At 34.5% G+C, this 57,375-nt stretch overlaps 7 protein-coding genes and 1 pseudogene across 9 annotated transcripts; 5 read left to right on the top strand and 3 right to left on the bottom strand.

Annotated features, from left to right (window-relative positions):
* The first annotated feature begins 991 nt into the window (after positions 1–991).
* On the top strand, positions 992–3,187 carry LOC130979598 (pentatricopeptide repeat-containing protein At1g31920). The gene has a single exon (XM_057903063.1). It carries the CDS (start codon positions 1,321–1,323, stop codon positions 3,145–3,147), a length of 1,827 nt encoding a protein of 608 aa, XP_057759046.1. The 5' UTR covers positions 992–1,320; the 3' UTR covers positions 3,148–3,187.
* Positions 3,188–4,406: 1,219 nt separating this feature from the next.
* LOC130982215 (vacuolar protein sorting-associated protein 25) lies at positions 4,407–7,379 on the top strand. The gene is made up of 6 exons (XM_057906113.1): positions 4,407–4,778; positions 5,106–5,245; positions 5,397–5,450; positions 5,553–5,641; positions 5,727–5,802; positions 6,946–7,379. The coding sequence occupies exons 1-6, from the start codon at positions 4,720–4,722 to the stop codon at positions 7,065–7,067; spliced, it is 540 nt and encodes a 179-aa protein (XP_057762096.1). The 5' UTR covers positions 4,407–4,719; the 3' UTR covers positions 7,068–7,379.
* Positions 7,380–7,696: 317 nt separating this feature from the next.
* Positions 7,697–9,815, bottom strand: LOC130982216 (protein AE7). Its single transcript, XM_057906114.1, has 5 exons — positions 9,564–9,815; positions 9,344–9,444; positions 9,110–9,209; positions 8,438–8,483; positions 7,697–8,094 (listed from the first exon to the last, which is right to left on the bottom strand). Exons 1-5 carry the CDS (start codon positions 9,693–9,695, stop codon positions 7,994–7,996), a joined length of 480 nt encoding a protein of 159 aa, XP_057762097.1. The 5' UTR covers positions 9,696–9,815; the 3' UTR covers positions 7,697–7,993.
* Positions 9,816–18,104: 8,289 nt separating this feature from the next.
* Positions 18,105–21,491, top strand: LOC130982956 (UV-B-induced protein At3g17800, chloroplastic). 2 transcript variants are annotated; one of them, XM_057907109.1, is made up of 5 exons: positions 18,105–18,344; positions 18,445–18,525; positions 19,159–19,333; positions 20,113–20,390; positions 20,544–21,491. In XM_057907109.1, exons 3-5 carry the CDS (start codon positions 19,196–19,198, stop codon positions 21,361–21,363), a joined length of 1,236 nt encoding a protein of 411 aa, XP_057763092.1. In that variant the 5' UTR covers positions 18,105–18,344; positions 18,445–18,525; positions 19,159–19,195; the 3' UTR covers positions 21,364–21,491. The 2 variants fall into 2 exon arrangements, with proteins under 2 accessions (XP_057763092.1, XP_057763093.1); XM_057907110.1 differs by having other exon boundaries at positions 18,149–18,344; positions 18,451–18,525.
* A 917-nt stretch (positions 21,492–22,408) lies between these two features.
* LOC130982010 (protein IWS1 homolog 1) lies at positions 22,409–26,279 on the top strand. The gene is made up of 11 exons (XM_057905825.1): positions 22,409–22,666; positions 22,769–23,285; positions 23,552–23,668; positions 23,963–24,183; positions 24,299–24,428; positions 24,521–24,583; positions 24,782–24,859; positions 25,051–25,142; positions 25,238–25,300; positions 25,400–25,550; positions 25,758–26,279. Exons 1-11 carry the CDS (start codon positions 22,647–22,649, stop codon positions 25,854–25,856), a joined length of 1,551 nt encoding a protein of 516 aa, XP_057761808.1. The 5' UTR covers positions 22,409–22,646; the 3' UTR covers positions 25,857–26,279.
* A 7,683-nt stretch (positions 26,280–33,962) lies between these two features.
* Positions 33,963–37,075, bottom strand: LOC130979060 (ankyrin repeat-containing protein ITN1-like). 2 transcript variants are annotated; one of them, XM_057902415.1, is made up of 3 exons: positions 36,570–37,075; positions 34,755–35,185; positions 33,963–34,627 (listed from the first exon to the last, which is right to left on the bottom strand). In XM_057902415.1, the coding sequence occupies exons 2-3, from the start codon at positions 35,163–35,165 to the stop codon at positions 34,007–34,009; spliced, it is 1,032 nt and encodes a 343-aa protein (XP_057758398.1). In that variant the 5' UTR covers positions 35,166–35,185; positions 36,570–37,075; the 3' UTR covers positions 33,963–34,006. The 2 variants fall into 2 exon arrangements, with proteins under 2 accessions (XP_057758398.1, XP_057758399.1); XM_057902416.1 differs by lacking the exon at positions 36,570–37,075 and adding an exon at positions 35,282–35,314.
* Positions 37,076–38,239: 1,164 nt separating this feature from the next.
* LOC130983231 (uncharacterized) lies at positions 38,240–43,707 on the bottom strand. The gene is made up of 8 exons (XM_057907430.1): positions 43,242–43,707; positions 41,969–42,466; positions 41,531–41,686; positions 40,628–40,699; positions 40,331–40,390; positions 40,139–40,198; positions 39,613–40,043; positions 38,240–39,099 (listed from the first exon to the last, which is right to left on the bottom strand). Exons 1-8 carry the CDS (start codon positions 43,555–43,557, stop codon positions 38,512–38,514), a joined length of 2,181 nt encoding a protein of 726 aa, XP_057763413.1. The 5' UTR covers positions 43,558–43,707; the 3' UTR covers positions 38,240–38,511.
* Positions 43,708–44,392: 685 nt separating this feature from the next.
* On the top strand, positions 44,393–51,581 carry LOC130979610 (glucose-1-phosphate adenylyltransferase large subunit 1, chloroplastic-like; annotated as a pseudogene).
* The last annotated feature ends 5,794 nt before the right edge of the window (positions 51,582–57,375 follow it).

Raw genomic sequence — 57,375 nt, 5'->3', positions numbered from 1 at the left:
GCTTAACTTTTATGCTGCTATATGTTTTGTGGGTATTGCTGATTCATATTACTTACCATTCAAGGGCAGCAAAGTTAATTAAGATATAGTTGAAAGTCTAAGGTAGATAATATACTATTGACAAATTTGATAATAACATTTAGTGCTCAATTAAATATTTTGTATTGGATTCAATCTATATTCTTATTAGCAACTAAGTATTAACATTGTACAATATTAAGCTGGCAAACAATCAGTGCCCCCATTTCGTGCTTGGTGCCCTGAGTTGTTTCTTCCATTTCGCTACTGCCACCAAGGAAATGGAGTAGCTATTTCGTGGGAGCTGCACCTAATATGGTTGGCCCATTTTGTGGGCACCTGCTTTAAAATGATATGAAAATCCATTTCGCGGACGCGGGCCAAGAAATGGAGCAGCGCATTTTCAAAAAGATTTCAATCCATGCGTATTTTGGAAATTAAAGTGTTTCACATGCGCATTTAGGTAAAAAAAGCCTATATGTATTGCATAGGAATTTTAAAAGTTAATAATAGAGATAGTAAAACCAAGTCTTATCTTAGTATCCTATTAGATAGAGAATTATTCAAGTGAATTTTAAATAAATATATAGATATAGATTATAAAAACACAAAGGTATTTACATTTTTTTAAATCTTAATAATATAAAATGATTTCATTAATTTAAAACACAAATATATTTTTTCATAATAAATTTATAATAAAAGTATTAGTTAAAGAATATTAATACTCTTTTTTATATATAATTTAAAGTAACAAATTTATTTTTATTTTATAATTGTTACTTTGTAAGATATTTATCCTTCCAAATTCAAAAAATACACATGGCAAGAAATAAGAGGTTTTCTAACATGTTACAGGATCTAGTGGGGACAACACCTCCATCAAATATTATCCTATCAAGAAATCTCATTGTCCTATAATGTTAAGCAATCTTGTGGCTGCAAAAGCAATGCCAAACTTCATGGATGACATTCAAAACCCTCTTGGAAAATTGACACCTTATCAAAAAAATACATTTTTTTTACATAAAGAAAAAGAAAAAAAAAAAATATTTCCTTTGAAATGCTAATGCTCCTCCCATTTCTTTCATTTCAAGAACCAAGTCACACTACTCACTACAACCCCAGGTTCCCAACTTTGGTGCATCATGAATCGTAAAGTTCACTTTTTTCCTGGTTCATAGCTATCCCTTCTCTTTCTTCTATCTTCAGATTTGTGTGTTTATTAGAATAATGGAGTGTAGAGTATTATTATTGTTATTATTTTCCTGTATTTAGCTTTAGCTAGCTTGACAATTTAACATGGTGTGCACTGAGACATATATTCTCAGTAGAACCCAGTTTTTGTCACTATCAAATAATATTCCACCAAAAAACACTGATTTGAATGTTAGGTTCTATGAACATGGATGGTTACCTCTACTTAAGAGATGCAAGAGCATGGAAGAATTTCAGCAAGTTCATGCTCATATCCTAAAATTGGGTCTTTTTTGGGATCATTTTTGTGGGAGCAATTTAGTTGCTACTTGTGCTCTAGCAAAATGGGGTAGTATGGAGTATGCATGCTCGATCTTCCGGCGAATCGAGGAACCTAGTAGTTTCGAGTACAATGCCATGATTAGGGGGAATGTTAATTGTATGAACCTGGAAGAAGCTTTAATTCTTTATATTGAGATGCTTAAAAAGGGAATTGAACCTGACAACTTCACCTACCCATTTGTTTTCAAGGCATGTTCACTGTTAGGTGTTCTTAAGGAAGGAATGCAAATTTATAGCCATGTCTTTAAGGCAGGGCTTGAAGGTGATCTCTTTGTGCAAAACAGCTTGATCAGCATGTATGGGAAGTGTGGGGCAATAGAACATGCACGTGATGTGTTCGACAAAATGAGTGAAAGGAGTGTGGCTTCATGGAGTGCTATTATTGGTGCTCATGCTAGTGCAGAAATGTGGCATGAATGCTTGAAGCTTTTCAATGACATGATGCATGATGGACGCTATAGGCCTGAAGAAAGCACCTTAGTCAGTGTACTCTCTGCTTGCACCCATTTGGGATCTCCAAACCTTGGAAGTTCAGTACATGGAATCTTGTTGAGAAACACTACTGAACTCAATGTTATTGTGAAAACTTCATTAATTGACATGTATGCCAAGTGCGGGTGCATTGAGAAAGGGCTTTGTGTGTTCCACAGTATGGCCGAGAAGAATAAACATTCATACACTGTAATGATCTCGGGCCTTGCTGTTCACGGACGTGGAAGCGAAGCCCTTAGAATTTTTGCAGAAATGCTGGAACAAGGTTTGGCACCAGATGATGTTGTCTATGTAGGTGTGTTAAGTGCTTGCACTCATGCTGGCCTGGTCAATGAGGGCTTAGAGTTTTTCAACCGGATGCAATTCGAGCATAAGATTGAACCAACAATTCAGCACTATGGTTGCATGGTGGACCTTATGGGAAGAGCTGGAATGCTTAGGGAAGCCTATGAACTCATAAAGAGCATGCCCAGAAAACCAAATGATGTTTTGTGGAGGAGCCTTCTAAATGCTTGTAAAGTTCACCATAACCTAGAATTAGGGGAGATTGCAGCTGAAAATATTTTCATGTTGAATCCGTACAACCCCGGTGACTATTTGGTGCTAGCAAATATGTATGCGCGGGCTCAAAAGTGGGTTGACATGGCCAAGATCAGAACTGAAATGGTCCGAAAAGGCTTGGTTCAGACACCTGGATTTTGCTTGGTTGAAGTGAAGAGAAGGGTCTACAAGTTTGTTTCACATGACAAGTCTCAACCCCACTTCCACAGCATCTATGCCATGATTCACCAAATGGAATGGCAGTTGAAATTTGAAGGCTATATACCAGACACATCACAGGTGTTGCTTGATGTGGATGAAGATGAGAAGAGGCAGAGATTGAAATATCATAGTCAAAAGTTAGCAATTGCTTTTGCACTAATACATACATCTGAGGGATCTCCCATAAGAATTTGTAGAAATCTTAGAATGTGTAACGATTGTCATACATACACCAAATTCATTTCCATGATCTATGAACGAGAAATTACTGTAAGAGATCGAAACCTGTTTCACCATTTTAAAGATGGAGCATGCTCATGTAAAGATTATTGGTAAATTTTCATTCTCTTTATCCTTCAAGAATACACTTTAGAAAAATTCTCTCTATTTTCTTTAACAACTCTTTTATCAGTAATATATTGATATTGTTATCAAACTAATCAAGGGAAAAAAATGATAGGCACATAAAGAATAAGAATATAGCATAAGCATGAGTCACTTTGATTTTTGGGTTAGTTTAAAAAATTTAAGGCCTAACATCACTTATCTTCAACTTCTATTATTTAGTGAAATTTCAGATTTTTATTGTATTCTCAACTCTCTTCTCTAGTTACCATGGATTTCAACAATTCTTGGACTATATGTATGAGAATAATAATTTTCTGGTTGTACTACTTTTCAATTTTACCACAGAAACAAGTTTGTCTAGTTGTAAATGTAACTAATGGGAAATTGGGAATCTTAATTTTATTGCCACTTGCCACGAGATTGGACTTTTGATATTCTTTTGTAATGACTTATGGTACTCATAACATCATAGTCCAAAAAAGGTTAGCAATTACATAGTTTCTAGTCAAGTATTTTACATTATTATATTAGTAGAATTAATTAAAAAAGGTAATTGAGAAAGTGTGTTATGAACTTCATCAGACAAAGATAAACCACCTACAATCTTAATGCTAAGGCATCTCACATTCCATATTTTTAAATGGTTCTATCATCTTACACAAATAGATTTAAGCATTTTCCCCTACTTTCTGGAAGTACAACTAGAAAGATTAGTCTCTAATATTTTTAAAATAATATTATTGAAGATTTAAATTATCTTATTTAGACTTCATTTTTAAAATAATATTATTGAATGATTCAATCATCTGAAATTTTAAAAGATAATAAACTAATTTATTCTTTTTTTTATCAATAAAGGAATAAATAAAAAAGAAAAAAAAGAAAAACAGAACAAAGTTTTTACAAACTCACATCACACAACAATTTCTGAGTCAATAATATACTTTTTATAATTGTATAAAAAAAGTATAAAAAAACAACGAGATTAATAAATAATATTACATGGTCAGTAAATATTATTATTTTTTATAAAAAATAATTTATATTTTTATTTATAGACATTTTAACATAAAAATATATAATTTATATCTAATATAATTTACATTTATATTTTTTATAATTTGTATATATAAATTAATAAAATTTATTTATTAAAAATAATTTAATATTTATGTTCGCTAAATAATAACAAAAAAAAAAGCTAAAAATTTCTCCCTAAAAATTTCTGATTGTGCAATTCAGTTTCTAGTTTCAGTTTACCTACGAAACGTCGACGTTTCTGTGTACAACAGTTTGCTTCATCACACTGACTTTGTTCTTCTTCCTCCATTGGTAAGGGTGCTACCTAGGGTTCCCAGAGTTTAAGCCCCTTTCTTTTATTCACTCTCGCCAATATCGCAATTCTTCATCTGCAATATCAGTTTCAACAAGTCGCGAAATCGAAAGGTGTTGAAAATCATTGCGTGATACGGCGCCGTACCGATCCATTAAGGAGAGGGAGCTATTTAATCCTCAAAGAGAAGATCGTTAACCTTTGTGTAGTGGAATCATTCGAGAAAGATGCAGAAATTGGGAGAGTTCAAGTTACCACATTTCTTCAACTACCCGCCATACTTCACGTAAATCCCCCTTCGCTGCAAGTTTTTATTTTTATTTTTTGTTTGATAAATTCAAGCTATGTGTGCTTTCTTACTAGTTTACTCTGTTGGATCAAATTTTACAGATATAATTGAAAATCATAATGATTAATGAACATTGAGCTCCTAATTTTACATGTAATGAGAATGTTTTATCGGGTTGTACATGACTATGGTTATTCAGAATCATTCTTTTCTCTTTTGTTTGTAAAATTCATTGCATATTGTTTATTATTAAATGTAAATTCATAGTGACACATTCATAAGTTTGTGGTTGGTTTGGCATGCAACTTGGTTTCTGATTTTCAGTTTGCAGCCAGTAAGAGACACTAGAGAGAAGCAGGTACAACTGTGGAAGGATCTTATTCTAGATTATTGTAGAACACAAAAGGTATTTGTAATTGCGCTTGAAGAAGAATTTCCTCTGTTTTCGAATCCCGTAATTGGAAGTAAGTTAAAAAAATTCCTGCTTACTTGCAAATTTCATTATTATTATTATTGAACTGACAGGTCTCAAAATGTTCCCATATTTCTTTTTTTTTTCGCATTTTATTTCCACATTTATATCATATGATTGTTTCCTGGTTTCTGATAGTGCAGGGTCTCTTACTCATGAAGCTAGAGAAGCATTCCTTTCAGCCTTAGTAGCTGATGGTATGGTTCATGTCAGTGAATTTATTGTTCTTGTGTTTTATTGTTCTTGGGAGTTGTGACTGGTTCTGAGAAAATTGCTAACGTGGTATTCTAATCTGACAGGACGTGCTGAGTGGATGGATAAAGGACATAGGAAATGTCTTATTCTCTGGCATCGGATTCAAGAGTGGGCAGAAATTTTAGTACAATTTGTAGGTTTCCATTTCTATTTTGATAACCACAGCATTCCAGTTTCTGTGTTTGCATTGTGTTTGAATTCACTTTAATATTGATTAGGCAAGAGATAATGGGCTGGAAGATGGTGTTGTGACGATGGAAGAAATAAGGTTTGGGACTGAATCTCAAGGAACAGGTAATTTGTTGATGCTTATAGATCCTATTCTTCACTATCTTGTAATTTGGGATGGGACAAGTTTGGCAGTTCTTGGTTAGTTCTTAATACTTGTGTTATCATCTTATCATGTGTTTGATGCATGGGATGGTATAGCTTTTGGAGTTGATAATTGTAGTCTGTCTTTTCAATAATTTTTGCTTTCCATTTTGTTTACTGATTCAGTTAAATCAAACCTTTCAAGTGGGATTAGATATAAGTTTTCTCCTATCCTTGGACTGAAACAAACATAGATGAAAGTCATCCAGGGAGAAAACCAGCGTGCCAAATAGGATTTTGGGTATGAATTGTAGGAAAAGTATTCAGTAATTTATCTTCTCTCTATACGTTCTGGATACTTTTGAAGCAGTGTTGAGAGTTTTATGCTGTGTTTTGATCTCTCTATATGTGATGTGCAATGGGGAAGTGTGCTAGCAATGGGATAGATATTAAAAATAGAGTTAATACCTATTTTAGTGTTTGACGAGAATTTCAAATGGTAAATTAGTCCCTCAGGATTTAATCATTTTAAAAAGGAAGCGAGAAAAGGTGGTATATCAATCACCATTCAAAAAGGGGGACACCGTAGTCCAGCCCTATAGGTTTGTACCATTAGAAAATTTCTAATGCTTTTGTATGGAGAGATTAACATGTCTCCCACTTTTGAATGGTGAGGGACCACCCAGAGACTCTTAAATTTGATGGATTAAGTGTTCTTCAAAATTTCTGTTAGGAACTAAAATGTGTATTTACTTGGTAAATAAGTTCATGAAATATTTTGATTTTTAATTCATTGACTGGAGTAATAAGTGGTACACAAATTACAATATTGTAAAAGTTGGAGGCACTACTTTGTATATTTTGGCCATGTGATGCTAAATTGCTAAGTTTGCTCATTGAAGCTCCCATCCTTCTTCAAGAAATACAGTGACTTATATTTACTTCAAGTCGAGTGTTATTTCTCTGCCTGGCCCACGGCCATGCCCCCTTTGAACACAAACATTTCTAAGTTTATCACCTGCTTTTTGAGGCTTTTGTTTTTTCCTTTAGTCATATTATTGTAGGTACTTCCGAAGTTTTGGGCTTTGACTGGATTTGTCTCTCATTCTTTCTGATGTACTGCAGAGCTTCAAGGGATAGACCGAACCATTCTGAATCGTGCGCTGAAAATATTAGAGCAAAAGGGGAAGCTTGTGGTCTTCAAAGGAACTTCAACTGATGATGAAGGAGTGAAATTTTCTCTATGATTGTTTATCTGTTGTACCTTGACAGATTTCAAATATGCCATAAGCAGGGGTCTTTTACGTGATAAAAATTGTTCATTATTTTGGATATGAATATTGTGTTAAGGTTTTGGCTTTCTGGCTAGGCATGATTGAATTTCAAATGATGCTCCCGAAGGATTGTGAAACCATGAAATCCATATCGCAGTGCAAAGTTTAGTCTGGTTAAGAAACTATATTGCAATGTAAAGTTATAATATGTTACTGTCGTTGACACAATAATATATTGGTTCTTACCAGCTGAAATGTGTATGTCTAACGTTGGCTTTTCCAGCTTTATTTTTCGCATGGTACAAAGTATTACTGTTACTTGGAGCGTGATTAAGAAAGACTGATCGTTATTCTGTTTATCAGCTTTCACCGTATGGGTATATACCATGTTCATAATTATTTAATTGCTGCCAACCTCTATCGTTAAACTAGTGCAACCTTTGCATTCTCAACTTGTTTCAGATACTTAATTTGGTCAAGATATGGGGAAAGGCCTTAGTGAATCTCCAAAATTGGAAAAGGGCATGCACATTTCTTAAGACCCAAACAATTTGTATCATAAGCTAATAACTACCTAATAAGTTAAATTTTTCCTCACAAAATAAGATCAATCATATAAATTAAATGATGAATAATGCGACTGTATTCTGCCATAAATCATATATATAGACAAGCCATTAAAATTTAAACCTCCATCAAATGCCTGTCACCTTTTTTGGTCAATTACAACTGAACCGAACATTTGATCTATTCTAGATTTATAACCAAAAAACCTTGATCCCTAATACTGCTATTGCATTTTTCCACTAAGTATACAACAATTCGTGGAGTAGGTGCATAACCAAAATGAGATATAACTAAAGTATATGTCGTCTCACTGCATCTGTGGGGAAAGTTCTTCAATTGTAAGATGGAGCAAGGCATTCGTCGACCATATCTAGAAGGTTTGGATTTTCCAGGGCAGCAGCCACACGCTCTTTATCATTTAGTTGTTTGTTAACTGCATACATAGTTGTGACAAATGAATACAAAGTTTGAAAAGAATTCAGAGGGACTTGGGACAACTCATTGCCTACTCTTTCAAATCATCTTGTGACTAGTGCAGAATCAATAATCATCAAATCGAACTAATTATTTCATGCAAATATAAATATAAGTATGTGTTTGTAATAAGTCCATCAACGGCATGCATTACTTGCATGGAGCAAACAAAAAATTCCGGATGATGTTTAAGTCAACAAAAATAACATCTTCACCAAAACAAGTACATGGTTGCACTAGTGCATTACAGAATGTATGCATATCTCGATATAGAGTGAAAAAGAGAAAGATGAAGAAATTACCTGCAGCTTCAGTTGCATGAGATCCAGGTGCTACTCTGATATCCACCTAGCCATAATTTAACATAAAACTATCAGGTGGATAAACTGAGAAAGAGGGTTCAACAGCAAAGTGAGGTGGTTCAAAGTTCATATCATTGCAAGAAGAGCTCATTTTCTTAGTTGCCTAATGGGTTTTAGTTCGGATTTCATTTTCGAGAGTGCATGTTTATCTTACATGAATTTGTAGTTATTTCTTTTATGTTTTAGAAGGCTTCAAATCCTCCGGCTTCTTATTACATCCCTATTGGTGAACAACCAATTTGTACTAATAATAAGACTAAAAAGATTGCAGCCTTTGCTGCATTATGCTCCCCATTAATTCAAGCAAGAACAAAATGCACACAATTGTTATTCACTATGCAACATCTAGAGTTACCTTACCAACTCAATACTCCGAATTGAAACTAATCCATGAGCTTTTGCAAATCTACCACTCCCTTGGTCTAAAATCTACCACAAATTCTCCTTACAGTAAAACTTCCATACAAGGAAAAATATAATACAAATTACATATGATCATAACACAACACATCAATCTAGTTTTGCCTCCAGGGTATCAATCATTAATCCAAGCAACTACCCTAAACAAGTACAACAATCAGAAAATAAAAAATTGTGAAAAACAATTAATACCTTGTAGCGTGAAGGCAAGCTTCTCATGAGCTTAACCCGTAAGCAGAGACCTATAATCGTTGCCATGCTGCAATGTTCCACTGTCGGAGTAAACGTAACCCTAAACAACCAAAATCACAATTAATGATTCAATAATAATAATATAATAAATAAATAAACACATGAGACATTCATCAGAAACCAATATCAATCCTAATACCTAAAGGGGAAAAAGAAAATGAAAAGTGTGAGCACCTAACATAACTACGGTGATCATCGACTTCAACAGCATCCTCCGTTATGACCTTGAGCTCTTCCAAGGAGTAAGGGTGCTCAGGGTCCTTGATATCTCTCAGGTGATGTGAGAAATCGTTAAGGAAAAAGAAAGACTAAGCATGCACATATTCGATGAAAGGTATTCAATTAAAAGAAAAAAAAATAGAAATTGGAAAATGAAAGAAAGAAAGAAATAAAGGATATCGAAAATCTCAAGTTGGTCGATAGGTTCGACGGCGTAATCGTCGTTGGTGGTGGGCGGTGAGGTGCGGGTTCGGCGCTCTTTCTTTTCGTATATGATAGGGTTTGCGTTGATTAGAGTTGACACCATGATTCTGCGTTTGGAGATGCCGATGGAGAAGAAGTAGGAAATGATGACGACGACGACCCTGATAAATTGCTTGCTAAGGGGTTTGAAATGGAATGGGCCCTTGCGGCCCGCAGGCCTGGAATTTCACACATAACATTTGTGGCGGTAAGACCAACGCAAGTTGTCACAAATTAACGAAAGTATGTGTTTTTTAACTATCTCTTTTGAGTTTAATATTCACTTGAAAATAAAAATCTGAATATGATTAATCGTAAAATTATTTGTGGATAAACAGTAATGCTAAAAGCATGAGAGAGAGAGAGAGGGGAAGAGCGAGGCGAAAATACAGAAAGGATAGAACTTGAGAATCACATCAACATTTGAAGAATTCTAGGGTTTGAAACAGAGAAGAGTACCATCGACTAGAAAGTGAATCTTTCTCCATTTCTATCGGAAGATATTTTCAAGAGGAAATTATTTCACCTATTCACTTGGATAGGAAGAATCAATGACATATATCTTGCTCGTAAGCAGAAAAAAGGTATGATATATCCTTTTGCCTTTATACGGTACACGACGAAAGGGGGGCATTGAAGGCGATAACGGACATGGATCGTATGAGATTACGAAGGAAGACAATATCAGCAAAGAAGCTAAGTATAGAAGGCCAACGAAGGAAAAGGCAAGAAGTATGAATGTCGAAGGTAGAGAACGGAACGCCGATAAGGATGGGCGGACTCAACGTAAGGATAATTTGGCTATGCATACAGGTGGGAAAGGAATGATGAAGAATACGTCAAAAAATGACCCAAACGGTAATGGATGGACAAGGAAGGTTGAAGTAACTGTTGCAGAAGAAAATATAGGTTGGCTAGCAAGGAGTTTAGTCGGGGGGACGACCAAGGCCATAGATTTCAATGCTCTGAAGAAGGCAGTTTCAAAAAATCTGCCTCGGGTTGTTCAAGTCCGTGAATTAGGAGCGTATAAGTCACTACTAACTTTTGACACCGTGAATCATGCGGAGGAATATTATACATTCAAATTGAATAGTCCTCTGCAATTTTTTCATAGCGTTTGAGGTGGGAGGAATCAAAACGAAGTGAGACTAGAAGAGTATGGTTAGAATGTTCTGGAGTGCCACTGCATGTATGGTCTGCAGAAACATTCAAAAGGATAGGTGGACAATGGAAGAAAGTAGTACAGTACGATGAAATGACAGAATCAGAACTATCATTCAGCTTTGGAAGAGTTCAAATCGATACTTGTATGTTTGATGTTATTAGTGAATGGATCCATATCACGGTCGGTACTAGTGGGTTTGATGTTTTTGTGAAGGAGGTGGGAAGTAAGATATATGGAGCGGAAAGCATGATTGTAGAGGACAATCTGCGAAGGATGAAGGCCAACTATGATGGAAGCAATACAGAAATGAGGATGCCAGCACCGATGTTTGATCCGGCGGCTGAATTGGTGGAGGCAAGGATGAGGAATCATAGTGAAAATAAGGGTAAAACAGTAATTTATGATTTGTTTTTGAATGACTGGAATCAAGAGCATTTACTATCATTAAAGGAAAAAAGAGTAATTGACTTAAATGCATTAAAGAAAATTGATAGAGGCAAAATTTATGGAGATGCTTAATTTATTAGGGAAGGGGACTCGAAAAGGACCGTGTCACAAGAATTTTCCAATTCAAGTGGCGGGGTACAAGAGGGTGTTATAAGGGCTAGAAGAAGGAATGTGGTGGGCCATTGTTTTCATAGGGAAATGGATAATATAATAAGAGGAAAGGAACGAATGGGCATTGTGGACTTTCATGTTATTGGGCTTACAAATGAGAATAGCCATCTTGGACATGTTGAAGGAGGGATGAGCCTTGGATGGTGGGCTCATATTGAAGCGGGTCAGGCTGATGCTCCACGGGTTAAAGAGGGACATGCTAATGAAAATAGGAGCAGCGACAGGATCTATTCGAGGAGTAGTTCTTGCACACCGCTGGAACTTATGCAGCAAACGATGAGACACTTGCAGGCAGAACTAGGCCTTGAAGAAGATGACCTGTAGTAAAACAGCGTCGACCTTGGAGAAGATGTCGCGGGGTAGACGGCGCCGGGGCCAAGCGGGTTGCATCACACGATGGCTATCCCACGTCTAGCACCTGGAGGCGGGATCTCGATTAGCGGCGGTGACCGAAAAAAATGGAAGGGTCAGATTGCGGTGGCGAAAAGCTGTGTGGTAGAGTTGCACAATGAAGAAGAGTGCCATGGTGAAACCAATGAGCCGGTTAATCAGAGGAACAAGAGGAACATCAATCTAGCAGAGGCAAGAGGCGAAGAACAATAGGTTATTCCAGAGACAGTGACATCATGCATGGATTAGTGTGTGAATGATGAAGAGTGTGGCAATGAGGAGGGTGAATCCAGAACTAGCCAAGTACAACAAAACATGATGAACGATGAAAGGCTGAAGGGGGAGGAACAGATGAATGAAAATAGAAAAACTTGGGAATTAGCAGTGGAATCAGGTGCAGTTCTACATAATGAAGAAGAGGATATTATGGCAATACTTCAAGCTCATAATGAAGAAATTGTAAACAGGAAGAGGCAGGCGAAACAAACAAAGAAAGCCAGAATAAGCAGACCTAAGAACTACAACAAGGTGTGTAAAAATATTTTTAAATGATTTATAGTTGTTGGAATATTAGGGGGTTAGGAGGTGACGAAAACCTGAGAATGATAAAAAAATTGAAAAAGAGTAGTAGATTAAACATTTAGGGTTGATTGAAACTAAGCGTCAAATCTTGACAAAATTTGATGCAATACGTATTTGGAAAAATGACATGGTGGGCTGGGAATATGTGGAATCTATATGTGCTTCCGGAGGCTTGCTGCTAATGTGGGATGATATGGTGTTTAAAATGAATAACTGCTATAAAGGAGAATGTTGGCTGTGTGTGGAGGGAGTGATGACTAATATAAATCTTACTTGTGTGTTTTTTTTTGGTTTACGGAGCACATGGGAGAGTGAAAAAACGGGTGATGTGGGAGGAGTTGAGTTATATTGTGGGGTTGTGTCAGGTGCTTTTTTGCTTCACAGGGGACTTCAATGAAATAATGCAAGTGGAGGAAAGAAAAGGAGTGAGTAGGTTACCGGTGTCTGCGGAAGAGTTTAAGTTTTGGGTACAAGACATGCAATTGCTGGATCTCCCTCTTAATGATCGTAAGTTCACATGGTTCTGGGGTCGACAGTATAGCCGCATTGACAGGGTCCTGGTCAGTGTAGATTGGATTGAAGCTCTTTCGGATACTCGCTTGAGAGGTGGATCTCGAGTGTTATCAGATTACTGTCTGTTGATTGTGAGAGATACAAGGGTGAAGGGAGATCCAAGACCGTTTAGAAGTTTAGATGCTTGGTTCACACATGCGGGTTTTCTGAGGATGGTAAAAGAGGAATGGAAAAACTTAGGGTATGTTCCCATTCACTAGCAAGCTGAAGGCGTTGATGACACCCCTGAGAAGATGGTATAGAGACAATTTTGGTGACATGGATAGTAGAATAAAGAGGTTTGAGGATGAGATAAAAAAGATTGATGATATAGTAAGTGATGGCGCATATGACGGTACAATGGAAGCTAGATGCAAAGCATTGGTGAGATGCTGTGAGAAGTGGTATATTCAGAAGGAAATTCATTAGAAGCAGATGTCTCGGTCTTGACATACTAAATATATGGATAAGAATACAAGATACTTTCATCAAGTAGCATCGGCTAGAAGGAGGAACAACAGAATTGATGCGCTCTTACTGCAGAGGAGGTTGGTTCGGAATCAGGCCATAATAAAGGTGGCAATTAGAGGATTTTATAGAGATTTGTATCGGCAAGAATATGCTCCATTGATTGGGTTTCGGGAAGGACTAGTGATGAAGATAGATGGAGATGAGGCTATAGCATTAGAAGTAATGCCCTCTGCTGAGGAAGTCAAAGAGACTGTTTGGGATTATGAGTCTACAAAAGCCCCAAGTAATGACGGGTATAATATGAACTTCATTAAGAAGTGTTGGGATGAGATTGGCCAGGAATTTACTGCAGCAATGTTAAGATTTTTCCAAAGCGCCAAATTACCAATGGAAGCGAATGTAACTTGGGTGGCTTTAGTGCCAAGGAGATCAAAGACCTTAGGCTTATTAGCATGGTTGGATGTGTGTACAAAGTAATATCGAAGGTTTTGGTAAAAATGATGAGTTCAGTGATGCCAAGATTAGTGGGAGAGACACAAAGTGCTTTTGTAAAGGGTTGAAAAATACATGATGGTACTCTAATTGCATGTGAAACAGTTCAGTGGTTGAGGATGAGCAAGAAGAAGGCAGTGATTATAAAGTTAGATTTTCAAAAGGCTTATGACAGGGTCAGGTGAAACTTTGTGGATATTGTGTTACAAAAGATGGGTTTCAGTCATAAATGGAGAGCATGGATAAAGGAATGTGTAAGTACCGCCTCTATTTCAGTTCTGATTAATGGGGCTCCGTCCAAGCCATTCAAGATGGAGAGAGGTCTAAGACAAGGAGATCCTCTATCTCCTTTCCTGTTTGTCCTTGTGGTTGATGTTTTACATAGGATTGTGGGAGAAACAGTCAGGAATGGTTGTATATCCCCACTGTTGGTTGGGAGGGATAACATAGAACTGTCACACTTGCAGTTTGCGGATGACACTATTTTGTTTTACCCACCAGAGATCGAGACAATCTTGAATTATAAGAGGCTCTTGCGATGTTTTGAACTCATGTCTGGACTAAGTATCAACTTTGACAAATCGAATTTGATTTCCGTTAATTGTGAGTCAGAGTGGGTGACGAATATGTGTGGGATACTAGGATATACTGAAGCGGTTCTACCCGTAAGATACTTGGGAATCTCCTTAGGAGCAAATCCTTGATTGGTGAAGACATGGAAACTGATTATAGATAAGGTGGAAGAGAAGCTCGGTCTTTGAAAGGCAAAAATTCTTAACAAAGCTGAAAAGTTAGTGCTTACCAAGTCTGTACCTAATAGCTTGCCAGTCTACTATCTCAGCCTATATAAAATGCCAAAAGGGGTAGCAGAGAAGTTGATTGCGTTGCAAAAAAAGTTTTTATGGAGCAAGGAGGACGGAAATAATGGTATGCCTCTCGTAAAATGGGAGTTGGTGTAGGCCCCGAAAAAGCTAGGAGGTTTGGGAGTGGGGGACGCTGTGATTAGGAATATGACACTTTTGTTTAAGAGGTGGTGGCGGTTTTCAAAAGAGGATTGTCCGTTGTGGAAGAAGACTGTATGCTCGTGTAATGATTTAAATCCAAATATAATGCTAGCAAATCAGTCACTACCTACAAGAGGGGATCCGTGAAAAGATATATGTCAATTGAAGATCAAGAAGCAACACGTAAAAAACAAGATGATCAGTGGCCTATCTATGGAAATAGGGGATGGGAGGAGAACTCGTTTTTGGGAAGATAATTAGTTGCAAGGTGGACCCTTGAAAGAGAGTCTTCCAAGGCTTTTCTCTGTTTTAAACCAGCAAAGATCTATTATAGGGGATTGTGAGTTTTGGGATGAATTAGAGTGGATTTGGAATTTCTATTGGAGGAGAGAATTGTTTCAATAAGAGTTGGCACTTGTAAACCAACTCCATGAAAGGTTAAGGCCAGTTAAGTTATCACCTGATAGAGAGGATAAAGTGCTGTGAAAATTTTATAAAAATGATATTTTTTCAACTAACTCTTTTATGCAGGTGTTGTAGACAGAAACTGTCTCGGAAGAAGTCACAAGTTACAGTTTTAATAGTGCAATTTGGAGAGGCTCGGTCCCGCCAAAAATTGAGCTATTTACATGATTTGTTTTAGTAGGAAGGGTAAATACCAAAGAGAGATTGAGTAGATTAGGCGTCATTCATCCAAGTGATAATACCTGTGTGTTGTGTAAAAAAGATATAGAATTTGTTCATTATTTGTTTCTTTGCAGTGAGTTTACTTGGAAGGTGTGGTGTGCTTGGTTGAAGTACTTTGATAGAGTTTGGGTTGTCCCGAAAACGATCAAAGAACTGTTTGAGAGTTGGACAGGAGAACCTGGCAGAAAATTTGAGCAGAATAAGAGGATGATTGGATTTTGTGCAGTAACTTAGAATATTTGGATGGAACAAAATGCGAGAATATTTTAAGAATGAAGAAGGTAGCGTGGAGGACATTAAATTGAGGTTGGTGTTGAACTTCAAAGAGTGGTCTAGTGCTGATCCATGTGGTTGTTGATGGCAATACCGGGAATGCTGATGGATTAGTCGTTTTTGTATTTCATTTGATTTTACCTTACAGTTGACTGTACCTTTTTCTTTGTGATCCATCTTTTGTGTCACTCTACTTTAATGAGTTGAACTTTTCTTTGTTCTAAAAAAAATATTTGTCGATGATATTGTCTTTATTGGAGAGTCAAAGGAAGACCTAAATAAGAAGTTGGAATTATGGAGAGAAGCTCTAGAAGTGTATGATCTGCGCATAAGTCGTAGCAAGACAAAATATATGGAATATAAGTTTGGCCTGCGAAGGAAAAATCCTAATATAGAGGTGAAGATTGGAAATAACATCCTACGAAAAAGTTGAGAGTTTTAAGTATCTTGGGTGCATCATATAGGATAATGGAGAGATTGAATATGATGTAAATTATAGGATCCAAGTAGGTTGGTCAAAATGGCGGAGTGCATCTGGTTTATATGTGACAAAAAAGTGCCTTTAAAACTTAAAGGTAAATTCTATCGCACTGCTATCAGACCGACTATGCTTTATGGTACAGAATGTTGAGCGACCAAAGGGGAGCACGAACATAAACTAAATGTGGCAGAGATGAAGATGTTGAGATGGATGAATGGTCATACACGATTGGATAGAATAAGGAATGAAGATATAAGAGAGAGGGTTAGAGTAGCATCTATTATGAAAAAGATGGTAGAATCGTGTTTCAGGTGGTTCGGACATGTGAGAAGAAGACCGACAGAATACTCAGTCAAAAAGGTGGATAAGATGAAAGATGGACAAGAGGTGAAATGTAGAGAAAGACCTAAGCAGACCATCCATGAGGTGATCAAATGAGATCCATATGTAAATAGTCTCTCTATATACATGATACATAATAGAGCTCAATGACATCGTTTAATTCATATAACCGATCTCACCTAATGGGACAAGACTTTGTTGTTGTTGTTGTTGTTGTTGTTTGTTGTTGAGTAGTTTTTGTTTTGAAATTGTATTATGTACTTTGTCTTTATTTAAGATTTGAGTATTTAACATTTATTATTTTTGTTATATGATATAATTACAAATATTTAATTTATTTATCTTAATTATATTAGAATTAATATAATCTGTTTAAAATAAATATTTATGAAAATTTGTAGGACCATATTTTCTTGTAAGAAATGGAAGTTGGATAAAAATATTTTTGTCATAAAAAATAGAAAAAAAATGGATAAAAAATTTAGGATGTGAGATGAAAAGTGGAGGATTATCTCTCGGATATTATCCAATATTATTGTCTTTAGACATGACAGAAATATTAGATATATTGATCTAAGGTAAATGTGATTCAATTAGTCTAGTCATTTATTTAAGGACTAAATTAATTAAACACAACAAACATATAACTCACACATTACATTGCATTATCTATCACCCGCTTTTCTATACCATTGCCACTTCTAGACTAAACAAAACATTAGACATGTTGACATAACAAAGATGTGATTCAATCAATTTAGTCATTCATTTAAAGACCAATTTGATCAAATCCAAAAAAAATATAATTACATTATCATCTTGTTCACTCCATAATCAATTTCTTGCTTCTACCTCGACGATTTGAAATCTTAGAAGGTGTTAACTATATTATACAACCAAAAATGATGATATTAACATAGTAAAGAGACTGAAATAAAATAATAAAAAATAAAAAACACAATTAATTATGTCAATCAAATATGTAAAAATCTTGTTGTGAACTACGACTTCTGACTCTTGTAAAAATATGTAAAACACAATTAATTATGTCAATCAAATATGTAAAAATGTGGACATATTGATTCCTAGTCTAATTTATCTAATTTTAAAAATTTTTTATGTGTGTATCCATATTAATTAGGTCAGTATAACGGAAATTATGTTTAATTTTTTTGTTGAGTCTTGACAGAACCAAGTGAATATCAAAAATCAATTTGTCTAAATTTTAAAAAAGTCAGAAACTTAAATGTATTTTTAAATCTTTAAAAATTTAAATATCTGCATATATTTGTCTTTTTCTTCAAACAAAAAAAAGTACAAAAGGAAATTATTAAGATGTAAATTCAACATGATTTATTATAGTGAAAATTTAAAAATAAATTTAATTTTTATATAAACTAATTAATGTTATAAAATATATATTTTTTTTAATTTTATCACTCAAAAAAAAAAAAAGTTTCTACACGCACACACGTTTCACGCTTGTGTTATCCGTGTTCCTCTCCTTCATTCGACAGTGCCCTGTTCTTCATCATCTTCTCGGAGCAAGCACGGCACCACAGAGTTTAAGCTTCGAATACCGTCTTTCCCGGATTAGCAAGCCACGAATTTTGGAGCACCCAAACTTTTACCCTTTTGAAGAGTAAAAGAAAAAAGGTAACAGCTTGTTCAACACTAAGTCTCAAAAGCTGATTTGGTTCTTTCCTTCTAATACTTCTCAAATTCTTGCTTTTTCTGTTCTTGTTTGGGTTGCTAGCATCAGCAACAAGCCAACAACTACCCCCTCGGATTGGATAGTGAACTGGGTTGGTAACGATTTTTAGAAGCAGCTAGAAAGGTGAGGCCTTTTTTGCATGGTTTCTTAACACCCTTCATTGCTTCCTTTGTATTTTACTTTTTCTTCATTTATTTCCTGCTTTTCTTATTGGGTTTAGTTCTCTCGTTGTTATGTTAAGAGTTTTGGGACTTAGTTGAATGTTTTAGTTACCTACATCTATTTTTGGGGTTCGTGGGGAGAAGATGTATGCAGTATTGTATGCTTGAAGTGGTTATTGAATGCAAAAATATTGAGCCAAAAACATTGAACGGCATGCTTTCATTTTATTTTAGTTTAATTTTTGTGGTGGAGAATTATTGTAAGCTTATATTGGCTTTTGTTTCTCTCTTTCTTCTGCTGGATTTTATGCTTAAAATCTGCAACAGTTTTGGAGTTGGATTTACTGTGTTTTCATTGAGATAGATGTATGTATGCCAGACCCAGTATTATATTGAGGTATATACTATATAGTCCAACTCCAAGAACCTCCTTTAAAGTTATCATGACTTTCTTTATCTGCGATATTGGGTAGAGATACTTTTGTTTCTAGTGAATATATGCTTGTGTAGTTTTTTTTATGAAAATTAGTCATGAACAAACTATGTGAACAACCTTTCCTTACCCCTTTCGGCCTTTGCTTCTTGTCCAATATAGCCATAATCGTCGGAGTGCGAAAGTCACAATCTTGGTAATGCAAATCTCAGGTGCTATCAGTGATGTATTGGTGGTACTTCCACCTTCTGCATCTCTTAGGTTACCAGAATTTCGCCATTTGAACACTTGTGCTGTTTCTGATGCCAAGAACTTTATTTCAAGTGGATTTCTTAAAGTAAGCTTTCCAGGATATCATCTTCACTTTCTTTCTGCTTGTTTTCTAGAATAATCTTAATTCTCCTTATATTGGAAAACGTTTTGAAATTAGCTTGAAAGCGAGATATGTGCTATCTGAAACAAAATTGATTTACTATGACTGAAGATTGAGACTTTGAGGTTAAAGAATTTATCTTCTTCCCATGAAAGCTGAAAAAAAGCATAAAATATAGTGGGCATACAGAGTTTAGGATTGAAGAAGCTTGTAGCAAATGTTGTTGTTGTAATGTTGTTTAAATAGCATTAGTTACAAATAATTTATGTAATAATCATTAACCAATGTGTTTAGAGTAACAAATACGATTGGTTCTCCTTGTATGATTGTTGTGAAAACTCTTGTTGGCTATTGATTGGTATTCCTTTTTATCCCCCAATCAACTCGTGCTCGCTATACTGCCCCCAAGCAATTTAAAAGGTTCTACTGTAGTTCATGCATTTGTTGACAAAACATTTGTGCTAGCTTCATCTTGTTCATATTGACAGAGCTAGTTCTTTTTTCCTTTTCGCTTTGAGCTTACATCAATCTATTAGCTTAAGTTGAGAAAATTTGCTTTTGATGTGCTTTTTTAATCCTTATTGTTTTTTCTCCATATATAACTTAGTTATATGCCTGTATGATTTTCTCTACTACATTGTTCATCTTGATTTCCACTTACATTATCCTGTCTTATTTTTTGGGGGTAGAGCTTTCCTCGTTCTTGTAATGCCAGCTTGTTTAAAGTATTCTTTTATTTGTAGAGCTTTCCTTCTTGTTGCAATGCCAAGCACTATAATGAACTTTATAGTTTCCGAAGTAGAGGCTTAGTTACAAGAGCATCAGCAGGTTCAAGTGATAATTTAGCACATTTTGCTCCCCTCCAACTCGAAACACCCGTAGGTCAGCTTCTGGAACAAATTTCACAAACCCATCCTCATCTACTGCTAGCAACCATTGATCAGCAGCTAGAGAATCTTCAAACCGCAAGAGATGAGCAGAAGGAAGAATCTTCTACTTCATCTCAGGATCCCCTTTACAAGTAAGAATGATACCTTGATTCCATGAATATGCTATTGTAAAAGCTCTGGAAGATTATCACAAACCAAAAGTGGGATTATAGTTCATTTGGTTGTATATTGATTTAGCTATTTGTAGTGCAAAAGTGACCAATTCTGTCTGATCTGAATTTCAGGAGGATTGCTGAAGTTAAAGAGAAAGAAAAGCGTACAACTTTGGAAGAGATCATGTACTGCTCGGTTGTAAATAAGTTTTTGGAAAACAACATTTCAATGATTCCAAAGATCTCAGCAACATCAGATCCTACCGGCCGAGTGGATTTCTGGCCAAACCAAGAGCTGAAGCTAGAAGCTGTTCATTCTACGGAGGCATTCGAGATGATCCAGAGTCACTTGTCTTTAGTACTAGGCGAAAGGCTCGTTGGACCTCTTCAGACAATTGTTCAGATTAGTAAAATTAAGCTTGGAAAGCTCTATGCCGCTTCGATAATGTATGGATACTTTCTCAAGCGAGTTGATGAGAGGTATCAGCTTGAAAGGACAATGGGGACCCTCCCAAAGGACTTTGGTAAAGCCAATGTAAGTTTCGACGAACCGGCACCGCCTTCAAACCAGCTCTGGGACCCGGATTCCTTGATCACAATTCGTGCTTTTGATGATGTTTATAGTGATGGGGACTACATGGAAAATGAAGAAGGCAAATCATACCGGTTACGATCTTATGTGATGCAGTTGGACAGTGAGACACTTCAAAGACTTGCCACTATCCGGTCGAAGGAAGCTATGTCGTTGATCGAAAAGCAAACTCAGGCCTTGTTTGGAAGGCCTGACATCAGAGTTTCTGAGGATGGTTCAATTGAAACTCCCAATGATGAAGTGCTTTCAATTGCATTCTCAGGGTTGACCATGTTAGTTTTGGAAGCTGTTGCGTTTGGATCATTCCTATGGGATGCAGAAAACTATGTTGAATTGAAATACCCTTTTCTCAATAACTAGAAAGATTGTTTGTATAAGAGTATAAATTCTTTTTGCTGCACAGTTTAGACAGTAAGGAATGTAAATGTGTTGATGCATGGAGCTTTTTATAACATAAATATATTTTACTTGATGTTCTGGTCGCCAAATCTTTGTTAAAAACGGTTTCAAAATAGGATGGAACTTTAGTCTTTAAGGCCTTGAGAGTAAGTGAATGAAAGGAATTGAAGGAAAACTGTTAAAAGGGAGTACTATGTTTTACCATGTTTGATTGGAGTGAAGATTGATGTGTATGTTTTTGTACACAGTACATGCTGTTTTTTTTTGTTTGGTGACGATTTTTTTGTACATACTATTGAAACAAGTGAATTGATTTTTCAATTTTCTTTACTGTTTTATGGGTTTTTTTGGACCAAATGATGCATTGTGGTACATACAAAACTTGGAAAAAGATGAAGGTTATAACTTGGTATCAATGTTCTATTAACATTGTTGAACGATGAATTGATGAAACGAGTAACTTGGGCTGCATTTGTTTATAGAAACAGTAATATAAAGATACAAAATCATATTTGATAGAGGAGATATAAACAAAAATAATATGTCTAAAAATATTAAATTAGCATATTTTGTGTTCATTTTAATAGAAAGGACAGAGACATACTAACAAAAGACACAATTTATTTTTTATTATTTTATTAATTTTTTATAATTATATTTTTTATTATTATATTTTTTGTCTTAAATTTTTTGAATGAAAAAAATATTAAATTTTCATAATTTATTTTAATTTATCATCAAACAAAATATAAAGACACAAAATTAAAAAATTAAATTTTCATAATTTATTCTAATTTATCATCAAACAAATTATAAAAACACAAAATTTTATATCTTTATACTTGCATCTTATTCTATTTTCATAAACAATCTAGGCCCAAATGATTTCATATGAATTTGGAATGATTAGCTTATCCAATTTTTAACAAAAAAAATTATAAATAAAAAAGATAGAGGCATAGAGAGTATGGTGGAACATAGAGCAGCCTAGAGTACCCCAACGCATCTGCATTCTGTTCCAGTGTTCCCACAGGCCACAGCCTGACCTCACCGACCTCGAACCCGAACCCTCTCTTCGTCTCACCGCCCCAAACAAAACCCAACCCATTCTATTCATTCTTGCCTATCGCACCCTTCTCTATTCTCTTCTTATTCTGTTATTCATCAACTCAACACCAACACCACACAAATCTCTCATATTTCTCAGCTATTTTTCACTGCACAATCACCACAACAACATCAATATGGGTTACGAAGACGATCCGTGAGTTCCTCTTCTCTTTTTTCCAAAGCCAATTTCACCTTTTATCAGGGTTAGGGTTTTCGTTTTCTCCTAATTTCAATTTTTTGTTTTCTGCTTGTTCAGGTATCGCGATGAGGACGGAGAACCCTTGATGGATTATGATGACATGCAATCCGATCCCGAGCCGGAGCCCCACCACGACGATGCTCTCCTCGATGATTACGAGGACGAAGGGGACGGTGGCGATTGGCGACGCCGCGAGCGCTCGCAGACTCCGGTCTACGATCACGATTCGTCCAAGTCGAAGCCCAGGAAGAGGCTCGTTAAGAAGGGCGACACCGGGAGGCAGTCGGTGGCGCCGGAGCTCGAAGACGAGGTGGCGGAGGAGGAGTATGACGTCGGGGCGAGGTTCGCGAGGGAGGGATCGGAGGAAGGGAGGAAGAGGAAGAAGGGGAAGGAGGGTGGAAGTGGGAAGAAGGAGAAGAGGCTTAAGGGGGAGAAGAGGTTTGCGAGTGGCGGAAGTGGGAAGAGCGGGTCCAAATTTGGGGGATCTAAGAAAGCGTTTGGTGGAAAAGGAGGCAAAGATCATGACGGTGAAGTTAAGGAGATGTGGGATACCATTGCTGGCGGCGATTCTGAGGTGTTATTATGGTGCCTTTGTGATTTTTACACGATTTGTTGAATTTGATTGACTGTGTGTTTGTTGTTTGTCTGATAATTGGATTTATTTGGTAGCTTCAAGCTGGATACTTTGATACATTATGTAGTGGTTATACCTCTAATTTGTCATGCTTGTAGCTTGTGTTTTTGCCCTTGCTGATCAGGCCTAGTTGAGGCTCAAAAAGTTGTTGCTGATTTGATAATGGTTTTCATGCCTCTTTTTTTAACCTGGTTTCCATTATATAGGATGATCATGATGGTGTTAGGAACGTGGATGATGACAACTTTATAGATGACACTGGGGTGGAAGCTGGTGGTTACTATGGCAGTGATGAACCTCGTTCTCCTGGTGATGCTCCCCAGGTTGGTGAATTAATTCTCCCGAATTTTTTCTTTTTACTTCTAGATTCTCCTGTAAGCAGAATAGCAGATCCACTGTGTTTGATATCCTTCTGATTAGGATAATGTTTTGGTACCGGTAGCATGTTGTAAACCAAAATATGTGATGGATGTAACTTAAGCTTTCTTTTCATTTCAAGCTATTCGGTCTCTGTTTATGATCTAGTTAGAGACAATTTCTTCAAGAAATCAATTATGGGAGTTGTTGCATTGTTTTACTATAAAGCTTTTGACACCTGACATATGTTGATATTCTAGGCAGAGGAAGGTGAAGAGGATGATGAAATTAAGGATCTTTTCAAGGTAGGTAAGAAAAAGAAGAAGAATGAGAGAAGTCCTGCAGAAATAGCTTTATTAGTTGAGAACGTCATGGCTGAGCTTGAGGTCACAGCTGAAGAGGATGCTGAACTTAATAGACAGGGGAAGCCTGCCATTAATAAACTAAAGAAGTTGGATCTTCTAACAGAAGTCCTCTCGAAGTAAGCTGTTGATTTTCTGTCATATTAAGTATGCTCTGGTGTTTCCTTAATATTCTATTTTACTTATGCATATTTTCTTTGGTAACTTTCCACCAACTATTTGTCTATTTTGCAGGAAACAGCTCCAATTAGAGTTTTTGGACCATGGAGTACTAACTTTGTTGAAGAATTGGCTTGAGCCACTTCCTGATGGAAGCTTGCCAAATATTAACATACGCACAGCAATTTTGACTATTTTAAATGATGTACTGAGTTTTCACCATTATAAATATTTTTTTTATTCAATTGCCCTTCTCCAGCATTATTTAGCTCCTGATTAATTGGACATGCTTTGCAGTTTCCTATTGACCTAGAGCAGTATGATAGAAGAGAACAGCTGAAGAAGAGTGGTCTTGGGAAGGTTGTGCTTCAGTTCATCCTGTGGCTGGATGTTCTATTTTTTAGCATTTAAAATAACAGTCTTCTCTCCCCTCATTCCCCTCCCCCTTTCTTTCTCTTCCCTGGGACAAAAGAAAAAAAAAAAAAAGAAAAGAGAGCATCAATATGTAGCTTGTTATTCGGAGTCATAACATAAGTGTGATCTATATTGTCTTGACAGGTGATCATGTTCTTATCGAAGTCCGACGAAGAAATCAATGTAAATAGAAAACTAGCTAAGGAACTGGTTGACAAATGGGTAAGTAATATGTGAAACTCTTGCTTCAGCATGTATCATTTATCTTTCCTTAAAAATTGTACTGATTCTTGAAGACATTATAATGGTATGCATTTTCTTTTTTTACAAGCTATCCATTTTCATCCAGGTGTAGTTTTCTTTTTTGGGGACAGATACTTAAAAAAGCACATCATTTTTGCTTTTAATTGCAGAGTCGACCCATATTTAATAAGAGTACACGGTTTGAGGACATGAGAAATGCTGAGGAGGACAGGATTCCTTTCAGGAGGCCAACCGTTAAAAAGTGCTCAACCATTCTGATTTAAATTGCTTGTCTTAAGCAATATTTGTTTTATGTATTGCAATATCCTGAATTTCTATAATGCTGAATTTCTACAGGCCGGCAAATAAAGCAGCAGGGATGGAATCTAGAGATGGTGATCTTGATTTGGAATTTTCACAGTAAGTCTTGGGCATTAAGATATTACTTGTGGAGCAGTGTGAACTAAGTTGTCACTGATTTGTGTTATAGATGCTAATTGTTCTGAATGTATAATGCAGGCCTAGGTCTGGACAGTCTTCTTCAAGGCAACATGCATCAAGGCCAGAAGCAACACCTCTGGATTTTGTGATCCGTCCCCAGTCTAAAATTGATCCAGAAGAAGTTAGAGCGCGAGCAAAAGCTGCTGCACAAGATCAGCAGAGAATGAAGGTTTGTGCTTTACCTCGGGGTGGGAGTATTGTTTTTTTTTTTTAAAGCTTTTTATGATTCCCTGCAATTCTTTAAGTTTTCAAGTGTTTGGAGAGTATCTTACAAATGCAGAATACTGAGGAAGTGAATATGTAAAAATAAAAATTGGAAGTAGAGAGATTAACTGAAGATGCGGATGTATATTCTAAATTTTGTATTTCACCACAGATGAATAAGAAGTTGCAGCAGTTGAGGGCACCAAAGAAAAAGCAGCTTCAAGCTACAAAACTAAGTGTGGAAGGTCGTGGCATGGTCAAATATTTGTAGGTCTGTTGACTGGTTGGGTTGTTATTATAAAGGAGCCAACCAGTGACTGCTTCCTTTGCAGACCTGTGTTCTGTGGTCTGAATTTCAAGTTTGACGGGTTGCTGTTAACATCCTCCCCGTTATCCCTGCGCGTTTGTTGCGTATTCATCAATTGCATAAATGATTCCCCTAAGTATGGGATTGTGGTGCACATGCTGTTAATTATTGTTTAATAATCAAGCCTCGGTTTGTCATCTCAGTTCAATGACACTGGAGTCTCTTCTGCATCCGTACTTGGGGTGTGTTTCGATCTGGCTTTTTTTAAACAAAATATTTATTTGTTTAATTTTATGGGAAGATTTTTATTGTTAGGAAATGTAATTTATATTCAGATGAAAAATACAAAAATTCTTATTAAGTAATTTTTTAAATATTATTTAGAAAGCGATCGATTAAAATAAAAGGCATTTTTGCTCTTTTTAATATAACTTACTTTATAAAAAAAGAGCCGTATTCAACCCAAATTTTTTAGATAAAAAATATTTTATCAATGTTAGTATACCAATATGTACTACTGTGTGTATTTATTAAATTTGTACAAAAAGATTTAATCAATAAGAATGTTAATGAGTGTTGATACACAAATATTAATTAAATTTAAAATAAAAAAGATTAGTTATACTATAAGAGTATTAATTAATAATTGTTTTATTGTACTCAATATTTTATATAGTGTAATAAATATTGTGTAAAATGGTCATGATTTAGTTCAAATGACCTAGGTTTTGGGATTGAGTCTCTCTCTTATTTTTGAACAAAAAAATATTGGGTAAAATGGAAGAATAAGACATATAATGAAAAATGGAGGAATACAAAAATAGTTGAACTTGGTGCAAATTTTGTGTGAACTTGGTGTTTTAAAGCATTTGAGGTTTACATGGAGGCGGAGCAACAATGATAATTGTGGCCTCTCCTCCTCTTCGAAGAAGCAAACAATGATATTGCATCTGCTACAATGAAGAAGCAGGAACATGGACACGCTGGTGTTCTGGTTGCCGCAAAGAGGATTGTAGTGATAAAGAGTACCCACAATGGTGAAAAGCACTATGAACTCAATAGTTCCAAACTTGTGCAATATTGCATCATATGCAGAAGAGCAACTCTAATGAAAAGAAAAGGGGCAAGGAATGGAACAAGTCGGGTGAGATATATACAAGATAACTACTAATACTAAAATATCTTGTGTGAAATTGTAACGGAAGTCTATTTTTTATTTGTATTTGAAGTTAGTTTAAGGGAGAGGCGAATTTGCGAGCACTGCACGAAGTTCGCACACAAAGATCTAACTATTTTGTATTCATTTTTCATTATGTTTACCCTCCTTATTCTTCCATTTTATACCATAATAAATATTCATTACATTATAAAATATAATAAAATAATTTTGTATTAATATTTTTTAAGTGAGATCAGCAGCAAGAGCGAGAGCCGAAAGTGGAATGGTTGCAAGGAAACAGATGATCTTCTCTTAGCACTGAAACAAGTGCTGCACAAAATGCAACCATCATGGATACCACGGACAAAAAGAGCGTAATTCCATGGCAAAATCCTGAGGAAATCTCACTCAGCATAAAGCGACGTAAGGATCCAAGTAAAAATTAAGATGGAAGTAGCAGAAGCAAAGAGAGACATTGCATCTGTTATGATGAGAGTTGTGACAATAAGTGTCACTTCCTTGGGGAATCGCCAATACACACACTTCCATCTCGGAAGATGTATAACTTAGTTCATTGCTGAATTTTCAAAGAGATGTTTCAACTTTCAATGCCTCAGTCCCTTCTTGATCAGAGAAAGCATAGGCTAGAGATTAGTGAACGCAGCCAAAGGGATGCAAAAGCTCACATTTCTGCGCACCTTCATTTTCAAGGCTTTGGGCTTGGCAGATTAAGAATGTAAAGATGTTCTTTTTTGTTTTGTTTTTAATTACATATTGTAAGTCTTCTTTCACATTATCATTTAGTTGTACATTATGTATTGCCAAATTATCAAACGATATTTTGGGGAGATAGTAAACTCACAAAACGTATAGGCAGTTAGGATCAACCAACGGCAAAATGTTGTTTTAACAGATTAGTTCATTTCCTATGCTGGCACCACCAAACAATTGAACCATATAAAAGATATGGTAATGGAGCAGGAATCAGAGCGGTTCACTTTTCCCCCAATGAATTTTTTATACAGCAAGTCATATGATGGACAAGACTAAGTTTCATTAACAACTACATATAACTGTAACCCGAAACACTAGCTTTTAAGCTGCAGATAAGTTCTACAGAATTCACTCTCTACAGTCTACACACAATCCAAGTAGTTTTCAGGAAAAAAATTGCCGAATTAGGAATGAGGGATCATATAACATAAACAGAACCTAAGAGACTATAACATGGGTCAGCTTTAGTACAATTTGAGCTACAAGCTATTCCAAAACACGGACTCGCTCTTGGCTATTAGTGTTAGGTTATCTTCCTGCAAATGCCACATGTGGCGGCAAGTATATATTGATCCTAATTGCCACCCTCCACGACCTCTGCCTGTCCGCTCTGTTGAGGGTCATCTGCCGCAGGCTGATCATTCATTGTTCTGGACCTAAGATCATCATTCCAAGGTAGTTCGCGAGTCTCTCCTGTAGATTATATTGTATTTTTAGTCAGACATCACAGGCAAATTTTGCAAAAGTAATTTTGTTTGCTGAATAAATATTCAAATACACATAATTCATTTCAATGGACCTATCCTTTGCTGCCTATTACTCTAGCAGGAGTGCTTATCAATATGCAAAAAACCAAATGTCAAAGAATACATGCTATGCTCGGATACATGGATAGGGTATAAGGAAGATTAAGGAGAGAAAAAGTACTGTATTAGTTAATTAGGAATTAGGATGTGTTTGGACTTTGGATAGGCTTTTTAAATAAATATTTATTTTATTTTATGGGGATATCTTTTTTATTAGAAAAAATTATTTTTCATTCAGACAGGAAGTATAAGTAGTTTTTCAGGGAATCCTTATTAAAATATTTTTAGAATTTTGTTCTTTTAAAAAAGTGATCCATTATAATAGAAGTTTTCGCTCTTTTTAACAAAAATAATTTTTAAATTGTGTTCAACTAAAAGTTCTTTTTAGATTAAAAAAACTAAATGACTTAGTTAACGTACTATATGATAAGTTTATTATTAGTGAAAAATTTTAAATATTTTTAATTAATAAATACAAATAAATGTATTAAAAAATTAATTTTTTTATAATTTTAAGGAATTTTTTTTTAATATATAAATTTAACATGTGTTTTTAAAACACACAATAGATAAATCTTTATAAGTATATTGTATGTATTTTTATCCATTTAAATTCTTTTCATGCATATTTTTGTTTATTTATTCTATATTTTTTTCTTTAAAAAAAAAAACATCAATCCAATTGAAAACTGAATTCTCAAGTTTTGCGCTTACATGATTTATTTCTTAAATTCAACGGTAATATTTGAGGTTTACATGGAGGTAGAGCAATAATGGTCAAACGAGTTACTCACATCAAAATATTTAAAACATTTTTTTTAAAGATAATTTTTTAATAATTAAAATTCAATTTATATAATTGATTAAACTGTATTATTATTGTTAAAATTAGACCAATTAAATCGATTTGACAAAAAAATTGAAAAATTAAATTTTAAACTGATGGTAATCAGTGGTTGAGAGAAGAGGGTTGAATCTTAACCTTTTTTTTTTTTGTTGAATATTACTTTATGCCTTTTAAGATAGTTTCAAGAGATATTTCTGCTTTTTGTCTCATAACAAGTCAAGAGACATTTTCTTTTTATCTCATAACCGGTTAGGAGATATTTTTCAATTTTGTCTCCTACGCAACAGAAATAGAAATAGAATAGAAGAGAAAGAGAGAATCACCCCCAGAAGTATCCTGGTTCAGCTGCTAAGTACAATGCAGCCTGCATACAGTCTCCATCACAATAGTGAGGGAATTTCACTATAATCAACAGATTACGTACACCAATTCTTCCCTAGGAACTATCCATTCCTATCTGGGACAAGTTCAGAATCTATCCCCAAAACTGAACTTGACTTGGACAACTGCCAAGCTTTCAACCGCAAAGTGCTAACCCAACTTGCAAGGAAATTTTCACAGGATCATGACACACAACCCAGATGTACAAAGAAACTCTTAGACATCTATGGCTTTTTCTTTAATTTTGCATTCTCTGCCTTTTTTCTCTCACTGGCTTTTTCTTACAAACCTCGCTCTGTTTGTCTTTTTCACCATGAGACTCAGACAGACAAAATTAAAGAAAAAAAACAAAATAGAACACATTGAAGGAGAAGAACTCTGTAAGCTTCGGGTAGTTATGAGAACTCTGTGCTTACTCTCCTTGATCTCAACCCTTGGCCGTTCACCCTTATTATAGAATGGGAAGCTTCCAAGGTTGAAACTGGTTCAACCAAGTTACCATCTTCTTCTCCAACACAAATCCTGCTCGGACAGAGAGAAGAGAGAGGAAAAACCGAAAGCAAATCAACATGCATGTACCTCTCTCTCATCCCTTCTCGTCAAACTTCATCAATCTGAGCCATTCATCTTAACTTTGCCTCCAAGAAAGACTTTCAACTATTGATGGATCTCTGATCCTTGACAGCTCATTCTTTCCCATATTTGCTTCTTCCTTCACGTAGCTCCAGAAGCTACCTGATGGGTGAAAAAATGCCGGTTAAGAAATTCTGATAAAAGTGGCATTGCAAGTATAGTCTTAACCGACGATAATTCCACTATCAATTTAAATTTGCGTCACAAGTAAGAATAAATAACAGAGAGTAAAATCTCGGGTCGTTTCCCAAAGAGTTAATACAATGATGTAAATTATTGGTCAGGAATTTTTTTCTGAATATTTTTTAAATTAAAGCGGTGAATAATAGCAAGAGGTGTTATGTATTTAATAAAAAGGTCTTGGCTAGAAGTGAAAATTGGAGTTCCTGTCCTTATTGATTTTTCCAAGTATAATAGTAAAAGTTTATTACTTCCACTTAGTTATCTTTTAACTAATAAAGGAAAGTCAAGTAGATAGCACTAATTCTGATTCACAAGTTCTAATCACTTCCTGGGGAAGGACTGGAGTTAGTGAAAACTGAGTTAGCTAGCAATTTCCAATTACCAAATTAATGCTTTAGTATTCCAACTCAATGGTTTCTAATTAATCAACTCCAAAGCCAAGTTGGAGTAGGAAAAAGATCCTCTCCAGTTTTTTTAACAATTGATAGAATCCAGTGTGATTTATCACCTTTGATTCTATAAGTGGGACCAGAAATAAATAAGAGAGAGAACGCAATGAATGGTTAGATTGAACACTGGATACCATCCAGTTTTTTTCTCACTGGAGAGGATCCACTCCCGTTGGAATATCTACTCCATTGATATGAATGCCATTTTTATAGACATATAAAAGGAGTAAATAAAAGACATGGCAATTAAAATAAATTAATAAAATTAAAATTTGCACGAACAATAATTAAATATAAAAATACTTCATTGCATTAATAGAATTCAAAATTAACAATATCCGAATATGACCACAAAGCAATTAAATGAAAAAGAGTAATTGAGTTATAGGAAAAGGCAAACTATAGAGATGATGACTTCAATAGAAGGTAGTAGCAGCTCTCTCAATAACCAATCCAAAGCAAAAAATGAAGAATGCTAAGAACCCTAGGAGAAGTATTGTTTCTCTCTAGAATTCAAACCTAAACTAAAACTAAAGTGAAAATGAAAATATGCTCAGTCTCCGCTCTACCCTTGCCTCTAGTCTGTGTTTTCGCACTTGAAACTGGGTCCAAATCGGCCCAAAAATTGCCCCCAGCGAGTTCTGATAAGTGCAGCACGTGACGCTCTGTCACGCGTACACGTCGGCTACGCGTACGCATCGCTGGGCTTCTGCGCAGGTCATGCGTACGCGTCAGTCACGTGTATGCGTCGCTGTAAGACGCTCCACATCACGCACACGCGCCAGCCATGCGTGGGCGTCGCTCCTCGCTTCTCAACTCCTTAGTTTCTTGTGTTCTTTCTACTTTAACATGCTTCATCCTCATCCTTTGAGTCATTCATGCCCTGTAAACCTGAAAACACTTAACAAACACATCACGACATCGAATGGTAATAAAGGAGAATTAAAAATTAACAATTTTAAAGCTTAGGAAGCAAGTTTTCACTCAGAACACAAAATTAGGAGGGAAATGAAAAACATGCAATTTACATGAATAAATGTATAAATGACTGATAAAATCCACTCAAATTAGTACAAGATAAACCATAAAATAGTGGTTTATCACAACCTCCTATGATGGATGAATAAAAATGGAAACGAACTTTTGCCATAGAGATCTTCCTCTTTGACCGAGACCGATTGCTTCTATTCTTGGCATGAAGATCTTGAAACTTCTTCTTCACATCTTGTCTTTAGTGGCAAAAATCTTAGCCACACCATACTTCTGATCTTCTTTTGGCAAATGCCATCACTAACCTAGCCTTTTGCTTTCTCATAGCTTCACTGCTTTTCTGATAACTTGTATCTTCTTTTTTCCTGTTTGACATGACCAAAAATAGAGAGGAAAGAGAAGATACAAAACTTTTCAAAGTACAATTAAATGAATTGAAATCCCACTCACATTACTTAAAGAGTGAAATAAACGTGTAAAATCATTAATACAATTAACTCAATTTAATTTTCTTTTACAGTTACCAATGCATGAGTTTAATTAAATTAAAAATTGAATTTCATTAACTAAGACATGTATTCAATTTAATTAAACTTTAAATTCCACCATAAGAGAGTGGGTAACCGAACCACTCTTTCTCATTCTCTTCAATTTCGAATCATGATGATGTTGGTCTCTAAAAAAAAGTTTTAGGCTGCACATTGGTTTCCTGGTCCAATTCATCTTGCTAACCAATTAAATAATTCAGCCACATATCATACAGTGTTTTTGCACAAAGCTAAAATATTATCTCATTATATTGGGTTCATGTTACTTTTGGTCTAATACCAAAATCTGCACACTTAAACAAAATCATTAAACAAACAATTAGAAGCATAAATTAAATTAACAATTTTAATAATATTTGATCATCATCATATTTTAAGTTTTTCAAATTCATCATAAACCATTTTAAATTAATATTTTTTTATAAAAATGATTACAATATCCCTATTATAAAAAATGACTTAAAATATTTCTATATATATATAAACTCTAAATCCTAACACTTCTCTTCTCTCTATTCCGTCATAGGATTAGAATTTAGAGTTTTTAAAATTAATATATATAATAAGAGTATTTTAGTCATTTTTTATAATAAGAGTAATATAATCATTTTTTATAAAAAAAAATTAATTTAAATCAGTTCAACATTTGATTTACCGATTTTTCAGTTAAATTAATTTATTTGGTCTAATTTTAACAAAAATAACACAATTTAATTAATTATATAAATTAAATTTTAATTCTTAAAAAATATTTAAAAAAAAATATTTTAAACGTTTTTAAGTAAGTAACTCCCTAGTGGTCATCATTGTGGCTTGAACAAAGTGGATCAATTATCTCCACTACCCACCTAAGAGGGGCATGGAGGAGAAATTTCTCTGAGATAACTATAGAGACCCAAGTAAAAATTCTCGTCCCACCTCATGATCTTCGAATAATACGAATTTATTTAATTATCTTTAATATTTTAGTTTTTTTATAGGTATTTTAATAGTTTCATATATTATAGATATTTTTTTGTATTAAGACTTATTTTATGTTTTTAGACTTGAATGTTTGAACTTTAATTAATTTATTATTTTAAAATTCGGACAAGATATACATATACGTTGTTTCAATGTTTTTACTTTTAAAATGTTTTTATTAGGAATTTTTATAAGAATACAGAGAAATGGAGATCTTGGTAACACTGCGGGAAAACGGAGAATGGGGACTAAAGCTCAGTTATCCCCTACAGCAAAGTTGGGGGTCCACATGGAATAATCAATTGTGCTTGAAAACAACCACGATTCGTGCGTGGTTCTAGTTTTACCAACATCAAAGTTACAAAGTTATGAATTAGGTGGTTAACGCTTAGCGTTTTCTTTTTTAATGGAACTGCACACATTAGACCTGGTGGTGGAATCGAAAATCTCGACGAAGAGGCGTAGCTGCGATGGGATAAATACAATAATAGGAATACTTGCAAGTACCATGGCAACTATCACCAGCGGCTGATACTCTTTTCCTTTGAACATGGCAAAAAGTGCTGCACAAAACGCAACCATCATGAAGACCACTGAAAAAAACAGAGTCACCAGGGCAAATAGCAGTTTACATGGCAACGCTTTCAGGAAATCTTTTTCCGCATAACTCGACGTGAGGATCCCAATGAAGATCAAGACTGAAGTCGAAGAAGCAAAGAGTGATATTGCATCTGCTACGATGAAGACGGTAAATGCCCTGTCATGCAGGAACATGGGTTCCCCGTTGCTCTGGTTGTTTCCACCAGGGAGAGTGAAGGCCGCGGCAAAGAGGATTGTAGTGATAAGAGTACCAACAACGGAGAAAGCACTAGCTGTGTCTTTCGCCCACTTCTCCCCTTCTTTCGCCAGCTGCTTGTGTTGTTCCATAAATATTTCATGAGGCTTTTTCCCATCTTCGTTCTTCGCCTCCTTACACTTGGGATGCACAATTTCCTCCACGGCCTGCTTTTCAAATAAAAAGGAGAATGTTAGGTAAACAATGACTATTTTGAACAACATGAACAATCACCATTGAAATTCTTTAAGTGATTAGTCACGTAACAAATTTCAAGTGAGAGTAATTAAAGACCTTAAACCATTGAATTTCGCTTTGCATTTGGAGAGCTGCACCACATCTATGAGCAAGAGCAGAGGAAGGCCCTAACTGTGCTGCTAGATGTAGAAGGTTATTGCCAAACACGTCGGTGCGAGAAAGAACTATCTCCTTGCGTCCGTGAACATCGTGTATGAGGTCAAACACGTCTTTTTTGCGATTCAAAATCGCATGCGCGAATATGCCTCTCTTGTTTCTATCAGTGGCCCATAAGAGGTCTGGATTAGCTTTTTTCATCAACTCTATGAACTCAATGGTTCCATACTTCGCTGCCTGCAACATTGCATCATATGCAGAAGCATTTTGAAGCTGCGATCCATCAAGGCGAGTAACTTTTTTCCCCAAGCAACTCAGAATTTGATCAACCCTAAGGTGGGTCTTTTTCATTTTGTATATTTTTTTTATTCCTATGAGATATTCAATGAAATCAGTTACTTTAGAGACTTAAGTTGTTTCACAACAAAAACTAAAAATGAAAATTTGAAGGGGGAAAAAAAACATACTTGGGAATTTTAGTAGAGAATTTTGAATGAATAAGTGAATGGGTGCAAGCAGTCGAACTGAGGGGTAAAAGAAAAGAGAAAAAAATTTCAACACTTTACATGCCTTTTGTTCATTAAGCTTTGCACTGATAATGCACATCGAGGGATATTATGCTGATAAAACACATCAAATATTTATTATGAAAACTATGTTAGTTAAGCATGCATGCATATATACACACACGTTAACGCGTATATATATAGGTGTTGTCTCTAGTGCCCACATTAGTGTGGTGACTATGGTGACTAAGGTCTATCAATCAATCCAAACTTGAAACGTGGCATGTTTGAAGTTATGAGAAGAAAAGTTTGATAAGATGTAATGATCATAAATGTACTAACGAAACACGGTAATAATTATAAATCAATAAACAACTACTAGTTAATATTTTTATGAAATCAATAAATTATTGTGAAATTTCAAAAATCAAAATTACAAAATTTGGGTAAAGTGGATCGAAAATTTGAAAAATTCTCAATTGCAATAGCAGAGGGTGTGATTCTCTTCAAGTTATAAAAAACCCTGCAATTACTAGACTAAATTTATTTTTTTGTAATATATTGTGTTTTTTATAAATATATTATTAACTATTAGACATATCCCTATTAATAATTTTATGTAATAACTTTTTTAGTCATGCAATTTTAAGATATTTTTTATTTTTTTATTCTAATAAATAATATTTATATTAATTTAATTTAATAAATTAGAAAAAAATTAATCTAATATAAAAAATTAAATTTTATATAATTATTTAATTATGATCGAATTAACCAATTTAACTTGTGACTTATTAGTTGAATCAATAACTTAATGATCTAATAATTTAGTTGGATCGATTGTCTGTTCGATTTTTATAACTATAATTTCGGTCCTTCAAATTTTAAAGCCATTAAAACAAATTAACATTTTTAACTTTCATAGATTATCAATTTATTTGCAATGCTATATGCATATTAACAAAAGAGAAAATTACCGTATTTAATGAGAATAAAATAAAATCTATTTATCATTTTTTTATTAGAGATGTGTCTCATAGTCACCGCTAGCCACCATAAATGCGGCCACCAGAGACTTAGCCATATATATATATATATATATATATGCCACAACTATGGTACCTACGTTAACCGTGACTACAGGTGACTAGTAATTGACCATCTAATAAAAATGTGATATTTGTCATGGTCCAAATTAACATAAACATGGTTATAGCTAATCTAAGGTAGATAAACACAAATTTTTTACCGCAGGAGCGATGGTGAGGTCGAGATCCAATAGCCCCTTGTATGACATGCTCTCGTAGTCCACTACAGAAGAAGAATCGAAGTCGTTGTATTGTCTATGAGACACATCTCGCTGGCGGCTCATTCTCGATCCATCGCACAATGTAACATTTCAAAAAATATGATAGGACGCGCTGTTGGGAACGCCATGACGGCAGAAGTAAAGGCGGAAAAAACGGTTTCAGCGTGCGCTGCGCCTAGGACTGGACTGACGGTGGCGGTGGCGGCAGCCGCGAAGATGAATCAAGCGTGCTACTCTGACTCGGGCTACATGTGTTGTTGTTAATGTGAACGAAGTTGTTGCTGTTGTTCAGAAGCTTCTCCGCCATCGGAACATTGGTCTTCGCCGTGGCGCCGTGGATGTCTCTTGTCGCTGCGTCGTACGCACGCGCTGTCCCCTCTGCAGTTTCGAAAGTTCCGAGCCAGACGTGCGTCTTGCCAGGGTTATGGATTTGGACGGCGTACATGGCCGTTTCCTAACACCTCTGTAACAGATCTCTTTGGCATGACTGCTTAACAAATTTATCGCGATTAAAGTGGTCATAATCCAAGTCAAAACCATCGCCTTTCCAACTGTCAAACTCTCATAGGTTCTATCATATCTAGCCATCATAGCCACGAAGCAAACAATCCACCATAGATGGCACTATATATATATATATATATATATATATATATATATATATATGGTGTCTAAAAGTGGCCAAAGATTGACCCACAAATTAAAAGTTGATATGTGGAATGATTGAATATAGTAGAAAACATTTTAGAAATATGTTTTGTGAATTACATTAAAAATGAGAAAAACTAAATTATAAAAAAATATAAATGCATGGAAGAAAAAATATAAAAAAAGTTTTGAAGTTAATAAAAATGGGATTTATTTAAATAAATTAAATAAATATTTTATTTATTAAAATAAATAATTATAAAAATTATTATAAAAATACGTCTCTCAATCTTATATCGTTTATTTACACTGTAAACGATATAATTATAAATATATTTTATGTATACTGTAAAAGATATATATGAAATTTGAAAAAATACATATATTTCGTTTACCGTGCAAATAAGATATGTGTATTTGTAAATATAAAAATATAATTTTTAAAAATAATAAAAAATATTAATAATTTAAATTAGACCAAACTCTTAAAATGGAACGTTTCAAATAATAGGGAAAACATATTTAAAATGGAACGTTTATTTACATTACCTTGATATCTTCTTATAAGCTAACATGTGAAAATATCCAAATTTTTATTTGACATGGTAAAATTCATTTAAAAAAATATAACAAGAATGAATTCTTTTCTAAAACTAAAGCATAACTATAATCAATACTAATATTGTCTAATAACACTAAATATTTAAATTAATACAAATAACATAATATTATGCATTAATTAGTCTAAAATCTTATGCATTTTAAACATAAAACATTAACTTATAGTCTTATAATAACTACTAACACAAAATATTAAGGTTTACAATACTTAAATTTCACATAAGAATAGCCATCATTCATCACTAATAACACAAAATATTAATTGTGTATAGGTCACCGGGCCGATTTCGGGTGGCCCGAGCCATGGCCCGGACCCAATCCAAAATAATGACCGGGTCTATTTTTAAGACTCTTACCCGACCCCTAAACTCGATAAAATCACACCAAATTAGTCCCTAAAATGTTTGGGACCGGGTCGGGTCTTCGGATCAAGTCAAACCATGCACACCCCTATTCAACATACAGTTCTTTTTAGATAAAAGAGTAAATAGATAAAAATATACGAAAAAGAATTTGGAGTGAATAAAAATACACATGAAAAGTTATCAAGTTATAAAGTTGTGAATTAGGTGCTCAATGCTTAGCGTTTCCTTTCTTAATTGGATTGCACACATTAGAGATTAGACCTGGTGGTAGAATAGAAAATCTCACGGGAGAAGCGCAGCTGCGATGGGATAAATGCAATAATAGGGATACTTGCAAGTACTATGGCAACTATCAGCAGCGGTTGATACGCTTTTCCTTTGAACATAGCAAAAAGTGCTGCACAAAACGTAACCATCATGCAGACCACTGATAAAAACAGAGTCACCAGGGCAACTAGCAGTTTATATGTCCACGCTTTCAAGAAATCTGTTTCCGCATAACGCGACGTGTGGATCCCAATGAAGATCAAGACTGAAGTCGAAGAAGCAACGATTGATATTGCATCTGCTACGATGAAGACGGTAAGTGCCATGTCATGCAGTAACATGGGTTCCCCGTTGCTCTGGTTGTTTCCACCAGGGAGAGTGAAGGCCGCGGCAAAGAGGATTGTAGTGATAAGAGTACCAACAACGGAGAGAGCACTAGCTGTGTCTTTCGCCCACTTCTCCCCTTCTTTCGCCAGCTCCTTGTGTTGTTCCGTAAATATTTCATGAGGCTTTTTCCCATCTTTGTTCTTCGCCTCCTTACACTTGGGATGCACAATTTCCTCCACGGCCTGCATTTGCAATAATAGGTGCTTAAGAATCCAAAATAGATATATACCTTGCTAGTTTGAATTGGTTTTTTTTTAAATAATTAAAAAAAATAAAGTATTTTTATTTAATTTAAAATTTATTTAAATATATTTTTAAAAAAAATATTTTTATTAAAAAAATTGTATTTATTTTAAAGTTAACAATATTTTATTTTAAAAAAAATAAAAATAAAAGATATTTTTAATATTTAATTTTTTTAAAAAAATTATTTAAATATAAAATAATTTTTATCTGTTTTTTATAAAAATAAAAAAATAAGCATTTTTTATAAAAGTCAATTCAAATTAACCTATAAATTAATAAAAAAACTCGATTACTCAATTTTCTTTTTTTATTAAGATAATAAGTAAAAAATGTTAAATAATTTGACATATTTAATTAAATTATTATTCAACAGTTTTCGACTGCTATTTTCGTGAAACTCTTTAAGTGATTAGCCACGTAACAAATTTCAAGTGAGAGTAATTAAAGACCTTAAACCATTGAATTTCGCTTTGCATTTGGAGAGCTGCACCACATCTATGAGCAAGAGCAGAGGAAGGCCCTAACTGTGCTGCTAGATGTAGAAGGTTATTGCCAAACACGTCGGTGCGAGAAAGAACTATCTCCTTGCGTCCGTGAACATCGTGTATGAGGTCAAACACGTTTTTTTTGCGATTCAAAATCGCATGCGGGAATATGCCTCTCTTGTTTCTATCAATGGCCCATATGAGGTCTGGATTAGCTTTTTGCATAAACTCTATGAACTCAATGGTTCCATACTTCGCTGCCTGCAACATTGCATCATATGCAGAAGCATTTCGAAGCTCCGATACATCAAGGCAAGTAACTTTTTCCCCCAAGCAACTCAGAATTTGATAAACCCTACGGTGGGTCTTTTTCTTTATATATATATATTTTATTCCTATGAGATATTCAATGAAATCAGTTACTTAAGAGACTTAAGTTTTCACAACATAAAAACTAAAAATGAAAAATTGAAGGGGAAAAAACACATACCTGGAAATTTTAGTAGAGAATTTTGAATGAATAAGTGAACGGGTGCAAGCAGTAGTCGATCTGAGGGGGAAAAGAAAAAAGAAAAAAATTTCGACACTTTACATGCCTTTTGTTCATTAAGCTATGCACATCGAGGGATATTATGCTGATAAAACACATCATATATATTATATAAGAAGAAGAATTACGTACCCAAATTTTGGCCTGAAGGAGTTCTCAAAATAAAACGATGCACAGATTTCCATAGTCGACCTACAAATATTTATTATGAAAACTATGTTAGTTAAGGATGCATATATATATATGTATGTATGGAGTAGAATGTTAATTGATATAATTAAGAGGAAAAAATATTTTTTTTGTTATAATTTTAGGCAATTCAATTCGATATGCGTTCTCTTGTTTTGTATGTAATATTGTAATGTAGTTTTGACCAGGCATGATTCAACTCATTTGATGAGAAAAAAAATGCATTCCATGAATACATACCTGCTAAAGTTCTCGTAGATGGTTCTGTATTCAGGGAAACACTTGATACGATCTTGTCGTGTACTTCCAAAACTGTGAATGAGAAAGATTATGGCTGGTAAAACTTTTATTTTTTAAAAATTATTTTTAAAATATAGTTTTTTAAATGTTATAGTGTCTATGTTTAGTAAATTAAATTAAAAATAGTTTTTAATAAGCATGAGCAATAATAAGTGTATTTAGTAAAATAAATTTTAAAATTTAAAGATATTACAATAGATATTAATGTAAGAATTAAATTTGAATATTAGTTAACGTACGAAATTATATTAAATATTTTAATTTTGATAAACACAAGTTAATTTTAAAAAAATTTTATTTAAATACTTTTAAAAACACTTATAACTTTTAAAAACTGCAAGCATAAACACATGGGTTTTTAATTTATCAAATGCAAAACGAGATAAACATAAGCACATTTTCAAAAAATTTTACTAAATTAAACTTATATATAGTTAGGTGAAGAATATTTATATTCTTAAATAGTCATAATTTATCTTATTTAGCATTCATTAATTATCGCAATAATTAATAAATATTAAATAAGGCAAATTATGGCTATTTTTAGCTAATTTTTTTTGTCACCAAACATTTCCGTATCAAATAATATTTGGTCCTATTACTACTTTAATATTTGGTCGTCCTAACATAATAACGATGCTTGGATTCAGAATTGAGTTAAGAAATTATTACTACTACTATTATATTAAATGAAAAAATATTTTTATGTGAAAATAATAATCAAGATGTTGATTCTATTATTTTAGAAAAATTAGTTAAACACATTGAACCATCTAATTCTTAACTATTATCTCAAGAATATTTTAATGTACATAGACATATATATAACAAGACAATACTTACAATCGTAACAGATCCAATGTAGAATCGTCCCAAATCTAGTGCCACTGGGGAATGCAGAAGGCATGTGAACCAATGCCTTTAAGGGTCGGAGACACTCTGATTCATGAGTAAGGGGTAGCCTATCCCCATGATCTTGTAGTACTTGCAAAGCAACATCTACCATATCAATCCAACAATAAATTAAAGGGTTATGTTAATAACCAATAACTTTTTTGAATAACATGAACAACCATCAATTAAAACAAAACACATTACACTTTTAAATTATTTATTTAAATCTTAATATTAGAATAATCATTAGTGAAATGAACATCGTATATATTCATTGTTCACATTATTTAGTATTTTCATTGTCTACTTGTACTTTTTCTAAATTAAAAGATCTCATTTTAAAGTGTATAAATTAAATATTAATCCAAAACACAGCGAATAAATTACCAAATATTTCAGCGCTGATACATCGTGAAAGGAGCAAAAGTGCATTGTCGGCATTGTCGAACATATCCCTGGGTGTTTGGTAATAGAGGTAGGGAGTCATTTTCTTGTGACCCATAGCGGCAGCAAGAAGAACAGGTATCTCGCCGTCTTTGGTCTCCATCATAAGCAGCACCTGTGCGTAACCACCAACACTACTTTCTTCTACCAAGCACTTTGCTATGCTTTTGTTGCCGGTAAGATCAGCAACAAGGGCGAGAGCCGTGTAACCGCGGTTGTCTTGCATTGTAAGTAATCTTTCTCCGCCTTCGGCTACCAATTGCTTTACCATGTCCTGGTGCCCCAAGATTGCCGCCGTGTGGAGCACTGTCCTACCAGAGTGGGAAGTAGAATAATATATAGCCATGACGTCCCGGTTCAGGATTGCCTTTACTACACTCCAATTATTCTGTTCCACACTCATGAACAACTCGCGATATTCAGGATCATCCATTACACCACCTGCAATTTTCATAATTCAAATTAAACATATATGAACTACGCACCCAACGCAATAATAAATCAATCCCGTTAGGTGAAGAATGAGAAATACAAACAACCTGAACAATGGATCGTATTTCAGATTCACTATTATATTTAATTAATTTAAAATTTAATTTTTAAAATTAAAATTAAACTTTTTAACCTATTATTTACATTATTAAAAAAAATGTTGTTTTCTTATATTTTCTCTATATAATTATTTATGTGTGTTTGTTTATACTTGGCCATAAGTTTTTGAAAAAAGAAGTTAATAACGGTGAATAAAAATACAGAAATAGAAAATCTATTAATATTATAATTGTAAATGAAGAGTAGAGGCGTATAATAATTAACAAAAATAGTGTGTATACATAAAAAATTAATAATTAAATAGTTGTTATATATTTATATATAAATAATTATATTATTTAATTTATTTTTTATATATATTTTATATTTTAATATATATATATATATTAGTTAGTGGTTATTTTTTTTTTAAATAGCATATTTGTAATTGGATCAAGATTTCTCAAATGTTGATAAAGTAATAAAATAAAAAATATATCATTCTTAAATTAAGATATAAGGACACACATTTAATAAAAATTACAAAATTAATAGTGAATTAGTAATTAATTTTTCATTTTTCATTTTATTATTTTATCAATTTTTTCAATTTTAGAAGAGAAATTAATTGTAATTAATAAGACAGGCCTCGCATCCTTCATATCCAGGCGAGTGGCGTTCATACCTTGTTCAATATCTATGTCGGCTTGTGAGTTGGACCCAAAAGACGCAGTCAAGTGGTTCCAGGCTTCTTTGGCGGTTCGAAAGCGTCTAATCTGAGCAACGGTATCTGAAGTACATGAGAGTTGAATGATGTGCAACGCATTTGCATTTTTCTTCTTCCATATTCTTGATCTGCCTTCCTCTGCAACAGGTTTACTTTCCACAACGTCCCATAGACCTCTTCCCATGAGATAGTTCCTCATCAGAACACTCCAGTTTTCGTAGTTATCTCGTGTGAGTGCTTCACCAACTATTCCGTGGGATCCAGCTGCCGCCATTGCTTCACAATCTGATGAGAACCGGCCTTTAGTTTGAGAGGTGAGGAAGCTAAGGGGAGGAGCTACTTCTGTTACTACTACTACTCTCTCTCTGGTATTATTTGGATGACCAACCGAAGGAGAAACGTTATTTGGAAAAGCTTAGTTAATTCTAATGTGAATTCACAATATGAAGAAACCAAGAGTGTCCTAGAAAAGGTATTTTTTCAACAAAAATTTAATTGTTGTAAAGTGTCTTTTATTATATAATCTCTAACTGGGACGGTTTATGTAGTCTACGTCTTTTCAATTTCTATTTGGATTTTTGTGAGAGTTTCAACTATTACAAAATTTAAAAGGAATTAAAAAATATATAAAAATATATTTCTCTAGCCAAAAATTTAAAGCCTGATCCAAAACAGATGAAGCCCAAGATCTATAAAACCCACACATCTGCCCTCTGACTAACAACCTCATACTTTAAATATGAGTTCATAATAACCCAACAACTCCTAAATAAAAGGAAAAAAGATAACTACTCAATAAGATAGAAAGGGAAGTTATAAAGGTGCCCCATGTCACCATTCCAACTGTATAAATACCCTTTTCATCTCAGGTATTTTTTAACTCCAATTTATTAAAAATCTGCTTAAAATTTTTGTTGATTTAAGTATCGAAGTCTCTTGTAGGTATCACCCCACCTTTATCAAGACGTCGTATGGTGGCACCTTCGTACCAGAACGTCGGACTCAACCTTAAAAGGAACTTGGACCTCACGTTCAGACCCAAATAACAGTTTCAGGTAACCTCAGAACATTGGCACCGTTGTTGAAAACCTGGTAATTGACACCATACGATGGCAAACAACATCCTAAAAGGCGAACAAACGACTTCTGGTTCAAAGGCCTTTGAAGAAGAGCAACATAACAACGATCATGCAATTGTTATACCCCCTGACCTGACAAAGGGAAAGGCGTTGCTGGAGATACTCATCCTACAAATCAAAGAGGACGAAGAATAAGCTCAGAAGACATTATGTGAACTACTGCATGAGATATAAAGGGTTATACCTACAAAAACAGCAAAATAAAGCTATGTCACTACAAAAATTTGCGAACTACAAGTTAGGTATAATAGCATAACATTCAAATAAACAACTCCAAGAAGTCGAATTATTCTCATGAGGTTGAGAATGGATCCAAATCTACCAATCCCTATCAAAGCAACCATAGGGATAAAAAAATGTAACCTATTCCACTAGAATTCAAAATGGCATCATTATCTAGGTGAGAATGGCACCATTTAAGGGCAAACAAAAGCACATTCAAAACCAATCATGAAACTCAGAATTTACAGCAACAACAAAGTCAACAACAAATGTTCATAAATGATAAACAACGAAAGCTACTACTACAACAACAATGGCATCAAGCGCATTTTCCAAAAAGCAAGAACCTCTATAAATAGTGATAAGAAGTCATATTTTCAAAGAGACTATTTTCCATAAAAGACATCAAGACAGTATTATCAAAAACATCACCCAGCAAGAAGCATCATTCAACCATGGTAGTAATAAAACTAAAAAGAAAGAAAAACCAACCTTAATGAAGAACAGAAGGCAAAGAGAATGCACGCAACAACAATACAAACAGATGATCCCAAACGTCTCAAGAAACACAAAAGAAGACTCGAAACAGGATTCCAAGATGGAGAAATATTGAAAGAAGACTTGATTAATGAAAATAGAGTCACAATAAAGAAGAAAAAAGTTTTGAGAGAGACGAAGCAAATTCTCAGAAGTTGAAAAAATGAAAAAGAAGAAAGAAAAAAAGGATTGTGTTTATATAGCCACTAGGGATAAAAAAAATTTATCCCTCATTTTATGACATGCACGGTTACTAAGGTAACCGAAAAGATGTACGAACGGTTACGAAAAGATGTAGTTCAGATTTGAATCACCTCAAGTACCTGACTTGTCCATCATGGCAGGACATACAATCTGACTTGTCTGAGTAAAAGCTACAAGAAATCAAGAGCGACTTAGAAGTTCTTGAGCCCAACTTGAAGAAGCTCGGCCTCAAGCAGGAGCACTATTCATACCCTAGCCCAAAACTTAAAGCCAGATCTAAAACAGATGAAGCCTAAGATTTATAAAACCCACACAACTGACCTTGTCTACCCAACCTTTTGGCAGGACGGTTAACAAACTCATATTCAAAATATGAGTTCATAACAACCCAACAACCCCTAGATAAAAGGGGAAAAGATAACTACTCGATAAAATAGGAAGAGAAGTTACAAAGGTGGCCCCTAAGTCACCATTCCAACTGTTTAAATACCTCCTCTATCTCAGGTATTTTTTAACTCTAATTTGCTAAAAAATTGCCTAAATTTTTTGCTGACTTAAGTATCGAAGTTTGTTACAGGTATCACCCCCACTTTCACCAAGATGTCGGACGGTGGCACCACTACACCAAAGACGGAGGATATCGCCCAAAATTTCTGGCCGTTAATCTAGCTGCCGCAGCTAACAGAGATACCAACCATTGTCACTATGTTGCCACAACTTTTGCTTGAATAGCGGCCACTACATGAAGAATCGCCGATAATCAAGATCTTTATCCAAATTAACTTGGTTATTCAATCAAGATCTTTGAAACCCCTGCTCCGATCCATCCTCCATGGTGTGCGAGAAATCCCTAAGATCTGCTTTACCCTTCGCATCTGTGTGGTTGTGGAGTAGCGCGGTTGCCATCCGTCCTTATCTCCCCAGCATTGACTTTTCACCTCTCCTCCACAGTCCGTGAAACCCCTGCTTCCCTCTCCATGGTGTGCGAAATCCCTAATCTCTTCTCCACTTACTTTCATCACATTCTTTGATGAACAGGCATCATGTTGTGGCCTATATTTAGGATTTTTTCAATTATTACTTGTGAACACAATAAACATTGCTGATAATAAAACTAATTGAAACCTGTAGTTAGCAGTATATTGAAAGTGGCATTCCATTCCATTCCTACAACGCATTTTAATTTAAAGCTTTAACCTCTCCTCGATGTTCTGTCTCTGATCTTTCTACTTTTTTCCTAAACCTTTAGTTCATTCCTCCCTATTGCTTCTTCTTTCTTGTTTTCACTTTTGATCACTTATAAAGTTTGAATCCTATTTTTCTCAAAATTTGGCTATATCTTCGTGGTTCAGATTATGATTTCAGATTATTTTGATTCAGTTTTTGTCTATATCTAGTTGGGGTTAATTGTGGCTTTTTAGAGTTAGGGATTTGAATTTACATTTACTTGGATTTATTGTGTGCTTTGTAATTTCTTTTTGTCAATCATATTCTCATTAATGGATTGCTAAAGTGAAGACTCTGTCTTCAAATCAATACTACACCTATGATTTAGATATTATGTATGCCTTTGGTAGTGTGAGTAATTTTATGTAATTTCAATGATCACTTTACACTACATTCCTAACCTTCTTCTGCTAGTGTTTGCCTTTATTTACTATTGGTAATTCATAAATGTGGCTTAGTGAGCTAGGTGTCAAGTAGGCAAAAGTGAAACTGTGTCCTTTTTTTCTCTTATTAACTTGATATTCAGTTTTTACTTTTTGGTTTTAGATCTTAAGTATGTTGATTACTTCTTTATAACTTATTCTGGACACTCTATGGGTTTTTCTTGATTATGTTGTTCTTGATCTTTTCTGCTGAACTGATTAAATTTGCAGGCGAGAAAAGGATAAAGATACTTAAGAAGCGTTTGGGTTTTTCTTGATTATATTGTTCTTGATGCCGTATGATAGATTATACTATAGGTTAAAGTATCTTTTGATTAGGTGTTCATATTATTTAAATTCTTGTTGTTTTATTTATGTATAGTGATTAGGAAACTTAGGCCACATTCTTGAAGATTGATAAAAGAACCTTATAGCTTTTAGTTCAATTTAACTCATGCTTGCTAAAGAGGCACATTTCACATTCTTATAACCCTGGTGGAGTACTCACCTTTGGAGATGGCTATGTCGATGTATACGATGAGTTAATTAGACACCTATTGTATTGCGTGTATTTACTCAGGGGTGTTTAATATCTATACTCTCTTTAAACAAATTAATAGATTAATTAGCAAATGAAGGGAGCTCTTGTTTTGTTTTCAAGTTCTTGCAACCACTCAAGTTCAGGAGGGTCAAAGTTGGTTTCAGGGTATTGTTGATACTGTAAGGCAGTTCCACTGGCTATTTGAGGTGCTAAGCTACTTCATGTATTAATCCTAACACATATAGTCTAACTGCTTGCTTGTTGAGAGAAAATATAAAACTTTATGCTATATATGTTGTTCTGTTGACATATGGTAGATATTCATACCCTGGGTCGAGCTGTCCGACCCGGGATGTTCTATAGACAAAGCGACCGACCTCTTCAAGTCAGGACAAACCGACCTCCTCTCAAAGAGCTCGGCCAAATCACAGGAAAGCCCAAGTAAAGGGCCCAAATAGAGGAACACGACCCCAATCCAAAGGCAGCCCAAACCTATAGAGATAAAGGCGGTTCCCATGAAAGATAAAGATAAGATAACTAACTTATCTTATCTGCAAAGGTCACTCTACACCATTATAAATACACTGGAGCACCCAGGTATAACTCATACTCTGATTCTACTCAATACCTGCTTAATACCCTTGCTAACTTAAGCATCGGAGTCCCTTGCAGGTACCCCCACCCTCCGGGGACGAAGGATCAGCACCACCACCAAGTCCAACAAGTCAGACACAACAGCTCTGACCAGCACAGAAGATCTCGTCCGAGATCGACCTACAGTTTCAGGTAACCCTCGGAACAGTAGACAAAGTGTTGTTAGTTCCATTTTTTAATTAATGACAATGTTTATTTGTTGTAGGATCCAAGAGCAAGGAACATTGAGGATGTATTGATTCTTTTCGGGGATCACCTGTACAGAATGAACTACATGGATTTGATTCAAGAAGTCATCATTACTATTATTGTATCTAAGATTTCAACTCCTAATTTAGTTTGCATTTTAAAAAATTAAAATGACTTCATATTCTTTCTACACTTCAGGTTCACCGGAGAGCAAAGCTGATATCACACTTTCTTGACTTCTAGTTGATGAAAGGTAGGTTTCCTCTCCAATACATTTGCTTTCTATAAAGGTACACTGCTTCCACTCAATCCAACTGTAGAAGAGAGTGAATTGGCTAAGGGTTTGAAAAAAGAATGAATACAAAATTTATTTCTCATAATATGAAAACTTACCTTAAGTTAAAGATCTTTGTTTGCTACTATATAATGAATTAGGTAATCAAGTATTGTAAATAGCCTGCACAAGTTTACACCCAAGTAGAATCATAAAATACCAGTATCCTTTTATGGAAGATCACTGATTCTCCCCCCTTTTTTTGGTTTGTTCTCAAGTGCCTAAACTTTTAAAGTCTCATTTTTGTAGTAAACTAATAGGTTAACATACCATTGGGCCCTATTTTATTTTATCAAGATAATGACACTTAGCTTTTGTTGCTGCTCATGTAGTTGAATCAACTGTGTGCTTTTCTTTTTGTCATGTCTATTCAAAATTCTTTCCCCTTTAAATACTATATTAAAATTCTACCGTGTGTTCATGTAGCCGTGTCTCAGATTTTGGTCTAATGAAGACAGACAATAAAGGAAGGGTGATTTCATTCAGTGAGAAGCCTAAAGGAGAAGACCTGAAAGCAATGGTAAAAAGCACAACTCATGCTTGTTAATATCAAGTTTTAGGATATTGGTTCCCTGCTAATGCTGCTACATAATTTAGCAAGTGGATACGACACTCTTGGAACTTTCACTGGAAGAGGCTGAAAAGAAACCATACATTACTTCCATGGGAGTGTATGTGTTCAAGAAGGACTTACTTCTTAATCTACTAAGGTCTGCTAATTTTAACTTATATCTTGTAATGTGAAGTTCAATAATGACATATAACATGACAATAAATTTCTTGTTTCAAATACAACATGCTAATTAATTTCAAAGAAAATTATTTCATTTAGATGGCTCTTTCTAACTGCAAATGACTTTGGATCAGAAGTAATTCATGCTTCTGTTAGTGAGTGTTGCATTAAGGTATGTCTGAAAATGGGATAAGTATTGTTTTGGTCCCTAACGTTGAGGGTCAGAATCGAAACCTTCCCTAATGTAATTTTTTTATTTAAAATCGTCCTTAATGTTGCATTTTATTTTAAAATCGTCCTTTCTAATAATTTTTTTCTAAATGACAAAAATACCCTTTTTTATCATTTCATTCTTCTTGTTCTACTTCTTGCAGGAGAAAAAATTCTCTTGTTGTTCTTCTTCTTCTTCCAGAAAAATAAATTCTTCTTCCATTAACAAATTAAAAATACAGATTCAACAAAAAAAAGAACACACAACTCAAAATCAGAAATTCAAGAAATCCAAAAACAAATCAACAATAAATCCAAAAACAAAAAAAGCAATAGCAATTCAGAAATCAAAACAAGAACAAAACCAACAATAAAAATTAGGGAATATGATGAACAAATCCATTATTCCAATCCAAATTCAACAAATCAATATCAGATTCAATAAATCAAATCCAGATTCAACAAATCAATATACAACAATGATAAAATTAGTAAATAACAAATTAAAATCAGATTAGAAGTAGAAGCAGAAGCACTCAAACAGAAGTAGAAAGTAGAAGACGAAGCAAAAGATGCAGAAGCAGATGATGCAGAAGTAGAAGCACTCAAGCAGAAGCAGAAAGTAGAAGACGAAGTAGAAGATGTAGAAGTAGAAGAAGCAAAAACAGAGATCGAAGCAAGAAGCAGAAGTGGCGAGGTGGCGAGGAGTAGTGGCTGGGTAGATCGGCGGTGGCAGAAACATGCATGAACGGTGGCGACGCACTCCACGGCTGGGTAGATCGGCAACTCGAGCTCCCTTTCCCGGCGACGCACTCCACGGCGGCAGCAAATGCAAAAGCCAAAGCAGGATCACCGGCAGCTCGTGGGCGACGGAGCAACGGTGGCTGGGTAGATTGGCGGTGACCTCCTCCCCTCCCTCCTTCCCGTTTCCTTCCCCCCCCAAAACGCGTTATTTTTTATTTTTTAATTTTATATTTTTTTTATTAAAATAAGGGTAGTTTAGGAATAAAATGAAAAATTTTATTAAAAAGAACGATTTTAATACGAAAAAAATGTTAAGGATGATTTTAAATCGACAATTACGTTGGGGACGGTTTCGATTCCGACCTTCAACGTTAGGGACCAAAACAATACTTATCCCGTCTGAAAATTCATTATTGCTTATGGTTTCACTATTAGTAATAAAGTATTATGCACAAGGTTCCCCTGCTTCTCCATCTATGTACCATGAACCTAATTAAATTATCTCCAAATAAAATACTTGTAATCTAATCATAGAAAATAACGAATGCATACCAAAACCAACCGTGAACCTAACTTTCGAGTAACTATGATTAGATAACTCTTCATTGGACAGAGCCAAAATGTGCATGTCTCTATTCTAATGTTACAAATTCTTAAAGCAATAACTTATATGTTTGCAAGCTTTTCTCTTCAATGACTATTGGGAGGATATAGGGACAATCAGGTTATTCTTTGAGGCAAATTTAGCTCTCATCGAACATGTAAGTGTCATGTTTATCATAATCTAGCAGCAAGTTTACAATTATGTTTTTGTTTCCTACCAAAAATATTTCATTTCCTAATTTTCATTGATTAGGATTCAAGGTCAGTCACGTTACGTTTGTAAATTCAGCCATCTAGGTTTTGTTTTTATGAAGCAGGAAAACCAATGTATACATCAAGGAGAAACTTATCACCATCGAATATTGACAATAGCAAGGTTAGTACAGAAAAAAATAATACTAACTTGGTAGTATTTTATAATTAACTATCAAAAGTCATATATATCACTGGCTTAAGTGTGTGTTCAATTGTTTAATTAGACTAAAACATTGTTATTTATCCTTATACAAATTATTGACTCAATAGTATTGCATGGATGAATTCCGTGGAAAGACAGAGTGAAAAATAGAATCCTAGGATTAGACTTGTTTTGGTTTGAAGCAAATATTTTTTTGAATTTGACTGTACAATTCTTAGCAAGAGATTTACTATGTTGATATTTTTATAAATATCTTATTTTATTTTTCAGTTAATTTTATTATTTTTGCCACAAGTTTAGATTCAATAGATGAAAAATATTAAGATTTATAGTATTAAAAAATCCAAAAAATGGCCGCAAATAATCCAATTCTTTTTTTAATTTGTATTAAAATTAGCGGCGGTTTTATAATCGCCGCAAATAACCCTAAATTAAAAAACACAATAACATTGCAGCGATTCGTAATCGCCGGTAAAAAATGACCAAATCCTAATACTTGTATATCGCGACGGTTTTAAACCGTCACTAAATTAGTAAACGGCCTTTGATTTTGGGGGCGGTTTAAAACAACCGCTAATCATAAAAAAAACCGCCGCAATGTAGCGCCTCTCTTGTACGGTGCACCTTTACACCAGAACGTCGAACTCAACCTCAAAAGGAGCTTGAAGCTCACATTCAAACCTAAATAACAGTTTCAGATAACCTCCAAAATAATATTATAGATAAAAAAATCACATTTGATAATATCAATTAAGAGAAAAATTGAAAATATCCATTCTCTTTAATTTTTGGTTTCGTAACTGGTTAGATCAATAGTATTTGTTACCAATACCACCAAGAATAATGTATTCCATTATATTATATATAGCTTTTAAGTTTACAGATTTTTTATTCTTATATTGTCTTCTACCATATATATCAATACTTCTTTTTTATGGCAAAATAGAAGATATTATCCACTACAAGAAATTACCGGAATAACGACCGATTTAGGTGGTCGCTAAAACCATGGTCACTAAACTCTAGTGACTGATTTTAGCGACCGGTTTGTTAACAAGGCCACCAACCCCTCACCAAAGAGTATCGGTCGCTAAATCAGTCGCTAACAAAATCGGTCGCTAAATTGTGACCAAATTTTCGGTGGCTAAATCGGTTGCTGAGTAAATCGGTCGCTAAAATAGCGACCAAATTTTCAGTCGCTAATTTGTTACCAGTGTTATAGTCTCTAATTCCGTCACTAAGTGTGGACCTGTATTTTAGCAACCAAGCATTTTAGTCTATCATAATTTTTTAATTATCATTTTTACTAAATTTTTACATTTATGCCATCAAATATTGAAAATCCATCAACAAAAAACCTACACTTTAACACATAAAGGTAAATAACACTTAAACAATAACCAAAATATCATAACACACTTAAACAATAACCAAAATAACTCATCAATTCAATATCATAGACAACAATAATAAGTATGCAACACTATCATATTACTAATTACATCATTTAAAGTCTATTAACTAACTAACATCACAACTACTAATCACTCTTCTTCACCATCTTCATCCTCTCCTATATTTGTTTCTCCATCTTCTAGTTTTTAAGTCAATGTTCCCTTCTTGCATTTTCCTCATTATTTCTTCATGTTCTGACATTCGCAACCAATCGGATGACTGAGATCTGGAGCCACGATAACTAGGTCTTTTGTCAATTGCAATGAATTCTATTCCAAGTCCATAAATTCTTCTCTTTTTAACTCTGGCTATTTCACACCACACATCCATCTCATTTGGTGCATTACTTCTTTCTTTAGATACTTTTTGCGTAGCCAATAGCATTCTTAAATTCATCCGGCCATGCATGCAGAAAATTAAAGTATATGTTAAGTGCTTCTTTGAAAACTAAAAATAAAGCATGTTAAGTAACAATTACAAAACTCAAAGACTCAATGAACTTGATAAACTATTATCAATGGTCCAATCCAGAGCTTTCTACACAGAAATCCCAAGTCAAGTCCAAAGCTACTCTCTGAAAATATTATCAATGGTCCCTAAAAGAAAGTAAATTTGGTTGAAAGTCCTTACAGTTGGGTACCGTGGTCCTTGGTCAGATAATAATCATTTCTTTATCTAATACGTAGGTTATATGTTGTCTAAGTCTACTAAAGATCACTGACGTACAGCTAGTCACAAGAATAATAAATCCAAAAATATTTTCAACCTTGTTTAATTTTATGTCAGCAGAAACAAAGCAAGCATTTCACATTAGCATAATATTATTCTTAATTATTGCAGCTTGCTTGGTTTCATATATCTTTAGCTTAGGTCATTACCAACCAACATTATGGCATATATGCATATATAGACCGCTTCAATGGTAACGCTTAGTAAGAAAAATAATTTGATGAAAAATAACAGAACAACCCTATGAGCGTAAACACTAGCCCTAATACAATATTAAAATAATACATGCAGAGGGAGATATATATATTTTGATTAAGATAGACTCACCTCAACATGCTTTGATTTCTTATCCACCCATGTCTCATCCTTGTGTTTGTGGGTTATTCGCAAACAATTCTAACTGTGTTGGAGTCCTATTTAATGAATTTTTCTACGAAACATATAAATTAAAAAACCTATGAGTATCAACTACCAATTGAAGTGTATAAAATTATAACGTAAAAGATCTAAGTTTTTCTATAACATCACCATATTAGCTTTGTTTTGGGTAACGAAAATTGAGCCAGCAGTATGAAGAGCCGCTCCAAATCTGCTGCAATTAGATATTCGATTTAACTTGCCTTGCGGGCTCTTTTGTAGAAACCCAGCATCAGTATTCCAATAAGCACAGAGAGCATCCCACACAACCTCTCCTATCCATTGAGGTTTGACACGACTTGCACGAGCTTTTTCCAACAAATTTTTTAGTAAAGCTGCACCTCGCTTCTCAAAATTTTTTCGAGCCTAATGAAGATTTGGAGGAAAAAATTGATGTTTTCTCTGGATAATCAACACAAGTAAGAATAGTTATAAGTTGATATATATTAAAATTTTTAAACTTACAACTAATTCTTAATCTACCAAAGATTAAATATTTCTCTAATACCTACTTCAAACTTTTCCCACCAAAATTTTCTAGTAGTATCTGGTATTTTTTTTCAACGAAGGGAAAGTCTCTAGTTTTTATGTGTAGGATGAATGATCTTTAATCCCATAAAATCATGGTACCAAAAGCAAGAAGAAGAAGTTTCAAAAGAATAAGAAAAGATGAAAGTAAGATGTATGAAAAAATTAAAGCGAACCATATGTATTCAGCAATGATCTTCTGGGTGCCGGTGCCAAATTCGGAGATGAGATCTGGGAGCAAAGACATGGTTGCTAAGAGTGTGAAAAAAGCAAGAGTCAATCAAAGAACAAAAAGATGAAGAGAGTAAACTCTAACTCTGGTATGATCCAACACCAACACCAACACCAACACCAAAAAGTAATTAAGAATGAAATCCAGATATTAGAACAGACCTTCCGTTGGTAGATTTCCCTCACAACTGTAAGTGGGATCTCTACATATTCTGTATCTGCAGCGATGATTTGATATGTAATTGTAGCTATAACCTATAAATGATATAAAATATATTTAGTCTTGTACATTTTTCATTAGAAAGCCCAATTTACTAAAACCTGAAATCAAAACAACTCCTGCAACAAGAGAAAAATCCCCTTAATGTACTGCAACATAGTTCTTCACACTTCACACACATCCTTCAATGTTTCAAAAACAACCAATTAATAATGAATTTTAATTTATACCGCTTCACATTACATTACATATAATCTTTCTTTTAAGAAAAAAAATGAAACTGCATATCAAGCAGATTACAGAACAAAAATCCTATAAATTCACCAGCGCCAACATAAAATAACCGAGCTAAAGGAATTAGAAGAAAGCAATTACCTTTGCAAATTTGGAACAGTAACAGGGAAGAAGCTTCGAGAAGGTTCCACGATCCGTGCCCGAAAACCTAATCAGAAGACCTTTACGATGGTATTAGAGAGAGAGAGAGAGAGAGAGAGAGAGAGAGAGAGAGAGAGAGAGAGAGAGAGAGAGAGAGAGAGAGAGGTTCGTATGATAGGACAGGGTGTGTGTGGAGCACTCGATTTCTTTCTCTTGGAAGGGTTGTAGGATCAAATCAGAGAATGAAGAAATAAAAAATAGAGAATAAAAAAAAACCTGAAAACAGATCTGATTTGAGAGAAAGAGCGTTTTTATGTACCTCTTTGAAACGTATCTAATTTGCTTCTTCCTTCGTGAGCTGGCCTCAATGCAAACGACAAAAAGCGATAATTAGAAAATAATTCGAAAAGTCAAAGAGAGAGAGAGAGAGAGAGAGAGAGAGAGAGAGAGAGAGAGTAGTGGATGAATGTGTGAACCTGGCCGGAGTGGGTGGAGGAGACGGGAGGTGAGGAGGCGGTTTTCGTGGGAGGAAGAAGACGACGAGGAGACCTCAGGAGATGGCACCGCAACCGGAGAAGACGACGCCGACGGGACCTCGGGAGACAGCGGTGAGAGGCGCGTAGAAGACGGCGCCGAAAAAGACGAAAATGCGAGCAGAAGATTGGAGGGGATGAGAATGGTGTGGGTGGCTTAGGGTTACGTTGGGTAATTTAGATAATATCTTTTTTTTAACTTAGCGATGGCTTTTGTGACTGATTAATTTATAAAATCGGTCACTAATTTAAAAATTAGCGACCGATTTAGTGACCATAACTTTAGCGACTGAATTAGTAACCAACCACGTTATTCTATTTACCTATAAATCAGTTGCAAAATTGGTCGCTAAATTTAAAAATAGCGATCGATTTTGTGACCAAGAGTCCCAAGGACATTCCTTCTTTTGTTTTGGTTGCTAGCGGTCGCTAAATTAAAAGATAGCGACCGATTTTAGCGACCGTTTATATTCTAGTTGTATGAAACTAGTCGGTCGCTAATTCGGTGGCTATTAGTGACCGATTATGTTAGTCACTAAAATCAGTCGCTAAATTAACAATTAGCAAGCGAGTTAGCAACCATTAATTTAGCGACTGAATTAGCGACCAAACAATTATTCACCTATTTCACTTTCAGTTGCAAAATCGGTCGCTAAAATAAAAAATAGCGATCGCTTTTGTGACCAATAGTTCTAAAGACATTATTTCTGTTTTGGTTGCTAAATTGGTCGTTAAATAAAAAAATAGCGACCGATTTTAATGACCGATTTTATTTTGGTTATATTTAAAATTTATCGGTTGCTAATTCGGTTGCTATTAGCGACCAATATTAATTTGGTCCTAAAAATTCTGTATCGATCACTATTCCGGTACTTTCTTATAATGTCGTCTTGACTAATTTATATTTATTATTTTTATACATATCTAATAAAATTATTATATGAGAGATAAATGCGAGAGAAAAAATGATATGAGGGAAAAAAATCAAATTATAGTCCAATTATCATTATTTATACTAGTGTGTATTAATAAATATTATAATGTACATATTAATTCATAAGTTTATTTGTTAAATATGTATATAAAAATAAAAATGTATATTACTCATGATATTAAATATTTAATTAAGATTTTTTTTACTTTAAGTTTTAGAAATATATATATATATATATATATATATATATATATATATATATATAAAGAAACTCATTTTAAAAATAAAAACGTGTACATCAATTTTTTTAATATATATATATATATATATATATATATATATATATATATGTATATATATATATGTCTTGTTGCCTTGTAAGTAAGAGAAATGATCCACAATTATAAAGTTATTTTCATACTCAAAACTACAATCAAACCCTCAGAACTTAACTTCGTAGAGTGTTATTGCATAATAAATATATCTTTTTTCC

The sequence above is a fragment of the Arachis stenosperma genome, chromosome 5, assembly GCF_014773155.1.
Source record: "Arachis stenosperma cultivar V10309 chromosome 5, arast.V10309.gnm1.PFL2, whole genome shotgun sequence".
NCBI classification, from domain to species: Eukaryota; Viridiplantae; Streptophyta; class Magnoliopsida; order Fabales; family Fabaceae; genus Arachis; species Arachis stenosperma.
Note: the sequence above shows the minus strand (reverse complement) of the source record. Positions and strands in the feature narration are given on the sequence as shown.

Bases quoted from the DNA above. Each gene is read 5' to 3' on its own strand.
- LOC130982216 (XM_057906114.1), bottom strand. From the start codon at position 9,695: ATGGTGTCAACTCTAATCAACGCAAACCCTATCATATACGAAAAGAAA. The intron at 9,445-9,563 runs CTTTATTTCTTT...TTCTCACATCAC, and splicing joins AACTTGAGATTTTCGATATC to CTGAGAGATATCAAGGACCC. The intron at 8,095-8,437 runs GTAATTTCTTCA...CTATGTATGCAG, and splicing joins TCATGCAACTGAAGCTGCAG to TTAACAAACAACTAAATGAT.
- LOC130979598 (XM_057903063.1), top strand. From the start codon at position 1,321: ATGGTGTGCACTGAGACATATATTCTCAGTAGAACCCAGTTTTTGTCA.
- LOC130979060 (XM_057902415.1), bottom strand. From the start codon at position 35,165: ATGAAAAAGACCCACCTTAGGGTTGATCAAATTCTGAGTTGCTTGGGG. The intron at 34,628-34,754 runs GTCTTTAATTAC...TTTGAAAAGCAG, and splicing joins GCGAAATTCAATGGTTTAAG to GCCGTGGAGGAAATTGTGCA.
- LOC130982956 (XM_057907109.1), top strand. From the start codon at position 19,196: ATGCAAATCTCAGGTGCTATCAGTGATGTATTGGTGGTACTTCCACCT. The intron at 19,334-20,112 runs GTAAGCTTTCCA...TTTTATTTGTAG, and splicing joins TTTCAAGTGGATTTCTTAAA to AGCTTTCCTTCTTGTTGCAA. The intron at 20,391-20,543 runs GTAAGAATGATA...TCTGAATTTCAG, and splicing joins TCTCAGGATCCCCTTTACAA to GAGGATTGCTGAAGTTAAAG.
- LOC130982215 (XM_057906113.1), top strand. From the start codon at position 4,720: ATGCAGAAATTGGGAGAGTTCAAGTTACCACATTTCTTCAACTACCCG. The intron at 5,451-5,552 runs GTATGGTTCATG...CTAATCTGACAG, and splicing joins TTCAGCCTTAGTAGCTGATG to GACGTGCTGAGTGGATGGAT. The intron at 5,642-5,726 runs GTAGGTTTCCAT...AATATTGATTAG, and splicing joins CAGAAATTTTAGTACAATTT to GCAAGAGATAATGGGCTGGA.
- LOC130982010 (XM_057905825.1), top strand. From the start codon at position 22,647: ATGGGTTACGAAGACGATCC. The intron at 23,286-23,551 runs GTGTTATTATGG...TCCATTATATAG, and splicing joins TTGCTGGCGGCGATTCTGAG to GATGATCATGATGGTGTTAG. The intron at 24,429-24,520 runs GTACTGAGTTTT...CATGCTTTGCAG, and splicing joins TTTTGACTATTTTAAATGAT to TTTCCTATTGACCTAGAGCA.
- LOC130983231 (XM_057907430.1), bottom strand. From the start codon at position 43,557: ATGGCGGCAGCTGGATCCCACGGAATAGTTGGTGAAGCACTCACACGA. The intron at 41,687-41,968 runs GTAATTTATTCG...TTGATATGGTAG, and splicing joins TATCAGCGCTGAAATATTTG to ATGTTGCTTTGCAAGTACTA. The intron at 40,391-40,627 runs GTATGTATTCAT...AAATATTTGTAG, and splicing joins ATCTACGAGAACTTTAGCAG to GTCGACTATGGAAATCTGTG.